Source organism: Notolepis coatsorum, assembly GCF_963971535.1.
Source record: "Notolepis coatsorum genome assembly, contig: SUPER_10_unloc_1, whole genome shotgun sequence".
Lineage (NCBI taxonomy): Eukaryota > Metazoa > Chordata > Actinopteri > Aulopiformes > Paralepididae > Notolepis > Notolepis coatsorum.
Window position 1 is genome coordinate 633848 of NW_028174872.1, and position 72089 is coordinate 705936.

Genomic DNA, 72089 nt, shown 5'->3' on the forward strand with positions numbered 1-72089 from the left:
AATGTTATCTATGTCCATCTGTGTTAAATCTCTGTACAGCTTTTGACTAGTTAATATATGATCAACTAGTATACTAGGCAAAGACACTAGGTTACAGTCTGACGGCGTTCTTATAAACAACAGCCAAGGTTGAGGAGATATGACATTCTGGTCAGACGCTGGTGTGTCTCTGATGATGAACTGAGCACTTTTCTGTGGGCATGGAAACAGAAATAAACTATGTTCTATATTTTTATACAAATTGACTCGATCTGAATTCCTACAGCTTCACTGTTTGGCTCATTGGAATATTCCACAACAACCTTCATCTCCTACTCCCTGCTTGCACTAGGGGTGGGAATCACCAGTTTAATCACGATACGATACGATATCGATTCTTTGGACAACGATACGATATTATCCGATATCACACAGTCTGCCACGATACGATACGATTCGATTCAGGTGCCTGCGATCGATATGAGACGATATTATGTGCCCATTTAATACAATCAGTAACATTTAAATCAACAAACAAAAAAGGCAATGGAAATATCATGACATTTTTATTTTTGAGCTCTTCCAGACATTTAAATGAAAAACAATCTATTGTTTTTAATACAAATAGACCTCCTGTTCACTGTTTTTGGTTCATTTCTTTTTTTTCTCGATATTAATATCCTATTCACTGTCACAGAGCTGTATTTTGGCTGGAAAAGCATATTGGGAGTCCCAAGGTGCAGTACCGGCCAGATCCTGTTAGTGGGGCTATCCCCGAGAATGCACCCTCCCAGTCCCCACTTCTCTCTGCCTATGGCTCTGGGTTAGCTTGTTAGCTCACGCTAAAGTAACGTTATCTTCGATCTTTAACGCGACGTGGGCATAATGGAGTGACGAGGATTGCAAAGCAGGTTAGATGCATTGGACCCGTTGTGGAATAAAACAGCAGGGACATGTTTTGGGTCACAGAATAGGCACACTAGTCTTGCTCTAGTAGTGACGCTCTAGACGCTACTGGCAGCTGTTGATGTTAAACGGAGTTTGAGTTTCACAACACTGGGCGCGGGGCGATGACGTCGCCGTCGCCGGATTTTCAAAATAAGAGTATCGCAATATGAATCGATCTTTTTACGTGGCATCGATCCTATTTGATTATTGGCATAAATTGTTGGAGATAAATAGAAAAATAATCTGGCCTAAATTATTTCCAATATAAAAGCAGTGAATGGCATCACAGATCTGCCTACAACCACAAGAGCTTCCTGCTTTACAAAGGACTACACTGCGGCGAGAAAAAGAGGCGGGCATCAAACAATATCAGTGAAAGGATGCGACTCCTACTGAAGACACACAGGAGGAGAAGGCTGAGCTTTTACTAAGGTTACTCCATTACCTGGCGAGAGAGAGAGTGGGAAGCTGATAGAGAGAAGATTGAGACAGAGGAAACTTGCTCCGTGCAATCCATTCTTTGTGGATCTAGCCCCATGGTTTTGAAATTGGTGTCCTAAGCAGGGGTTCCCAAACTTTTTCAGCTCGAGACCCAAAAGAGAAATTTGGTGTTTCCCCGGCCCTACACAATGACAATGCCCTCTAACCAGACCCTGTGCATAACATTGAATGTGGATGTGACAGAATGTGAATTCTATTGTCCATTATTGTCCCCCACAACATTACATTTAGTCATTTAGCTGACGCTTTTATCCAAAGCGACTTACAAGTTCTGTACGACAAGTCATCAGGAAGGGCACAACTCTATCAGCTGAGTAACAATGTTCAAGTGTTGAGTGCTACAGTGTAGGTTAGTATATTAGAAAGGTAATTATTATTATAATTTTTTTAGATATTGATTGAAGAAGTGTGTCTTTAGTCGACGGCGAAAGATTGGACGGGTTTCGTCTGTCCTAACTGTGGTGTGAAGTTTGTTCCATCATTGTGGGGCAAGGACAGAGAATAGGTGGCTTCTCTTTGATGAACCTCCCAGAGCTTGGATAGGAGTGGGTCTGAGGCGGCCAGAAGATGCAGAGCGTAGGGGTCTTGAGGGTGTGTAGTTAGAGACCATTGACCGGAGGTAGGCGGGAGACGTTCCCTTCGCCGCATGATATGCCAGGTCGAGGGCCTTGAAGTGGATTTGTGCGGCAATGGGGAGCCAGTGCAGGTCCCTAAGAAGTGGGGTGACATGGGCCGACTTCGGTAGGATTGAGATCAGGCGGGCCGCTGCATTCTGAATGAGTTGAAGAGAGCTTGGTGGCAGTGGCCGGGAGGCCAGCAAGCAGTGCGTTGCAGTAGTCAAGGCGGACGCGGCCACAGCTACATTCTCCACTGTGATGGAAAGGTCGTCAGGGGGGAGGATTTGGTCCGCAGGTGAAGCAATTCTGTTTTGCTTAGGTTCAGTTTGAGGTGGTTAGTCGTCATCCAAGCAGAGATGTCAGACAGACAGGCCAAGATCCGCTCAGAGACGTGGATATCTGAGGGAGGGAAGGAGAGGAAGAGTTGAGTATCATCGGCATAACAATGATATGAGAAGCCATGAGACGTGATAATGTTACCCAGTGATTTAGTATAGAGGGAGAAGAGAAGGGGTCCTAGGACCGAGCCCTGGGGGACACCCGTCCGCAGGGGGTGGGTGGCCGACAGAGTCCCTCTCCATGACACTTGGTAGGAGCGGTCGTTGAGGTATGATGTCAGCCATGTCAGCACAGATCCAGCCACTCCCATTCCTGCGAGGGCCGCGAGGAGGATCTGGTGGTTGACTGTGTCAAAGGCTGCAGATAGATAGGAGAATCAGGACAGAGGAGAGGCATTTCACTTTTGCTAAGTGAAGTGCCTCTGTGACCGCAATGAGGGCCGTTTCTGTGGAGTGGCCAGTCCGGAAGCCAGACTGATTGGGGTCTAGGAGGTCATTCTGTAAGAGATAAGCAGTAAGTTGGTTGGATACAGCACGTTCAAGTGTTTTAGAAAGGAAGGAGAGAAGAGAGACAGGACGATAGTTGCCTATGACGGTGGGGTTCAGGGTTGGTTTTTTTATGAGGGGCGTGACTCTACTCTACGTGACTCTCCTTTGAAATGTAGTGGAGTAAAAGTATAAAGTTCCCTAAAATGAAAATAGTTACACGCGAGCAGCGTAGGGGGGGCATGGAGGGGGGGGGGTCACTGAAGGGTATACTGAGTCCATAACATAGTCCTTTTCTCTCTTGGTAGAGGGCAGCTGGGGGAAGTTTGGGAACTCTGGACAGGTCAGGTGACCATGAGGAGAGTTCGGGGAAAATTAAGAAGGTTCTCCACAGAGAGAACCGGTACGTGCATTTTTTTAAATTTCAAACCTTTATTTATACTAGAAAGGCAACTGAGGTTTCCCTCATTTACAGTTACGACGAGTTTACATACAGAGATAAGCAATCAAAAATACAGTATAGAAATCACAGTATAGAAAATCACGGCAATAAACACAAAAAGACCAGGGTAGACAAAAGGATAGCAAATCAATTAAAACATGTACAACTTGATCGACAATGATTAGTGATCAACGTCTTAGATTCTGCAATAGACGGGAGAATCTCAATCTTTGGGGACCGTTGTTGGAGTTCATTCCATGAGCTAGAGGGGCAGCATGAATAATTTCGACAACAAATGTTTGTTTCCGCATTCGAGTTTTGCGCTCTGATTCGCCAGGTCATGTGACATGTGCGCCAATCGTGGGACAGCAAGTTCTGCGCCTATTTCCGGGTCTAACAGCCTGCAAACTACCTGGCGTTCTATCGCCATGCTCTAAGACAAACTCTAACCTTAACCAACTTCGAAAGAGTGCCTAAGCTTAACCGCCGAAAGAAGGGCAGGCGTTCTATCGCCATGCTCTAACTCTAACCTTAACCAACTTCGAAAGAGCGCCTAAGCTTAACCACGATTGGGCGTACATGTCACATGACCAGAAATGACCTGGCCAATCAGAGACGCGGAAACAAACATTTGTTGTCTAAAGTATTCAGGCAGAGGGGCATCCTAGCGAAATGCAGATTTACCATTTTCTGGGCAGACTCAGGGGACCTTAAGGACCAGCCAGTCACTAGAACGGGTTCCATAGGTTCCATAATTCATTTCCAATAATGATGTAGTATAAGGAGGTAGCTTAAAAGTAAGGGCCTTAAAATGAACAAATACCAGTTACTGTCAGAGAAGGTCACAGTGGTGAGTGTGATACTGTCTGTATATCTAATGTATCACCAGTAATGAATCTGAGGGCAGAGGGATCCGAGGCCGCAGCATCTATAGATTACATCAACATAGTCCAAAAGTGATAAGGAAACGGCTTCAACAACTCTCTTCCTACTAATGAAAGGAAAGCTGGTTCTCTTTCTGCACAGGAAGCCAATTTTCTGTCGCAACTTGGATGCAAGGTTGTCCACATGGAATTTAAATGTAAACTTCTCATCAAGCCACACACCAAGGTATTTATATTCAGTGAATCTCTCAATGCTATAGCCCCTTATGGTAGATATGTGTATACATAATCATAATATTTCTGGCTCTAGAAAACAGCATACATTTAGTTTTACTAGCATTAAGAACCAATTTAAGTTTAATAAGAGCTTCCTGGAGGGCAATAAAGGAAGGTTGCAAGTTCTCAATGGACAACTGCACAGAGTCAGCAATACATTACATTACAGTAGCATCTGCACACAGATGGACTTGACAACCATGTCTGTACAAGGATGTTGAGGATGTTCTATGAGTCGGTGGTGGCGGGCGCCTTCTTGTACGCTGTGACCTGCTGGGGCAGCGGACTGAGAGCAGGGGACACAACCAGGCTGGATAAGCTGGTCAGGAAGGCCAGTAGCGTGGTTGAGGTGGAGCTGGACTCCCTAGCGAGGGTGGCGGAGAGGAGGAGCCTTGCTAAGCTCCAGGCCATCAGGGAAAACCCCTCCCATCCACTATACACAGACTTGGCTGACAGGAGGAGCATGTTCAGTGCTAGGCTCACACTACCCAAATGCAGTGTAGCAGGTATATATAATATACTGTTATGTATTCCACAAATAATCCCTCACACTTTATTTTAATTCAATTATTATTATTTTATTCTCAAAGTAGTTTATTTTGAAATCGTTGCGTTGTCACTTCCTTCCGGAGTGACGTATTTCCTTTCGTGCGTCCCTCTTCACGCCAGTCTGTACTGGGTGTTGAAGAGGTAAGATGTCTGCTCAGTGTCTGTAAATATATCTCTGGTCTAAAATAACTTTATGATGGTTTAAATATTGTAAATAAGTTGCCGGGCAATGAACCGGTTGTGTATAATAATATCTACATTAAAGATGAGCAGTTGTGCACTTTTTGTAAAGGAATTTAACCGTGGTGACGAACTTTTGATATGACCACATGTGAGTAGGCCTTGACCTGAAATGTGACTATTTCCCCATTGCAGCCTGCGAGCTGTGGGTGCCATCTAGTGGACAAGACTTAATACTGTCTTGTTTATCTGTCTCCCAGGTAAATGAATGACTCATATTGTTTATTTTGTATTGGCTTATTGTATTGTTTTATTATAAATGTTTTATTTCAATGCTTGATTAAAAAAGGCAGTCTGTACTGGGTGTTGAAGAGCCTGCGAGCTGTGGGTGCCATCTAGTGGACAAGACTTAATACTGCCTTGTTTATCTGTCTGACAGGGCAAATAAATATTGAAATGGATCACGAGCCTGTCTTCACTTCCCATACACGACCGACATTGAGGAGTAGGCCTTAAACCGGCTACATTGGTGCCGTTGACCCCGGAAGACGAAAGAACCAACACCAGCTTGGTCACCGGGAAGTCGTCGAACGTGAAACTATGTGAAATTATGTGATTTTTTTTATTTTTTATTTTTTATTTTTATATATATATATTTTTTTCTCCTCTCTTAGTCAAGTAAAAGGGAGAAATATTGTGACCAACATATATATATATATTTTTCTCCTCTCTTAGTCTAGTAAAAGGGAGAAGTATTGTAATCAGTATATATATATATATTTTTTTTTCTCCTCTCTTAGTCAAGTAGAAGGGAGAAATATTGTGACCAACATATATATTTTTTCTCCTCTCTTAGTCAAGTAAAAGGGAGAAATATTGTGACCAACTTATATATATATTTTTTTCTCCTCTCTTAGTCAAGTAAAATGGAGAAATATTGTGACCAACATATATATTTTTTTTTCTCCTCTCTTAGTCAAGTAAAAGGGAGAAATATTGTGACCAACTTATATATATTTTTTTTTCTCCTCTTTCCTGGTGTAGGAATAGTCAAGAAAAATATTGTAATCAGTATATATTTTTTCTCCTCTTTCCTGGTGTAGGAATAGTCAAAAAAATAAAAAATAAAATAAAAAAGTGTTGTGATCAGTAGAATATATATAATTTTTTTTCCCTTCTTTCCTGGTAGCTGATAGCTCGTTTTATAGAAAAAAGGATGGATCCCAATATTGTGGAGGGGGGGGGGGCGTCGCAGAGAGCGGGTCTGTTGTAGAGGGGGGAGCCATTGGGGAGAGGGTGGTTCATGACCCTAGTTATTTTGCGTCTGGGAGGGGGGCACAGCTGTTGGCTAGAATTAACTCGCCGGGTGTTGGTTTGAGGAGGGGTTCATCGCTGCTTAATTCTTATGGGAGAGGGTTACAGCTATTTAATTCCACAGGGCCGAGCCCAGGTGAGGGGAGGTCACGAGCGCCCAGTCAGACCCAACAGGTTAGTGTCCCGGGCAATGAAGGTTCCCCAGTCTTCACCTCAACCCATCTACCAAGCCACACACCCTTTGCCCACAGACCCACCTTTTCACCTGCGGTCATCCCCGACAGGAACGACCCAGCGTTGAGTGACCTGATAACACACATCGCCCAGCAGGTGGGACAATCAATATCAGCTCAGCTGAGAGGAGAGAGCCAGGCGAATGAAGGCAGTCAAGAGCGGGTTCAATACCCAGGTGGGGGCCAACCACGGGTCGACTCCACACTCAATCTGACTGGCGTAAAGCTGGTCATGCAGTCGGATATGAGGGAGCTTCCAGTGTACAGAGGAGATGGGTCTAACAAGATCTCAGTGCATGAGTGGGAGGAGCTTATAGACACCTACTTGAGGAAGAGGGGCATAGGAATGGACGAGCAGCATCTGGAGATGTTGTCAAGATTGATGGGCAGAGCCAGAGATATTGTGAAGATAACGCTCCGTAGCAACCCATTGCTAAAGCCTCAAGAGAACCAGAGAGTTGTGACTGACATACTGAAACAACATTTCGGGGGCGTGTCATGTTCAAGCATGCCTCTTGCAGATTTCTACAACACTGTGCCTGTGACAGGGGAGGACCCTGTCGAATACTGGATCCGCCTTAACAAAGCTGTTGATGCAGCTGAGGAGGGCCTGAGCAGGCATGGGCGACATATTGATAACCCCCGTCGAGAGGTGACCATGATGTTTGTGAAGTATTGTCCCGATCCCTCCCTTGCTGCAATCTTGTGGTTCAAAGCACCAGAGAAGTGAAATACAGGAGCATGTTGACCGTCATCAGATCAGCATGAGAGGACAGCTGAACACCAGAACAAACCATGCAGGTCTGGGGAGACCTTTAACAGTTCATGTCCAGACACCTGTGTTTGAGGAGGTGGCTACGCCTAGCCTTCCAGAGTCGCCCCCTGTCCAGGTAGGAGCGAGTGTCACGTCTGCTCCTCAGATTGATGGTAATTGCCTGAAGACTCTGATTGGCCTGCTTGACCGAACACTCTCTCAGACCAGTCAAGCGATGGCTCAGAACAACCAGCCGATCTCTCAGGACAATCAACCGATGGCTCGGAGCTACCAGCCAATGGCTCAGGACAATCAACCGATGGCTCAGAGCTACCAGCCGATGGCTCGGAACAATCAACCGATGGCTCGGAGCTACCAGCCGATGGCTCAGGACAATCAACCGATGGCTCAGAGCTACCAGCCGATGGCTCAGAACAATCAACCGATGGCTCAGAGCTACCAGCCGAGGTATAGACGGCAATTTGACTGCAAGGTATGCAAATCGACGGGGCATTCCACTGTGTCACACTGCATGCGGGAGCACCTGTGCTTGGGTTGCTTTAAACCTGGCCATATCCACAGAGACTGTCGCAGTTACACTCCCGGACAGGGAGACCAGGCCGCGCACTCACCCAGAGAGCAGCAGTCTTTAAACTGACTAACCCGCATTGGAAGGGGGAACGTGTGGGTGAGGAGAAAACAGACCCTCAGTGCTGAAAGTGAACATGAACAGTGTTATGTGAAAGTGTGCAGTGCAGCACCGGCTGGTGTGAAGATCATAGCACAGAACATGCATAGAGTTGAGCCGTATGATGAGCTGTTCTATGCTCCAGTCAATGTAAATAATATGTTTCAGATGCAAGGGATGCTCGATTCAGGCTCCATGGCCTGTACTTTCAGTGAAGATGCAGAGGAAAGGATGTTGAAGGGAAAAGTATTGCAAGAACCAAGACCGATGACTGAGGAAGTGGTTGAACTGAAAATGTATGGGGTGAGCTGCATCGTGCCAGTTCTTGTGGTGCCAGGCCAACGGGATGATCTCATCATCGGCACGAATGTGATCAAGTTTCTCATGCACAAGTTGAAGAACAGTGACGATTACTGGCAGCTCATCTCCGTCTGCAGTCCATCCTCATCCCCAGGGTGTGAACAGTTCTTGGACCTCATGGCGAATACATCCCGTTGGAGGGGTAACGAGCTACCAGATAAGATCGGCACGGTCAAGCTCAAGCAATCGATCACTCTTCTAGCGATGCAAGAACACCTCGTCTGGGGTAAGCTACCCAAAGATACCATCATGTCACCAGGAAGCACCGTGGTAGTAGAGCCGACTTCATCAAGGTCCATGCCACGTAATAGCATGGTTGGTCGGGTCGTGACACCTCTGTGGGGTGATGGGTGGGTCCCCATGAAGGTCACCAACCTGTCTGATAGACCAGTTACGCTGAAGAGGAACTGTAAGTTGGCAGATGTGTCTCCCTGCTTGGCTGTGGAAGATTTGGAGCTCCTCCAAGGCTGTAGTCGGATCGACAGGGCTCCTCCGACCGAGCACCATAAGGCAACCAGTCTTTCAGACTTCGAACAGAGGCTACGTGATGTTGGTCTTGACAAACTCGATATCCAACCCTGTCATACCAGCAACACAGGAAAGGAGAAGTTAGTCCAGCTACTCGAGTCTTACAACGACATCTTCTCCAAGCATGAGATGGACTGTGGTGAGGCAAAGGGCTTCATCCACCGCATTCGACTTACCGATGATCGTCCATTCCGCCTTCCTTACCGGAGAGTACCCCCTGCTCACTACCAGAAACTACGACAGGTCTTGACAGACATGGAGCAACAAGGGATAATCCGGAAATCAGTGAGTGATTATGCTTCACCGCTGGTGATGGTATGGAAGAAGGACGGTAATTTGAGGATCTGCACCGATTTCCGATGGTTGAATGCGAGGACACTCAAGGACGCCCATCCTCTTCCACATCAGTCAGACTGTCTGGCCGCCTTGGGAGGGAACACCTTCTTCAGCACGATGAACTTGACGTCCGGCTTCTACAACGTTCCCATGGCCGAAAGAGGATAAGAGATATACAGCGTTCACTACACCGATAGGCCTACATGAGTATAATAGAATGCCGCAGGGACTGTGCAATAGTCCCGCCTCATTTATGCGCATGATGCTGAGTATATTCGGGGACATGAACTTCAGCAGCCTGTTATGCTATCTGGACGACCTGCTGGTCTTCGGATCAACGGAAGAGGAGGCGTTACAAAGATTGGAGGTCGTCTTCCAGCGACTGCGAGACCACAGTCTCAAGTTGAGTCCAAAGAAATGTCATCTGATGAGGTCGTCTGTCAAGTTTCTGGGCCATATCATAGACGGTAGCGGAGTGGCTGTGGATGCCGCAAAGGTGGAAGTCATATCCAGCATGTCCAAGACAGATCTCATGGAGGAGGATGGGTGTACACCCTCAGTACGCAGGATCAAATCCTACATGGGAATGGTTTTCTTCTATCAGCACTTCATCCCTAATTGCTCTTCCATCGCCAAACCGCTATTCGCTCTGACTGGGGGACAAAAGAGGAGAGGAAAGATGAAGGTGAAGGTGAAGGCGGGAACATTCAGGAGACTGAGACCCGATGACTGTACTTCAGAGTGTGACGTCGCCTTCGTCAGTCTAAGAGAGAGTCTGCTGGACTGTGTGGTTCTGGCGCATCCTGATTTCTCACGTCCCTTGATTCTGTCAACCGATGCTTCTTTGGACGGGCTCGGGCGGTGTTGTCACAAGTGCCAGCTGGTGAAAGTAAAGCGCGCCCCATAGCTTTCGCAAGCAAGACCCTGAGCAGTTCTCAGAAGAATTACCCAGCCCACCGGCTCGAGTTTTTGGCACTGAAGTGGAGTGTGTGCGACAAGTTCAGCCATTGGCTGAAGGGCAACTCCTTCACAGTATGGACGGACAACAATCCACTCACTTATATAATGGCCAAGCCCAAACTCGACGCTTGCGAACAACGTTGGGTCGCAAAGCTCGCTCCTTATACGTTCAGCCTGAAGCACATCGCAGGAACCAAGAACGTAGTGGCTGATGCTCTCAGTCGGGATCCGTTTGCCAAGACGGTTGGGCGAAGGCTGGTCACAGAGTCCTATGGCAATCTGCTCGCCGAATCAGGTGAGGTTGGAGAGGACGGGGTTCAAGATGTTTTCCGTTTGAAGGTCCAGTGTCAACGGACAGAGAGGATCAGAGGACGGGTCTCTGATGGGTCTCGTCAACTCTCTGGAGGAGGAGAGAGGATCACAGGACGGGTCTCTGATGGGTCTCGTCAACTCTCTGGAGGAAGAGAGAGGTCAGAGCGCGTTGTTGTGATGCAGTCCCAGTGTTCGCCACCCTTGTGTAACAACGCTGTGAAAGAGGTCCTTGATTCCCATGACCATTGGGATGCAGCTGCGGAGTCCAGGGCAACGGAGTTGATCCAAACCGTTCAACATCTTACTCCACCAGGACAGGATTTGCTACCTGCCTTTTCTCAGAGAACTTCAGAGAAGCCAAGAGAGTGACCCTGACATCTTTAAGGTCACGTCTTTTCTGACTCGACAGAGGAGACCATCGAGGCGAGAGAGAGACGGTCTGGGCGCAAGTGCTCTGGTGCTGATCAGACAATGGGAGAGACTGAAGGTCACTGACGGAGTGCTCTATAGAGTCACTAAGGATCCGTTGAGCAAGCACAAGAGGCTTCAGTTCGTCTTGCCCCGGAGTCTAGTGGACAAGGCCTTGCGGGGCGTACATGACTTAGCCGGACATCAAGGGCAGGCAAGAACGATCTACCTGACAAGACAACGCTTCTTTTGGCCGAGGATGGAGCGTACATTTAAAGACTATGTGAAGTGCTGCCAGAGGTGCATTTTGGCCAAGACTCCAGATCCGTCTGCCAGGGCTCCACTTGAAAGTATAAGGACCTCCGCTCCCATGGAACTGGTGTGTTTGGACTTCTGGAGTGCAGAAGATAGCAAACAGCGTTCGGTGGACATCCTTGTCCTGACAGATCATTTCACAAAGTTGGCACATGCCTTTCCCTGCTCAAATAAACAAGCGAAGCAAGTTGCGAAGAAGTTGTGGGATAACATATTCCTTGTATATGGATTTGCGAAGCGCATACATACAGATCAAGGAGCCAACTTCGAGAGCGAGCTCATAGCGGAACTGCTTAGGTTGTCAGGTGTCTCCCAAGTCACACACTACCGCCTACCATCCCATGGGGAACGGAGGGACTGAGAGGTTTAACAGAACCCTGGGAGGTATGATCCGTTCACTGCCGCTGAGAGAGAAGGCCAGGTGGCCTCAGCAAATACAGACTCTGACATTTGCATACAATGCGACGGTGCATGAGACAACTGGGTATGCACCCTTCCACCTAATGTTTGGGCGGGTTCCGAGGCTCCCTGTTGATGTGATGTTCAGACAGGTTCTGCATGACCCAGTGGTTGTTGACTACAGCAGCTATGTGACGACGCTTATGTCCCACCTCCATGAAGCAGCAGACATTGCTCGGAGACATGCCATCAAGGAGCAAGACATGCAAGCCAAAGGTTACAACCGTAAAAGTCAGAGGGACTTGTTTAAACGTGGGAGACAGGGTGCTCCTTGCAAACAAAGGCGAGAGGGGGAAGAAGAAACCTGCGGACAAATGGGAACCAACAGTCTATACTGTCATGGACAGCAACCCACAGACTCATGTCTACAAGCTGGAAGATGACAAGGGGAAGACGAGAGTGGTGCATCGCAACCTTGTCTTGGATATCAGCTTCCTGCCCATAGTGACTGCTGACGGGGACTCGCCGGAGACTGAGGACAGTCTTGGTGGATCAGAGGACGGGTCTCAGATGGGTCTCGTCAACTCTCTGGAGGAAGAGAGAGGATCAGAGGACGGGTCTCAGATGGGTCTCGTCAACTCTCTGGAGGAAGAGAGAGGATCAGAGGACGGGTCTCAGATGGGTCTCGTCAACTCTCTGGAGGAAGAGAGAGAATCAGGGAACGGGTCTCGGATGGGTCTTGTCAACTCTCTGGAGGAAGAGGGAGGTTCGGAGGATAGGACAGGCGCATGGGTGTTGAGTGGGGCTGAAGAAGCTACCAGTCATGGCTCCCGTGACGTGTCTGATGTGGACGAAGATCAGTCTGATGGGGACCAGAGTCTGCGAAGTGTACCAGGGACAGTGTCGGTGGTTGATGCAAGTAATGCCCAGTTCTCCAGACAGTCCACAGTTGACACATCAGACACAGTGTCAAGGGTCCCGACCATTGTCCCTGTAGTCATTCCGGCTATTATAGAACGGGACGAGACTGCCGAACACCCACACTAAGGGGCACAGAGGGTGTAGTCAGGACACGGGCTGGCAGGGTGGTTAAAAGAGTGAACCGTTTGATAGAGACAATGGTTTAGAGGCCGTTCAGTGTGAAGGGGTTCGCTGACTCTGTTGGTAGGAGGCCCCGGTCTCTTCTCGTTCTGTTCTAGGCGTACTGTACTATCTCTTTCAGTTTTTTATTAATTTTTTTTTATCTTGCAATGTGTGTACTTACTGCATGTGCTCACAAATAAGATATGGGACTCAAGTAGGCCGGGTAGTTTGGTGTACGAGGCACAGAGTGATTCTAGGAGGAACATAGGACCGTACACCCTTTCGTTTTCTCTGAACCTGTTTGACAGGTAGCTTCTAGCTGATTTTAAAGATGCATATTTTTAGGTAAACCCGTGCCGGTTCTGACGTGTGTTGGAGGTCCCTGTTAGTGTGTCCTGTCGGTTCAGGAATTTAGTGGAATTCAGGGGGGGTGAATGTAGCAGGTATATATAATATACTGTTATGTATTCCACAAATAATCCCTCACGCTTTATTTTAATTCAATTATTATTATTTTATTCTCAAAGTAGTTTATTTTGAAATCGTTGCATTGTCACTTCCTTCCGGAGTGACGTATTTCCTTTTGTGCGTCCCTCTTCACGCTAGTCTGTACTGGGTGTTGAAGAGGTAAGATGTCTGCTCAGTGTCTGTAAATATATCTCTGGTCTAAAAGAACGTTATGATGGTTTAAATATTGTAAATAAGTTGCCGGGCAATGAACCGGTTGTGTATAATAATATCTACGTTAAAGATGAGCAGTTGTGCACTGAGTTGTGCACTGAGGTTTCCCTCATTTACAGTGATGACGAGTTAACAAAGGACACAAATATCATAACAGTTAATAATTACAATGAATTACAATTACTACAATGATGGATTAAAAACAATTACATGATTCAGTACATAGGTCAAGTGCAATGCCTTTAAACTCCATGAATGACGGGAATGTTCCGAGCTTTAGAGTCTTTTGCAGGGTATTCCATGTGTACGGAGCATCGTAGGAGAAGGCAGACTTTCCAAGCTCAGACCGAACTCGAGGCACCCTGAGCACAAGCCGATCATTCGAACGAGTTTGGTAGGTGACAGCACTCCAGACCAACAAAGATGTAATATAAGGTGGAAGTTTGCCAATAATTGCTTTGTAGATCAAAAGATACCCATGATAACTACGTCGCAACGAGAGAGATGGCCAGCCTACCCTCTCATACAAAAGACAATGGTGAGTATCATATTTGTCACCCGTAATAAATCTTAGGGCGGAGTGGTAGGCAGAATCCAAAGGCCTTAATGTAGACACAGACGCATGCCTGTAAATGACATCACCATAGTCCAATATTGACAAAAAATGAATGACTCATATTGTTTATTTTGTATTGGCTTATTGTATTGTTTTATTATAAATGTTTTATTTCAATGCTTGATTAAAAAAGGCAGTCTGTACTGGGTGTTGAAGAGCCTGCGAGCTGTGGGTGCCATCTAGTGGACAAGACTTAATACTGCCTTGTTTATCTGTCTGACAGGGCAAATAAATATTGAAATGGATCACGAGCCTGTCTTCACTTCCCATACACGACCGACATTGAGGAGTAGGCCTTAAACTGGCTACAGCAGCACTGAACGGCACAGGAAGTCCTTCATTCCAACAGCCATCAGACTATACAATGCATGCATTACTGTGCCTCACTGCATCACTGAGCACAGAGTGGCAGTTACCATCTTCCTGGACTTAGTTCGAAACAGCACTGTGCAATACTACACCTACTGTAGACCTCAGTATATTTTTACTGTATTTATTTACTGTATATTTTATTCCATTTTTATTCTATTTACTCTACTCTTATCCTAGGCAACTTGATTTGATTCGTTTTATTATTCTAATTCGTGACCTGTTCTGTCTAAATGTTTAAATGTTGAGCGATTTGCAGTGTCAAATTTCCCACGGGATAATAAAAGTATTTCTATTCTATTCTATTCTATTCTATTCTATTCTATTCTATTCATTCAGTGAAGACACAATATCATTAATATAAATAGTGAAGAGGACAGGACCTAGAATTGAACCCTGCGGCACACCTTTAGTTTAGTTATATATCAACTTTTGTATTGACTTGTGCATTCCCCGCAAGGTGGTTAATTAAGCAATACTCAAACCAAAAACCATGGCTTAACTCTGATGTTAGACTCAAACTTACTGAACGAGCTACTGCTTTTAAATCTGGGGATGCAACCAGTTATAAACTGGCTTGATACTCGCTGGAGCGGTCAATAAGAGCCGCCAAGCGCTCCTATGGAGAACGTATTGAAGGACATTAGTTGCTTGCCGTTTAATCAACATCGAAAGACCTCCCTCCCAGACACCCATTCCAAGAGCCTGTTCGCTTTCCAGGTCTCTCTCTGTGTGTGTGTCTATCTCTCTCTGCGTGTGTCTATCTCTCTCTGTGTGTGTCTCTCTCTCTCTCTCTCTCTCTCTCTCTCTCTCTCTCTCTCTCTCTCTCTCTCTCTCTCTCTCTCTCTCTCTCTCTCTCTCTCTCTCCCAGCTTGGAATGATGGAATCATCCATGATAAATTAACTTTGACTTGAATGAATGCCCATTCTTTCTCTAGAACAATACAGATTGACAAACGTTTCATTATGCACTATACAACTAAGGTTAATAAGTTATAATTAAGATATCAATTGTATAAAATTTATTTAGGATAACTAAAGACAGGACTTTACTAAAGGTTGACACTCACAGTAATTTCTTCCAGAACAAGCTTAAAATAGCAAAGGATATAGATCATTTGTCTGTCTATATCGTGTCTGTTTGTCTCTCTCTATCTCTCTCTCTCTCTCTCTCTCTCTCTCTCTCTCTCTCTCTCTCTCTCTCTCTCACACCTTTGTAAAACACTCATGAGACCAAAAGAAATGCCTTTGAAAACAATATGTAAAGATATATAAGATGGTATATATATATTATACAAACCCAGAGACAGTGGACAGACTTGTCTTTCTTGCCTGCAACTTAAAGTGATGGCTTTGCTTGTCCAAATGACAATACTGACCAAATTGAGATTTATTTTTCTCTTGTTTGCTTTATAATGTAAAATACAGTTTGAAACCATCTGTACACTCATCAGTAATTAGTGATAGTGATTTAAAGACTTGCTGGCTTAGCGTCGAGAAACGAAGAGGGACAAAGAGGAGGAGTTTTCCTGGAGTTCTACGCAGAGGGATCCACCGATCCACCCAGTGCTAAGTACACCATAATCCCATATTTCCCTCCCACTCTGCTATTTCCCTACTATCTCGCTTCCTCCCTACCCCCTTCAACTTCCTCCTACCACTCTTGACACCACAATGTGCCTCATACCTATATCCACAATCTGCTCCTCAAGAACAGAATCAACCCATCCACGCCAGTTTGCTAGCAACCCGGATAATCTCTCCTACCCTCCTACAGCCACTAATACACCTGTCACAGTACAGGGAGGCTTATGGAATTGGCAATCAGCAGTCAAGAAAGCTGACTTTATTACTGCCTACGCCCATAGTCTAAATCTGCAGCTCCTGGCTCTAACTGAGACCTGGATAACCCCCAATAACTCGTCAACACCTGCAGCATTATCTACAAACTATAACTTCACTCACACACCTCGACCCTCCAGACGGGGTGGAGGCACTGGCCTCATGACATCTCCTTCATGGGCTACAAACCTAACGCAACTCCCAGAACTGTCACTCTCCTCCCTCGAATATCATGCAGTATCTGTCTCTAATCCTTTCAATCTCACCATTGTTACACTCTATCGCCCTCCAGGTCCCCTTGATCACTTCACAGATGAGCTGGACATGCTTCTAAGCTCCTTACCGGAAGATGGTACCCCGCTCCTTCTATTGGGCGACTTCAACCTGCCTGACTCATCTCAGTCGGTCCCAGTGGTCTCCCTCCTACAACAATTTGACCTGACTCCCACTGCCATGCCTCCCACACACAAAGCAGGCAACTCCTTGGATCTCATATTTTCCCGTAACTCCAGCATCATTAACACCACGGTAACTCCCCTACATGTATCTGACCATTCCTTCATATCCTTCTCACTAACTCTCATGCTTAACCGAAAAGTCTTCACCCCAACTCAAACCGTCTCACTCAGACGCAACCTGCCCTCCCTATCCCCCTCCACCCTCTCCTCTGACATAATATCCGCTCTACCTTTGAGTGACACCTTCTCTGCTCTCCCCACAGAGATGGCAACCTCCACCCTCCTCTCAGCCCTTGCAACCTCCTTCGACAAGCTCTGTCCCCTCGTTGAGAAACCTGCCCGCCGTTCCCCACCCAGTCCATGGCTGACGGATGCAGTGAGAGAACAAAGACAGGTCCTGAGAGCGGCTGAGAGGAAGTATAGAAAGTCACGCCTCACTGCTGACATCGACACATATCACAACCTCTTGTTAACATTCTCCAAAACCATTACTAATGCCAAAAGCTTCTTTCTTTCACCATAGGATCGAGGCCTCTGCCAAGAATCTTCGCAAACTGCATGCTACCATGTCCTCCCTCCTCACTCCCCCCCCCACCTCCTCCTCCCTCATCTTTTTCTGCCGAAGACTTTGCGATCTTCTTTGAGGAAAAAGTGGAGAACATCCGCAGCTCCTTCTCCCAACCCCCACCCATTCCAAACGCTGAATCGAGAACCTCATCCTTCACTCTGTCATCTTTCTCTCCCATTACAGAAGCAGAGACCCTGACACTGGTAACGTCGAACCGTCCGACTACATGCCAGCTGGACCAGCTACCCTCCCCACTCCTCCAGACCATAGCACCGGACATCCTCCCATTCCTAACTGCAACCATCAACTCCTCAATCAACTCGGGGGTGGTCCCCACCTCCGTAAAACAAGCCAGAGTCACGCCCCTCATAAAAAAACCAACCCTGAACCCCACCGTCATAGCCAACTATCGTCCTGTCTCTCTTCTCTCCTTCCTTTCTAAAACACTTGAACGTGCTGTATCCAACCAACTTACTGCTTATCTCTTACAGAATGACCTCCTAGACCCCAATCAGTCTGGCTTCCGGACTGGCCACTCCACAGAAACGGCCCTCATTGCGGTCACAGAGGCACTTCACTTAGCAAAAGCGAAAGGCCTCTCCTCTGTCCTGATTCTCCTAGATCTATCTGCAGCCTTCGACACAGTCAACCATCAGATCCTCCTCGCGGCCCTCGCAGGAATGGGAGTGGCTGGATCTGCGCTGACATGGCTGACATCATACCTCAATGACCGCTCCTACCAAGTGTCATGGAGAGGGACTCTGTCGGCCACCCGCCCCCTCCGGACGGGTGTCCCCCAGGGCTCGGTCCTAGGACCCCTTCTCTTCTCCCTCTACACTAAATCACTGGGTAACATTATCACGTCTCATGGCTTCTCATATCATTGTTATGCCGATGATACTCAACTCTTCCTCTCCTTCCCTCCCTCAGATATCCACGTCTCTGAGCGGATCTCGGCCTGTCTGTCCGACATCTCCGCCTGGATGACGACCAACCACCTCAAACTGAACCTAAGCAAAACAGAATTGCTCCACCTGCCGGCCAAATCCTCCCCCCTGACCGACCTCTCCATCACAGTCGAGAATGCAGCTGTGACCGCGTCGCCGACCGCCAAGAACCTTGGTGTTGTCCTCGACAACCAGTTGAACTTCTCTGCTCACATCGCAGCGACAACCAGAACCTGCAGATTCCTCCTGAGCAACGTCAGAAGGATACGCCCCTTCCTGACAAAAGAAGCCACCCAACTCCTCGTCCAATCAACAGTCATCTCCCGCCTCGACTACTGCAACGCACTGCTAGCTGGCCTCCCGGCCACTGCCACCAAGCCTCTTCAACTCATTCAAAACGCAGCGGCCCGCCTGATCTCAAACCTACCGAAGTCGGCCCATGTCACCCCACTTCTTAGGGACCTGCACTGGCTCCCCATTGCTGCACGTATCCGCTTCAAGGCCCTCGACCTAGCATACCGTGCGGCAAAGGGAACCGCTCCCGCCTACCTCCGGTCAATGGTCTCTAACTACACACCCTCAAGACCCCTACGCTCTGCATCTTCTGGCCGCCTCAGATCTACTCCTATCCAAGCTCCCGGAGGGTCATCAAAGAGAAGCCGCCTATTCTCAGTCCTTGCCCCACAATGGTGGAATGAACTACCCATCCCAGTTAGGACAGCCGAATCCCGTCCAATCTTTCGCCGTCGACTAAAGACTCACTTCTTCAACCATTATCTGAAATGATAAAAAAAAAAAAAAATCTAACCCTGACTAACCTTACTGTCATGCACTTGTCCTAATAAACTAACCTACACTGTAACACGCAACACTTTGATGAACATTGTTACTCAGCTGATAGAGTTATACCCTTCTTGCTGTCTTGTCGCACAGAACTTGTAAGTCGCTTTGGATAAAAGCGTCAGCTAAATGACTAAATGTAAAATGTAAATGTACACAGTAGGCTATGTGTGCTAGCAGAGCTAGTCTCCAGTCACGAGTCACGGTGCACATGTGCGGTGGTTTGTCCACCAAAAAAGCGCCAAAAGATAGAAAAGAAACTAGCAGAGCCAGAACTGTTCAACTCCCCTGGTGCCACAGCCAGCAGACAAGCCTGTTTACTTTCGCTTTCAAACCAGCTGCAGCCTGAGAACTGGAGTGTGAGGGGCTGTAACACTAAAGATGGCGGCAACGACAAAGAATTGCTGCAAAATAAACATACATCTGTTGTTTAAAAAAATATATATATATATATTTTTTTATACTTATAACAATATCAATAATTATGGATATTGCATGATATGATATTGTTATCGATATCGTTATCGCAATATCATTTTTGGCCATATCGCCCACGCCCAGCCATACAAGTGGTTATAGTGTAACAGAGTATTTTCTGTTTCCCAAATAATAGATTCTTATCAAACTGGTGAACTACACGCCTGTAGCCCCTAAAGCTGCTAAAATACAAATTGTGTTCACTGTTTTGTTTCTAGAAGTAGAGCAAGTTGGAAACCCTAAGTATTACTCTCCCCAAAACCAAGACTTCTCCCCAAGCAGAAACAATTTATGAGTAACGCATACAGTACCTACTCCCATTATGGGCGGTAATGTGAGGTTTGGTCCGCTCCCCGCCACACGCTCCGTTCCTTTAAGGTACTATGTTGATTGGTGCATTCCCCGCCACACGCTTTCAATCTCATCCCGCAGCTGTCACAGTTTGTAATTAGCGCCCCTGAAGGCTTTATATACACAGACCTCCCTGCTATCGATGTTGGGTCGTTCTGGAATACAACTGCATATACCTGCCTTCCCCGTCGCTGTTCCTGTCTTCTTTCTCTCCAGGACCTTTTTGTGGAGAACCGCTGTGGAGAACCTGGTTCCCCGTTCGGAGCTGCGCCTCGTTATCTGCCTGCTTTACGCGTTGCGCTCTGGTGAGTTTTTGGAAACAGTCCTTTTGGATTATCAGTTTTTTGTGTGTTTGGTGAACACCGAAGAGATACCGTTTTTGTTTGTACTGGACTCACCAAGTTTGTGTGTTAGGATAACACTGAAGAATTCCTTTTTGTTTTTCACTGGACTCAGCTAACTTGTGTGTGGTACACCGAAGATCAAGTCACTTGGGATTAATACTGGACTCAGTCACCTCTCTGCCTCTGTGTGTTCGTTGGGCTAACTCTGATTTCTCTCTCTCTCCGTTTTCCACCGTGAGTGAAAGCTGGGAGTATCTGCAGAGCCGCTACAACGTCACATGCCAATTCCTCACCACTATCTACTGGGAGTATCTGCAGAGCCGCTACATCGTCACATGCCAGATCCCCGTTTGTTTGATTGCTGTACCTCATCCATCTTGTGACTCTGTAAATAAATACGCCCTAGCTTTTGGCTAACTCTGAACTTCCTCTCTGTGCCGTTGCGTTTGAGGTCGGTTACAAACCCTAACAGGTAAGTGTGTACACAAAGTTAAAACACAGATATACACATTCTCTCCTCAAGTAGATACTGTTTTTTTTGGGTTATCAATGAATACATTTTTGTTTACATGTATTAACTCTAGAATTGCCAGTTATCTACAATAGCAACGATTAATCAGAGTGTTTACCAATCGTATATTAGCGTTTTTTGTTTTGTTCCAAGTGTTATTTTTGATTACTAACAAAATAATAAAAGAAAAAAGACTAATTTAATCAGATTAATCACTTTATTCAAATTGAGGATTTAGTTTGAGGATATAAAAAAAAACAATAATAAAGAATTTATAAAAAGAAATGAGAATCTTTTTATTTATTTAAAAATTTTAATTAAAAACGAAGGTTCGAACGTCCGTTCAAAAAACCCTGACGAAGTTTGAATCACTTTATTCAAATTGAGGATTTAGTTAAAAAAAAGATTTAAATTAATTTTTTTTTTTTATTAAAAACGAAGGTTCGAACGTTTGTGATGTCACAATATGATGTCGTAATAGACATAGAACATTTGTGATGTCACAGTATGATGTCATAATAGAACATTCTAGAACATTTGTGATCTATATATATTCAACAATTCCAGTATTGATCAGTGGGCCAGGAAGTTTGGCTAGTTCCTGATTGAGTCATTGAATTTAGGTTTTTGATGGAGGATGATAAGGGCGAGATTGTGGGAGAAATAGAGAGGTTCCTTCTGGACTCAGGGTCTCTGGAGGTTTTCACTGATGCTCTGTGGATCCTGAAAGTGGGAGGGCAGGCTTTGGGTGGTGTGTGCCTCGGTTAGGGATCGGTAAGGGACAGAGAATCTCTGATGGCAGCTCTGTATTTGTGACAGAGTTGCTTGCCATCCTCTGGGCATTGTGGTGGGTGGAGGAAGTGGGACCAAGCCAGGTGATTATATGTTCTGACTCGGCTGCTGCACTGATGGCTCTGAGTGCAGGTGGGTCTAAAGCGCGCCCTGATCTCATTCAGGAAATAATGTTGGTTTTATATAGGATTGCAAAGGCAGGCTGTTCAGTGGAGTTTTGTTGGGTTCCGGGGCATGCTGGGATTGCGGGAAATGAGATGGCTGACTCCCTTGCCAAACAGAGCCTGGGAAGGGAGGAAGAGATAGGCATTTCAATGGGAAGAGTAGAACTCAGAGAGAAGATAAAGAAAGGAGTTGAGGCTGAGTGGCAGGCTGAGTGGGAAAGGGGGACCAAGGGGAGCCACTATTTCTCTCTGCAGCCTCGGGTCAAAATCAAGGTGGATGGATATGGGTCTAGGAGTGATAGGGTGAAGATGTGTAGATTGAGGCTGGGACACTGTGGATTGAACAGTACCTTCCTTGTGCATTGTGGGAAAACATCCAGATGGGGGGTGTGAATGTGGAGAGACTGAAACTGTCGGGCATGTCTTCCTAGAATGTGAAAGGTATAGGTAGAGTTGGGAGTCTCTTCCTTCTCTCTTAAATCTTTCTTTGGCATGGATAATGAGAACCACCAGCTGATCACAGAGGCAGTGCTGACATTTCTGCATGCTTCAGAGTTGTACCAGAGGATATAGCGTTATTGTATTTATTAGTATTGGACAGGCAAGAGGAGCAGAAAAGAAGGAGACAGTATGTTTTGAAGATGAGAAGAAGAAGAGGGTAAACAATCAAAAGTTGGTTTACCAGAGGCCTAACTATGGTTTCTTTAATAGTTGTCATACAGAAGTACAGAATACTTTCATACAAAATGCTTCTTACTGTTACGCTCCAGAGACTGTGCTAGACAAGATAGTATCAAATAACATAGTATAGCATGTAAATTAGAAGTAGAAAATGAGGTCACAGTGTTCAGTATAGACATATGTACAATGTTCGATGCAGAATAGACGTAACTGAGTTACCATATAATATACAATACTATGCAGTGTACTAATGTACAATATTATATACTGCAAAGCAGAAATGCAGAAATGGCACACCACTAGCGTAGTATAAGAACTGAGGAGGGCAGAAATACGCCTGCGGGAAATTCAAAAGAAGAAATAAGAAGAAGAAGAGATTTTCGCAATTATGCCACATCAATGTGGAACGCCCTACCCAAAGCTGTAAAGGAATGTGGATCACTACCCACTTTCAAAACCTCTCTCAAGGGACACCTACGGGAGACTGCAATTCAACACTGGCCCCTGTAAATATCCTAACCCAACCCCCTCCAATGTACAGTCATTTACCTAGTATGGTTTTGTCAATAGTCCAATGTACAATTTTGTTTGTTTGTACAGTGTCTCCCCCCCCCCCTCAATGTACAGTTTTGCTTGTATATACAGTGTGCCCCCCCCCCCAACCACCTCCAATGTAGATTACCCAGTATGGTTGTCAATATCCCAGTGTACCCAACCCCCCCCACCCAACCTCCTCCAATGTACAGTTTCTACGTCAAATGTATATACTCCCTTTTCCTGACTCCTTCTGTATCACAAACAGTACTGTATTTGCAAATCTGGTATGTCATAAATGTATAGATGTAGCAGTACTGACTATCTGTATGTCATGTCATATATGTCCTGATGAATTGAAAATGGGGGACCTTGATGTAAACAAGACGAAAGTCTTTCTCTGGTCTGCATCCCCTTAACAATTGTGTGTATTGAGCTGTACTGTATTGTACCCATTCTGCAATCTGTTAATAACGTTTTCAATCAATCAATTAATCAATCAATCAATCAATCAAATCAATCAATCAATCAATCAATTCAATCAATCAATCAAGAAGAGCTCATCAAAAGAATTGTGGAGGGCAGTAATACGCCAATGCGTCTACACTGCCGGAAATTCTAAAGAAGAAGAAGAAGAAGAAGATCTCATTGTGCATCTTGAAACAGTACTGAACAGATAGACTAAACAACATAGATTGAAGCCTGCATTTCTCAACCAAGGTGCCTTGCCGACCGTTTTGCTGTGGAAAGGTGAGTGTCCACAACGGCTAGCTAGCTGTTCTACTTGAATACTGAATGTTAATATTGAATCAGACAATATTGAATACTGAATGTTAATTCAGGTTGACAGTTGACTAGCCCCTTTCGTGACTGCGGTTTGCAAGCCTGGGGCTTTTGTGACCGCAGTCACTTTATGTGATGCGACCACTTTAGAAAATACCAACGAAGCGTGAATGTGTGGATGACGTTGTGTCAAAAATATATCAGATATGAATTTCAAAGATACCCAGCGTACAATATGGGTTTAACACAGCTTTACGGTGGGGTCTGGAAGCTCGGAGTTGCTAATAAGCAGTTTAAAACATTGTTAGGAAAAAAAAGTGGTACTCACAACAAACTCTGGCAAGATGGCGTCTTCTTCTTCTGCAACTTTTTTTGGGATAGGGAGCGCAGTGATTGCTGGACACACGAGGCATGCGACAAAAAAAGTTGCAGAAGAAGAAGACGCCATCTTGCCAGAGTTTGTTGTGAGTACCACTTTTTTTTCCTAACAATGTTTTAAACTGTTTATTAGCAACTCCAAGCTTCCAGACCCCACCGTAAAGCTGTGTTAAACCCATATTGTACGCTGGGTATCTTTGAAATTCATATCTGATATATTTTTGACACAACGTCATCCACACATTCACGCTTCGTTGGTATTTTCTAAAGTGGTTGCGTCACATAAACAAGTGACTGCGGTCACAAAAGCCCCAGGCTTGCAAACAGCAGTCACGAAAGGGGCTAACAGTTGACATCATTTGACAGTTGACCGGGGGCTGGAAAGTTGATTTAATAAAAGAAAAAGAATAATTTAATCAGATGAATCACTTTATTCAAATTGAGGATTTAGTTTGAGGATATAAAAAAAAAATTTAAAAGAATTTATAAAGAAAATTAGAATAATTTTTTTAATAATAATTTTTTAATTAAAAACGAAGGTTTGAACGTCCGTTCAAAGAACCCTGACGAAGTTTGAATCCCAAAAACAGGCTTCGGGGACAGCCTTACCAAACATTATTTATATTATTCAAATGTCTCAAACATGTTCCGTTGTGATGTTACAGTATGATGTCATAAACAAACATTCTAGAACATTTGTGATGTCACAGTATGATGTCATAATAGAACATTCTATAGCGGTCAGGTGGCGTAGCGGAGATTGCGCTCGTCACCAATGCAAGAGGCTGCGGTCTCGACTCCCGGAGTCAGCATTGCCTTGGCTTGGGCTGATCGCTATACTAACTCGTTTGGCTGGGTTAGGGGGAGGGAAGCCGTGGGTGGGAATCTGGCATTGTGGACAGCGACGCCTACAGGTCAGGTCTGGGCGCCTGCTCAGCGGAGGCAGGACTTGAGGAAGGCAGCGTGACCTCCCACGCGTTACACTTCACCAATGAGAGCCCTTGCTGCCAAGTGAGAAGAGAGTCACTGGCTGTCGCCGCACGTGTCGGAGGAAGCGTGCGGATACTTAAGGGTTCCCTTGTACCGACCAGTAGGAGAACATGCGCACAACAACCAGGTAGGGGAGGGGGGGGAATTGGCACGACTAAATTGGGACGGGAAGAAAACAGAGAAAATCGGAGAAAGAGATACAAAAAATAATAATAATAATAATAATAATAATAATAATAATAATAATAATAATAAAACATTTGTGATGTCACAGTATGATGTCATAATCAAACATTCTAGAACATTTGTGATGTCACAGTATGATGTCATAATCAAACATTCTAGAACATTTGTGTTCTATATTCAACAATTCTCTCAGAAGATCTCATTGTGCATCTTGAAACAGTACTGAACAGATAGACTAAACAACATAGATTGAAGCCTGCATTTCTCAACCAAGGTGCCTTGCCTACCGTTTTGCTGTGGAAAGGTGAGTGTCCACAATGGCTAGCTAGCTGTTCTATTTGAATACTGAATGTTAATATTGAATCAAAGACAATATTGAATACTGAGTCTGAATGTTAATTCAGGTTGACAGTTGACAGCATTTGACAGTTGACAGGGGGCTGGAAAGTTGATTTAATAAAAGAAAAAAGACTAATTTAATCAGATGAATCACTTTATTCAAATTGAGGATTTAGTTTGAGGATATAAAAAAAAATTATAATAAAGAATTTATAAAAAGAAATTAGTTTTTTTTATTTATTTAACATTTTTAATTAAAAACGAAGGTTCGAACATCCGTTCGAAATACCCTGACGAAGTTTGAATCACTTTATTCAAATTGAGGATTTAGTTAAAAAAAATCTCACATATCGGCATGTAACTCGAGAATCGCTGAACGGATTTCGTCACCTGAAAGGGCAATCGACAGGCAACAAATAGGGCTTTAATTCTACCTATATATTGTATTAGAAGAAATGCACACCCGAGCCACTAGAGGTCGGCAAAGAATCGTCCACATGTGGACCCTTGGATGTTAAGAGGTTAATGTTTTTAAATATTTTTTTGTAGCCAAGAGTAAAGACCAAAACCCTATAAAAAACAGTAGTCAAAGTGTATATTTTCATTTTTACCGATGTTTTATACGATTTATCGGAAATACGAATTTATCGGAAAATGCTAATTATCGTAAAGAAACGCAAGGAAATGACTAAATCCAGATTCAACCCTGCCATAAGGTCAAGTTCAAGGTCAAATATGAATTTATAATTAAAATCGATTATCATTAATGACTGTATCTACAAATCCTTCCGTTTAATCATCTTCCCTTTATTCATTTGCTTAGATTTTTTACACATGATCTCAATAAGGTGGTGAATGAGCTCAGTGAGCATTTTCTCATACCCGATTTAATTTTCTCGTCAAAGATGCAAAGATCATAAATCATAATTTATATTCTCCTTTTCTTCATTACAATTTACTCAGCCTAGTAACAGACACAATATTTCTGACACTGGAAATACATACCCCCAGGTCCCTAGATGTTCCTAGATACCAAGAACATGCAAATTGACCTTGCAGAAGTAAAGCACTCGTCCATATACTTAGGCATGTACCTTTAGGCGAAATATTCCTACAGCTTAAAGAGAAACACAGACTGTAGGCTAGTGTCTGAGCTCAGTTCACTATAGTTGATCATATTAACTAGTCAAAGCTGTACAGAGATTTAACACAGATGTACATAGATAACCTTTCCGTCACATTGTACCTATTTACTAATCTAAATTTGGTAACATCAAGTTATTCAACTATTATTTACTGTAACTATTAACAACTGTAATACATTTTTTTGTATGTATGTGGGGACGAGTAGGGATGGATATTGGATGTATAAATGTAATCATGGGTTTTATTATGTTTTCATTGCATTATCATTTCATATATATATATATATATATATATATATATATATATATATATATATATATATATATATATATAACTTTGCTCATGAAATGAGAATTACTGCAGATGTACTTTGACACTAATGCCCAGCAATGAAGTCAGGGTCTTTCACCAGCCTTCAAACAAATCAGTCAATCAAATCAGTGAAAGATGAGAGGAGAGAATGAGAGTAATGAGAGCGAGAGAAAGTGTGTGTGTGTGTCTGTCAACATTGAAGAAATGTGTGTGAGAGAGAGAGAGAAATAAAGTGTTTTATTCAGTATGTTTACCATTTTCTCTATGTCTCTCTTTGTGCTTATGGGTTTTAGTGGGGTTTCCTTGACAAAGTAAGCTAATTAGAGGTAGTTGATGATGATAGAAAGTCCTGAACTAAGTAAAAAAAAAACATCTTCTATCTATGAATCACAGTAAACTAGACACTGTCTCCTCCCACCCAGAGGCGTTATTTTTTTTCGTAGCCGCAGTTTGCGGAGACACTCTGATTGGCCACTGACGTTTCTGGTCATGTGACATGTGCGCCCAATCGTGTGACGCCTGTTTCTTTCACCGGTTAAGCTTAGGCACTCTTTTGAAGTTGGTTAACACTTTGGGTGCCGGGACACGTCTTCTCACGTCTTTGCTGGCCATGCTAAAGTTGCCGGGGGACGCTGTACAGCGTCCTTATATCAATATTTCAAAAATCTGCGATCGGATTCATAATGTCCCTCCGCTGGCCTGAGATCCACCAGCAGGACCCACTGAGCTCTCTGGCGGTTCAGGAGCGCCATCTGGTGGCCGATCGGCGCAACCGCTTAACAGGAAGCGCAGTAGAGGTTTTGCTAGACGTCCGTATTGCTTCCGGCCACTCGGTACATGTCCCGTGACTCTAGCTCGTCACACTACATAGCGATCGATTGCCAATAACTCGATAAACAACATGATTTGGACGTATATACCATTATACAAGCTGGAGATGGACCGGGTAATAATATATCCCATAATGATAAAATGTCTACTCGACGATGATCGCCCAACGGCGCGCGGAGACTGGGGTGAGTTTCAGCGTGTAACGTTACCGTCTTCGATAATAACTGATATTATCAACATTTGATCCACATTAGATGATTGGTATAACGCTGCCCACGGAATTATAAACGCCCCCTCGCCCATCCGGTCAACATCAGATGACGTGTAGTAACTTCTAGAAGTACGTCTAGTTGGAATTTTTTATATCGCGCTGATTGCCATCAAACTGTATTTCATCATCAATATAATGCATTTGGGGCTATATATCACGTTCTGGAGAAAGCTGCAGAAAGAGATGAAAACATACTTATACATTAGACCATACTTTACTATGAATATGTGAATGAAAAAGTTTAACGTTGCTACACAATGAACAATACATATAGGACTTTGAATGGGCCCTAATAATGGCAATGTAGCAATAGAATTTAAAAAGTTATAGCCCTGCAAAGAAGGGGACTTTCTCCATAGACAAATAGCGCTGGCAATCTATGGTATATCATTAATTTAACCTTAGGCAACCAAAGTGTTAAGGTTAGAGTTTGTCTTAGAGCAGGGCGATAGAACACCAGCCCTGATTCCAAACTCTAACCTTAACCAACTTTGAAAGAGTCGCCTAAGCTTAACCAGTGATAAACTAGGCGTTAGGTAGTTTGCATGCTGTTCGAGGCGGAAATGGGCAAAGACACAGCTCGTCACACGATTGGGCGCACATGTCACATGACCAGAAACGTCATTGGCCAATCAGAGAGCGTCTCCGCAAACTGCAGCTACGCAAAAAAATAACACCACCCAGAGCCATGCTCCCACCAAACACACGATAAGAGTTTACTCTTCCTGAGAAAACAAAACTAAGAGTGTCTTTGTCTTTGTAGAATAAAATGGCGCAGCAAGGAGTTGATCTGGACCGGGTCCAGTTCTGCTGTTCTCTCTGTCTGGATCTACTGAAGGATCCGGTAACTATTCCCTGTGGACACAGCTACTGTATGGGCTGTATTACAGACTGCTGGGATCACGATGATCAGAAGGGGATCTACACATGTCCCCAGTGCAGGGAGACCTTTACTCCGAGGCCTGTTCTGAAGAAAAACTATATAATGGCTGAAATGATAGAACAACTAATGAATACAGGACTCCATGCTGCTCCTCCTGATCACTGTTATGCTGGACCTGGAGATGTGGCCTGTGATGTCTGCACTGGGAGAAAGCAGAAAGCCCTCAAGTCCTGCCTGGTATGTCTGGCTTCTTACTGTGAAACTCACCTCCAGCCTCACTATCAATCTGATACCTTTAAGAAACACAAGCTGGTCAAAGCCTCCACACGGCTTCAGGAGAACATCTGCTCTCGTCATGACAGGATTCTGGATGTTTTCTGTCGTACTGATCAGCAGTGCATCTGTTATTTGTGTTCCATGGATGAACATAAAGGCCATGATACAGTCTCAGCTGCAGCAGAAAGGATGGAGAGACAGAAAGAGCTTGGCATGAGTCAACAGAAAATCCACCAGAGAGTCCAGGAGAGAGAGAAGCGACTCAAAGAGGCCCAACAGGCTATTGATTCTCTCAATCGCTCTGCTGATAAAGCAGTGGAGGACGGTGAGAGAATCTTTACTGAGCTGATACGCTCCTTGGAGACGAGGCGCTCTGAGCTGAAGAAGGTCATCAGAGCCAGACAGAGGACCACAGTGACTCAGGCTGAAGAACTGCAGAAGAGACTGCAGCAGGACATAGCGGACCTGAGGAGGAGAGCCACTGAGCTGGAGCAGCTCTCACACACAGAGGACCACATCCACTTTCTACAGAGTTACCCCCCCCTCTCCAGTCCCAGTGAGTCTACAGACTCACCCAGCATCAGTGTCCTTCCTCTCCTGTACTTTGCAGATGTGACTGAGGTCGTGTCTGAGCTGAGAGACAAACTAGAGGACGTTCTGAAAGAGCAGTGGCCCAGAATCTCAACAACAGTGAATACTGTTCATCTTTTACTGCCACCAGAGCCCAAGACCAGAGCTGACTTCTTACAATATTCCTCTCAGATCACACTGGACCCAAACACAACAAACGGATATCTGTCTTTGTCTGAGGGGAACAGAAAAGCAACACTGATGCAGCAAAAGCAGTCCTATCCTAATCACAGAGAAAGATTTATTGAATGTCATCAGGTTCTGGGTAGAGAAGGTCTGACTGGACGCTGTTACTGGGAGGTGGAGTGGAGTAGTGGATGGGTTTCTGTAGCAGCCTCCTACAAAGACATTAGTAGAACAGGCACCGGGAAGAACTGTGTATTTGGATTAAATTCCAAATCCTGGGCTTTATGGTGCACACAAAGTGAGTACCTCTTCAGACACAATAACAAGAGCATAACTGTACCGGGCCCCTGGTCCTCCAGAATAGGAGTGTACCTGGATCACAGGGCAGGTACTCTGTCCTTCTACAGCGTCTCTGACACAATGACCCTCCTGCACAGAGTCAACACCACATTCACTCAGCCTCTCTATCCTGGACTTTGGCTTCATTCATACCTGGCTGGGGAGGCTGAGTTTTGTGAGCTGAAGTACATTACATTACATTTACATTTAGTCATTTAGCTGACGCTTTTATCCAAAGCGACTTACAAGTTCTGTACGACAAGCCATCAGGAAGGGCACAACTCTATCAGCTGAGCAACAATGTTCATCAAAGTGTTGAGTGCTACAGTGTAGGTTAGTTTATTAGGACAAGTGCATGACAGTACGGTTAGTTAGGGTTAGATTTTTTTTTTTTTTTTTTTTTTTTTTTTTTTTTTTAATTCAGATAATGGTTGAAGAAGTGCGTCTTTAGTCGACGGCGAAAGATTGGACGTGATTCGGCTGTCCTAACTGGGGTGGGTAGTTCATTCCACCATTGTGGGGCAAGGACTGAGAATAGGCGACTTCTCTTTGATGACCCTCCCGGAGCTTGGATAGGAGTAGGTCTGAGGCGGCCAGAAGATGCAGAGCGTAGGGGTCTTGAGGGTGTGTAGTTAGAGACCATTGACCGGAGGTAGGCGGGAGCGGTTCCCTTTGCCGCACGGTATGCTAGGTCGAGGGCCTTGAAGCGGATTCGTGCAGCAATGGGGAGCCAGTGCAGGTCCCTAAGAAGTGGGGTGACATGGGCCGACTTCGGTAGGTTTGAGATCAGGCGGGCCGCTGCGTTCTGAATGAGTTGAAGAGGCTTAGTGGCAGTGGCCGGGAGGCCAGCGAGCAGTGCATTGCAGTAGTCGAGGCGGGAGATGACTGTTGAAGTGACATTCACAGCTCCTCTACCCAGGGTTTAGGATTTAAATTTGATCTTGAAGATCCTGAGTTGTGAAAGATGAGGTAATTAGGAGTTACATTCACTCAGTCACTCTATCATTGTTCTGAGCCACACACACACACACACACACACACACACACACACACACTATGTTTTGCTTTGTTTCTAGCCTACCGGGGTAAAGTTTGTTTGGTTGGATATTTGCATATTCACATATTTAATCTTTAATACCTCTGTTCCTTTGCATGTGGGGACAAATCTTTATTTTCATACTCAGGGTAGGTTGGATAACAATATGCAACCATTTTATTTGTATTTGATCACCTTTGGTCATTTTGGTCATTACTGTGGGATTTGGGTCTGTCTCTCCTCTCTCTGTTCCAGGGGGGGTTGGTAACAATGTTGTGGCCGAACCTCCATGAGGAGGTGGATTCAGCCTATAACCTTCTCCCTCACCTCTTATCTCTGGGCAGCCGGGACGCGTCTATTCTTTCCGCAATACATTTCCAGTTCTGTGTGCACATTCAGCGATCTGATTGGCCACAGACCTTTCTGGTGCGATCTGATTGGCCACTGACGTTTCTGGTCATGTGTCATGTGCGCCCAATCGCGTGACGAGCTGTGTCTTTGCCCATTTCCGGGTCTAACAGCCTGCAAACTACCTAACGCCTAGTTTATCACTGGTTAAGCTTAGGCGACTCTTTCGAAGTTGGTTAAGGTTAGAGTTTGGAATCAGGGCTGGTGTTCTATCGCCATGCTCTAAGACAAACTCTAACCTTAACCAACTTTGAAAGAGTGCCTAAGCTTAACCATCGAAAGAACTTGCCGTCACACGATTGGGCGCACATGTCACATGACCAGAAACGTCAGTGGCCAATCAGAGCGCAGAAGGCGAATGCAGAACTGGAAATGTATTGGGGAAAGAATTCAGGCAGCCGGCACACTTCATACGGGACACTCTATCTTCAAGGCCTTCGGTTGAACCCACAGCCAGGATGTGTGGGGCATGGGTCAGTCGTAAATGCAACTATTTAGTTTTAGAACAGACCCATCTGCGTTATCAAAAGAGCTCAAGGAGAGAGAGAGAGTTGTTCTTCTGGTGGCAGACTTTGAGGGAGACAGACCTAGATAGGAGCTGGTTTAAGAAGAATGACCATTCATTGAATATTGTGCATTTTGTCTTTTGTTCTTTTAGTCTTACTAAATAAACGTGGACATCTAAACCCAGAAGGACCCGTGTTGATATTTGCTTGAAACTTGCCGTTTCACCGACTGAACCTCAATATAGAACTCACTATTTCCATGTGCTACATGAGAAATGCTGTCGAAATCTAACATTTCCATTGTACAGTGATACAGGTATAAAGACAGTATGGTAGTAAGTCATACTGGCCAGCAGCGTAACTATAGTAAGAGTAGGTAAGGGATATGTACAGATATAGATATATAGATATATATATATCTACAGATATGTAAAGAAGACTTTCGTCTAGTTTACATCAGGGTCCTCCATTTTCAATTCATTAAGACATTTATGACATACAAAATACATACAAATATACAGTAGTGTAAGAAAAAGGGGAAGAAACTACATTGGAGGGGGTTGAGTAGGTATATAGTCTGTTTTACTCCAATATTGTACAAATGTAAACAAAACAAAAAAAAATAACATTTACAGCCAAGAATGCAAATACAATTACCTATTGTCTACTATGTCTAGTGTTAATCCTTGTATCGAGAGCTCAGTCAATCAACTACAGAATGAAAATGTATCTCCATTCTTAGGCTTTTTCTTATTTTTGGTGGTGGGCCATGTGTTTACATTTGGATCACTGATTGCTAGTGTTGGCCAATAACGAATTAACAAATTATTTTGAATGAATACATTTTAAATTAAATTCGGTGTGTAGCAATCAGTCTGATTTCCCTGAAATGAGTCGTGCTGCCTGTTATTATTCTCATTACTTCCCTCTCCTCAGCCCACTCACTCAGGTCCAGTCATAAGTGTGTGAATGGAGGGAGGTAGTCATGTCTGGCTGCTATGCCAGTGAGACAAACTTAAGCCAAGGCTTCACTAAATTGGATTCAGGAGGAGTCTCTGGGAGCTCAATCTGAGGGGAATTCTTTTTTTAAAACCCCCAAAACTCAAAAGACTAAGTTACATACATTTACTTGAAATGAACTAGTCAATAAGAATAATCTGACTGCCCTGCACTACTGATTGGTATTTTAAAGGGCTATACGGGTAACAAAAACAGGTGCACCATAACAACACCATACAGGGATGATCCCTCTCATAGATTAAAGGCAGTGGTGGAAGAAGTACACAGTTCCTTTACTTAAGTAAAAGTAGAAATACCCATATAAATGAGTACTCTGGTCAAAGGAAAAGTCCTCCATTCAAATTCTACTTAAGTAAAAGTAGAGATGTATTTTCTATTGAATGTAGGCCTACTTAAGTATCTACACTAAAAGTACACATTCTACATGACGTTTGTGTATTCCAGTGCTTGGGAGCATTCAAGCCTTGATCCATTGACCTCTACAGGTTATGTTAAAGTGGGATGTGGTCCAGATATGCTGTTCTGATTAAAGGTTATGTTAAAGTGGGATGTGGTCCAGATATGCTGCTCTGATTAAAGGTTATGTTAAAGTGGGATGTGGTCCAGCTATGCTGCTCTGATTAAAGGTTATGTTAAAGTGGTATGTGGTCCAGCTATGCTGCTCTGATTAAAGGTTATGTTAAAGCGGTATGTGGTCCAGTTATGCTGCTCTGATTAAAGGTTATGTTAAAGCGGTATGTGGTCCAGTTATGCTGCTCTGATTATGTCCTCTTGAAGTTGTCAGGCTTCAAACATTTTGCCATTTGAAATGTAGTGGAGTAAAAGTATAAAGTTCCCTAAAATGAAAATAGTCACGTCAAGTACAAGTAGCTTGAAATTGTACTCAAGTACAGTACTTGAGTCGAAATACTTAGTTACTTTCCACCACTGATTAATGTATTTTGCATGCATTGACATTCAACATACTGCGCCTAATGTTGAATGGCTGCAGTGAATTGCGCAATGAAAGATTGCGGATGATTAACTCCAAACAAAGAGGCGTGCCAATGTGCCAAAAAAAGAGTTCTAAACAAAAACATGTAGCCCATTTCTCTAAGGATACTGGTGTTGTACATAATTTATATCACAAGGGGGCAGACTTAACCTTTATAAGAGCCATAGGCCTTGGCTCAATCTCTCCTATAGGCTCTGAAGTGTCATCACATTTCCTTCGATCAGTCTGAGCACTTTTCCCAATGAAGGGTAATGTTGGGGGTTGGAAGTGATATGTTTGGTGTGTGTGTTTAGGTTAGAGCTAGGTAAGTCATCTCTTTAATAATCTCCCCTGTCAATGAGTGAAGGGGAAAGCCAGGACATTATGGTCATATAGCCAGTGATATGACATGCCCATGAAAATTAGGGTATTGTATACTGTATATGTGTGTATTTTTAAAGCGCTTTACAATTTGTTCCTCACATTTTACCCATTCACTCACACATTTACACACCGATGCTGGAGGCAACCACCAACCATGCAAGTGTCTTGCTCAAGGACACTTAGACACGCTGCCCGGGAGGAGCGGGGATCGAACCGGGAACCTCCGGATTACCAGACGACTGCTCTACCTCCTGATCCACTGTCGCCCCCATGTGTGTGTGTGTGTGTGTGTGTGTGTGTGTGTGTGTGTGTGTGTGTGTGTGTGTGTGTGTGTGTGTGTGTGTGTGTGTGTGTGTGTGTGTGTGTGTGTGTGTGTGTGTGTGTGTGTGTGTGTGTGTGTGTGTGTGTGTGTGTGTGTGTGTGTGTGTGTGTGTGTGTGTGTGTGTGTGTGTGTGTGCACACGTGGAGAATAGGTTGAAACAAAGATTAAAGCTGACGCTGATAGTTACCCCTTTCACTACCACAATACAGAAGGTTAACCCTTGGCTTTACTATCACACTACAGACGGTCTGTAGTGTGACAGTAAAGGGTTAACCTTCTGTAGTGTGGTAGTGAAAGGGTTAACCCTTTGTCGTGTGGCAGTGAAAGGGTTAACCTTCTGTATTGTCGCAGTGAAAGGGTTAACCATGTGGTAGTGCGGTAGTGAAAGGGTTACAGTACAGGTTCACTGCAGTAAAGAGCACATTATCAGCGTTACAGCATTACTACAGCAGAGGCAGTCTGTTCAGCGGAGATGCTGAGGCCTGAACAGAACACAAGACCTCCCCTCCCCCGTCTCCGTGTGCCAGTCCTATGTGCAGCACGTGGAAGTGAACTAAACAGAGTGACCTTCACCTTTGTCCAGAGGGAGAGGGAGTCATGTGTACATCTTCGAGAGATGGACATTGCGTTGAGGGTGTGTAAATAGACAAATACACACATGGGGTAGAATGTAATAGCAATGTCACCGTAACGTTTACCCAAACCCTGCAGAAATGACAGTAAGTACGGCCGGTATATTTCAGCTTTATCTGTTGAAGAGTATACTATGTCTGAAGACAGATTCTCACGTTTTGGAGAGAATCAACAGGAACACTGCTGTTTTCTCCCACATGTAGGAATGTGGGACATGACTTACGCGTGTATTGATAAGGGCCGTGAAAATACCTGTCAGTGTAAGAGACCTGCCACTTAAGGATAGCAGTCATAAACTATAGTCATAGACTATATGAAAAGGGGAAGAGAGATGAAATTGGCTATTACAGCACATACGTGTATACATGCATAATGTGTGCAATGACCAAGTACGATGACATGAGTTTTTCCCAATAAACTCTCTGTATATGAAAGATAGCAGCAAAATAAATGAGTGGATTTGATCAAATCTAAAAAAATAAAAAATAAAATAAAAAGATATTAAACACTCATATTATACACTCCTAAACGTTTGTACCAACAGATGGCGACATAGAGTTTGATTGATTGATTGATTGATTGAAAACTTTATTAACAGATTGCAGAATAGGTACAGTACAGTATAGCTCAATTACACACAATTGTTAAGGGGATGCAGACCAGAGAAAGACTTTCGTCTTGTTTACATCAGGGTCCCCCATTTTCAACATATATGACATACACGACATACAGATAGACAGTACTGCTACATCTATACATTTATGACATACCAGATTTGCAAATACAGTACTGTTTGTGATACAAAAAGAGTCTAGAAAAGAGAGTATATACATTTGACGTAGAAACTGTACATTGGAGGAGGTTGGGTAGGTGGGGTGGGGTGGGGGGGTTGGGTAGGAGGGGTGGGTGGGGGACACTGTACAACTGTACAAGCAAAACTGTACATTGGAATATTGACAAAAACCATACTTGGTCATTTACTGTACATTGGAGGGGGTTGGGTTAGGACATTTAGTCACATATCAGACACAGTTAAGATGCTTGAAGGGAGAAGTTTCACACACTCCCATCCAAAAGGGAACCATAGGCCCGGCGATATATGGATAAGAATATAGGACACAGTGAACTTTATTAAAGACTTAACATTCTGCATCAGAGTCCAACAGTACTGAGGTAACACACCCACCCTTTTAAACAGCCTCCCATAACTTAACCCTTGCACTGAAGAACCATAACTCTGTTTAGACATTTATTGGACTGCCCAATGTATTTGCAGTTGTAAAGTCAGTCCAAATCACTTGGGAGTGTGAATGTGATATATCACTCGACCTCTGCTCTCTTTTAACTGCTCAACCCTCTGTAACCTATCATCTTTAGATAATAAGGTTTGAAAACATTGCTCCTCTGAAAAATATAAAGCATAAAGGAGATACGTGGTTCAAGGACTGACTCACAAAAACGTCCCAGTTGCAGTGAGACACTTGTTGTCTCCATGGTGACCCCACACGCACGCACGCACGCACGCACGCACGCACGCACGCACGCACGCACGCACGCACGCACACACACACACGGGACATGTCCCCATCACTTTTTGGTATGGCCAATTTTGTCCCCACAGCTTTTTTAAAGAAATGTAATAAAATAGAACGCATTGAGGTTTATTCGCTCAATGAGAGAACATACTGTACAATGCAATGTAAATATAGGAGAAAGAAATATGTGTTTCCTTCACACATCGCAGTTTGTCCGTTCTTCTTGTGTTTCTGGGGCCCCGACCGAGGACACGCAGTGTTGGATCTGGTGCAGTTTGCACACATGACATGTTTAAAATGATAGCAGTGTGAACGTTTACCAAGAAAGACAGAAGAGAGACGTTAGAGTCAACACACATGGATCAAACACGGTGGAGCAGCAAAAAGAAATAAAAAAGAAATTGGAAAAACATACTGAGGAACTTATCTCAAGCGTTTTCAAAAGTGGGCTCCCTACTAAGATGAGATCAGATATTCCTTTATTGATCCCCTTGTTCAGGCATCATAGCAGCATGGGAGAGGGGGGGGGGAGGTACATGGTCATAGTAGAAGACATGATACAGGTAATAAAATGATAGTACAGTAGAAAAGTACAAATAGGCAGTGTAAACAATATAACCCAAGACCCCGACGCTCTGCATCTTCTGGCCGCCTCAGACCCACTCCTCCTATCCGAGCTCCGGGAGGGTCATCAAGGAGAAGCCGCCTATTCTCAGTCCTTGCCCCACAATGATGGAATGAACTGCCCACCACAGTTAGAACAGCCGAAACACGTCCAATCTTTCGCTGTCGACTAAAGACGCACTTCTTCAACCATTATCTGAAATAAAAAATAAAATAAAAAAGATATCTAACCCTAACTAACCTTACTGTCATGCACTTGTCCTAATAAACTAACCTACACTGTAGCACTCAACACTTTGATCAACATTGTTACTCAGCTGATAGAGTTGTGCCCTTCCTGATGACTTGTCGTACAGAACTTGTAAGTCGCTTTGGATAAAAGCGTTCAGCTAAATGACTAAATGTAAATGTAAAAATGTAAATAACAATATAATTAACTCTGAGTATACGCATTATGAGCAAGTAGGCCGTGTGATCAAGGTGCAGGTGAGGGTCTGTCTGCAGTCTGCCCTATCAGTTATATTATGCATTACAATAAATATGGTTACAATCTAAATATATACAATACAGTATACACAGGTGCAGTATGCATAAGGTACTGTATGTATGGCGTGATATACGTCATATGTTATATACGTTGTTGTCCGTTTAGGTCGGAGTCAGACACACTCTGTGATCAGACGGTCCTAGTAGTTCTGGAGTTCTGCTGCCGTTAGTTATCCGGCTGCTGGCAGCGCTCCCTGCCCCCCCCCCCCCCCCCCCCACTGTGAGGACGATGCTAACAGGGCCCCACCTCGTCTGCTGGCAGCGCTCCCTGCCCCCCCACTGTGAGGACGATGCTAGCAGGGCCCCACCTCTTCTGCTGGCGGCGCTCCCTGCCCCCCCACTGTGAGGACGGTGCTAACAGGGCCCCACCTCGTCTGCTGGCAGCGCTCCCTGCCCCCCCACTGTGAGGACGATGCCCCCACCTCGTCTGAACTCCATTTAACCTGAGAGCCTGCAAGCAGGAACTAAGTATAGTCTATAAATGCGGGTTGGTTATACAACCTGGTTAAACCGGTTCAACAGCGTTACAGATCCAGCTTTATGAGGAGACACGACCAGCGTCATGGTGCAATCCTTTCTCATCGCACAAGGTAGGCTTATACCTTAGTTCTTGTTTCAAGTTCAAGTTTTGTTTTATTTGTCACATATAAGTGCTTGGTTCTGTATGAGCCCCCTGAGATTGTGCTTCATACAGTCAAAAGTAAAAAGAATAAAGGCCAAACACTATACAAAATATACAATATACAAACTAAAGTACAACATAAAGTACAAAGTGATGTACAAAATGCAAACAATAAAGTACAAATGCAAGCTTTTTAGAATGCAAAAATGCAAAGATGAGGTAGGGATGTAGTGCAAATCTTTTTGTAATAAATAGATGAAAGTATGGTGTAGTGCTGAAAGTGTTTAAAGTGTCTAAAGTGAATGTTAAGATGAGTGTTTAAAGTAAGTGTCTTGTCACCAAGGTGTTGTGTTTTATACAAATACATTGGTTGTTTTTTTTGAAAACTTTCGGCTATTGTATCATTGCGTTTCTATGCCAGGATGTGTGATATGATATATCCTATATGCTCGGAAATACAGTTGAGCTTATAGGACTAGATAGTACAATCCCTTAGATAATCAGCACTGGGTATTGAATGGGGTAAGGGTAAAAGATTCATTGGGGTCTTCAGGTGGGCACCCTCCTTCATTGGGGTTTCGTTGACAGGCCCACGACACCTCTGAAGGGCTCAACGGCAACACCTGGCATCCCAGGTGTGCCCCCCTCTGCTTTTACCCCTCGATGGTAATTGTGCAGCCCAGTTGGGGTCCTTTCTCTTGATCCATAGCCAGCTGCTGCGGAAACAAGTATATTTGTTTGTGGTGCCCATGCGTTGAACGCCAAAAACGAGTATATTCGTTTTATGTTTATTTATTTATTATGATACTAGACGACACTGTCCCACACATTGTGTATGGATTTGGAAACACTGTGATAACGATCGAATCCAGATAGGTGGCAGTGTCGCCTACCTTTTGAGTACATCTGGGCTGGTTTCCTGTGGGGCATATGCACTCGGGACAGCAAACGTACTCGGCAATGGGGATCGTGTGTAGCACACGATTGGAGATTATTATGAAGAGGAAAACAAGTTGACGATCCATCCATAAGGTGCATTTTCACCAGACTACGTTGGACTCAGCATTTCTGGTAAATCATAAAAATACTATAGCCAAACCGGCCGAGGATGTACCGCTATCTGTTCACCGTGCTGCAGTAGTCGCAAGAGCACTCCAGAGCCAGAATATTTCACTGAAATGTTCAGCGATATCGACACAGACAGCGAGATTACCGAGTCAGACCCAGATGAGTCGAGAAGCAGGTAAGAGTTCCTACCCATCGTGGTTTTGTGAATAGAACAATCTATGTATCAACATGAGGCATTGGCCCTTTGACATGGAAATGTATTAGTGTCGAGCAACAAGCACGAACTGCGCATACTGCGCACAAAATACGCTATATCTCTCTTCCTAGAAAATTAGCATGGATTTGGGGGAAATGGCCACTCTTTAGCCTGGGATTGCGCAGGAACGGATGTATGTACGGTTTGTTCCCTGTTGGAGTATAAATATTGCCTTTCAAATGAGCCATAGTATGTCTCCATAGCTATAATATAGAATGTACGATGGCTCTACAAACATCGTTAAACCGGTCTGAAACGCAACATTGATTTGAGTTTTCTCTGGTTTTCTCTGTGGAGAAAATGGAGATTCTGTATAATCATTGCTGTCACAGTCTCTGGTTAATGAAGGCTTTTTAAACAGCCACTCACATGCAATGGATGTATGCTTTACAAAGCATGTATTATCCTTATCCATTATAAACATCAGTAGCAACTTTACAATAACCATCTCAATAATGTCCATAGATGCTTTACAATTAATTATTAACCATAACAAATCATTATAAAATATAGGTTGCATCTATTTGCATATATTGTCTGTTTTATAAATCATTTATTATAGATTCTGCTAGTTTTATTTTAAACAACAACAACAACAACAACAACAACAACAACAACAACATATACATATACAATCAAAACATCAAGAAGAAAAGAAAGAAACAGTCAAAAGAATAAACACCAGGCAGCTGTTTTAAGCCTGTGTGACCTCTAGCCTTTCTCTCACGTGGTTCATAAATGGACTCAGAACTGTGAGTCTCGGAGCTCCTCCAACCCTGCAGACTTCAGCATTGTTTTGGAACTCTACTGTCATTTAAATGTAACGCTATTTAATTTCAATGGTAATATATGAGGATATCTCTAGACTAAAAGCAGCATTCGGAACTTTACCTTGTTTGATTAGCTAACTGTTTAACATGAGTATATGCAACAAGCTCATCCTGGCTGCATATCTCTTCTACTGTCTTATCTAGTAGCTCATCCTGGCTGCATATCCTTTCTACTGTCTATCTAGAAGCTCATCCTGGCTGCATATCTCTTCTACTGTCTTATCTAGTAGCTCATCCTGGCTGCATATCCTTTCTACTGTCTATCTAGAAGCTCATACTGGCTGCATATATTATCTACTGTCTATCTAGAAGCTCATCCTGGCTGCATATCCTTTCTACTGTCTATCTAGAAGCTCATCCTGGCTGCATATCCTTTCTACTGTCTATCTAGAAGCTCATCCTGGCTGCATATCTTTTCTACTGTCTATCTAGAAGCTCATTGGTTTGGATAGAATTTCTAGAGATTTTTTGTTTTTAATGTTCTCTAATCTGTATATTGGCCTGGTGTGTTATAGTTATATTAATTGTGATACTGCACACGATCACCATTAAATATAAGGATCTTGAATACAAGGTGTATATAGTCAATACAATGACAAAAGATCTTTGGACAGGCCAACTTGGCAACTCTCACTGATTTACAGTATAAACGGGTGGCATCTTATAATGGACACAAGATGGCGCTATTCACCATACAATCATTAGATTCTAGCTTGCCTTCATTTGCACCTTTCCAATGTTGTCCCAGTACACCTGGTGCTGTGCTGGTAAAGACACAATGACATGATGCAGATATTTTACATTGCAAAATTAGCTGGAATGCTGCCATCTGATTAGGTTAAAGGGGAATTTCACCAAAACAGCGGCAATTTATTTTACAAATAATCTCACACACATCCAAAAACTCTAAACAGTTTTGCAAATATTAATTTAGTTTGACAGCTATTGAGAGTAATGAGTTTTAATATGGCAACCAGTAATGTCATCGGGGACACTGAATCCTTCTGTTGTGTTAATCACAGCTCAATTAAATGATAAGGTAGCAGTCCTTTACATTACAGCATTGTGGTGCTGTAATTAACACAAGGATCCAATGTCCCCGATGACATCACTGATGGCCATATTCAAACTCATTTACTCTCAATAACTATCAAACAAAATTAATGTGTGCAAAACTGTTTGAGTTTTTGGGATGTGCGTGAGATTATGTGCAAAATAAATCAGCATAGCCTTAGTTGTTTTTTCCCCTTTAATATGTACAAAGTCATTCAAATGTGACCGTATAAGACAAATTCTCCTCCTCAGTTTTCAACAGACTAAGTTTGCCGAAATGGTAAATGTCATTGTCAAGTGCTCATATTGGTATTCAGTATCATGAGTTCAGTATTTATCAGTACTCGTGAAAGTATTGACACCTGTCCCTGTTAAGCAAAACAAGAAATTGCATAAGACAAAATAACGTGTTGGACGATGCAGATTTTAAACGTTTTATTTTGATCATGAGAAACATAATCAAGGAAAAGGAAAAAAAGATATCTCGAGAAACACAGATTGAAACATGACAGAGCTTCTGAAAGCTCTGAGTAAAGCAGATACTGCAAACCAGAACATGGGAGCAGTAGAAAACAAAATCACAGTGAATAAAGGAACAACCGAACAAGACAAAACAAGTGCTTCGTTAGGTGAATACATTCCTCTAGGGCAAAATATAGCCATACAACTACACATACATAAGCATCCGCACAGAAGCCAAAGACCAGAGCACCTGGTGTGAAAGAAAATCAAACATTCCCAAAAAAAACAAATAAAAACAACTTAATAAAACTGTGGTTCTAAATGATAAGAGACAGCTGTATTGTCACAGAATGTCATGCGTGCAGAAAACTACGAAGAACCATTGCACTGATGTCGTTAACAGAGAGATTTGGACTCACTGTCGACCCGTGGTGTGGGAGACCATGGGTTCGAAACTCCCTCGGGGCATCTGCGTTTAAGATGACGATATAACAACCGTTACATACATATGCAACAACAAAAAAATGCTAATATTCCTAACCATAGTGAGGATTAAATAATTAGGCCTCGAACGGGAGCCGTTTGTTGGGTCTGGTAGTCATTTCACATTGATGAAATAAATACAAACGATGACGATCATTTCTTTTTTTTTGCCAGAATGGTCGCTTGGTTTCGTCAATGAAAAATGAAATCACGCGGCACGGAAGAATAGGACAATCCCCTGCGCTCCTCTGCAACAGAGAGCAAGCGTATCAGTGGTGGACTTAACGGGGGCTTGTCCACTCTTCAGTGTAATTATTGCTTTAGGTTCAGACACTTCAATGTAAAAATGGTACAAAAAAAAAAAACATAACCAGCTGTAGAACTTCCTTGGAACACAGCCTATGTTTATGTCTACATAACACTGCCATGTCGCTGGTGTATAGACGGCATGAAGGAGGAATCACGATGCCTCCTCTTTACACAATCCCACGGCACCTTCTCTCTCTCTCGCTCTCTTTCTGCCTCTACCGACCTAGCGTTTTCTATGCATGCCATAGAGGCTATCGGAAGGCACCTCAGGCATAAGGGTATACAGTATGAAGGCAATGTGGATGCTTTTCTGATTAAAGTGTGTACGGTGATTGTTTGTGGCGTGGTGCAACTGTAACGGAGGTACCGCGTGTCTATCCACAGTCACTCACGATGGACAGTGTAGCGGTAACTCACTCCCCAGAGGCATCCAGACCTATTAACAAGAAGTGAATTCACCTCTTGGTCTAGTGGTCTGTGATCCGGCGCGGGAGACCGGGGTTCAACTCCCACTCAGGGCATGTCAAATGAGACCGGTTACACAACGACATACTGTACCTCAGATACCAAACTGGAACTGATGAGAAGGTAGAAGAGGAGACATTCTAAAAACCCCTACGTGTACATGAAAAGTACGGTAATGTGCAGCAGTAGCCAACAAGGTGTTGCAAGAACAATGTTAGGTATGACTTTTACCATACAAACACACTGATGATACTGACACAAAGGGAAAAACAATTTACAATATAAAAAAAAAAAAAACCTGACCTGGCGCATGAGCACGTCTATTCTAAAATGCACCTCAGATACTAATGTGAAAATACAACATTTCACCCAGAATAACAGGCCCTTTATGGCATAATTTCAGAATAACAGAACATGTTACAGGTTGTTCATGTAAAAAGAAAAAGAAAAGGGGAGCTCCAGTAGCTCACCGCGTACCTCGGACGCTATTTCGGCGTCGGGGACAACCGTGCGCGTCACGGATCTGGGGTAGCGAGTTCGACTCCCGGACTCGCCGTATTTTCTCAGAGTGTCTTTCCCCCGATCTATACCCCATTCAACCTGTTTCTGTCGGTCACGCTTGACCAGAAAAAGCGATAAACGCTAAAAGAACCAGCCGACTGGTCAAAGTTTAAAAAAAAAAAAGAAGAAAAAAAAGAAAATATATATATATTTTACAGGAATCCAAACAGCCTGTTGAATAAGGAAATCAAATGTGAATCCATGCTATTTTCAATACCCTGCGCATTATGAACCTTGCCATGGCTAAGAAGAGTACAGGAGCTAGAGCAGTCGTCTAGCCTGGTCTGTACAGGAGCTAGAGCAGTTGTCTCAGTCATGTAGAGCAGTCGTCTAGCCTGGTCTGTACAGGAGCTAGAGCAGTCGTCTCAGTCATGTAGAGCAGTCGTCTAGCCTGGACAAAAAGAGAAAATAACAGAAAAAGATACTTTTGACCATCAGGAGAAAGGAGAAGAAACTAGGGATGCTCGATGTTGGCTTTTTTACCGATACAGATATACCGATATTGTCCAACTCTTAATTTCCGATACCGATATCAACCTATACCGATATGTGCCCCCCCCCCAAAAAATTGAATAATTTCAGGTAATTAACATTACATATCTCTTGTTGTGGAATTAACACAACATTATGCATACTTTTGACAATAAATAAAATCTGAATTTGTTCTTACTTGTTTTGAAAATATTCTTTCTACAGAAATTAGAAAGTTAGAAAGTTTTAGAAAGTGTCCAGATGTAATGAAGATCTTCCCACATTGCTCACATTGACTTCTCTGCTCACATTGACTTCTCTCCTGTATGAATACGCTGGTGACCCTTTAAGTTGTCATATCTACTGAAGCTCTTCTCACACTGGTCACAGTGGTAAGGCTTCTCTCCTGTATGAATGCGCTGGTGTATCTGTAAGTGTGCAGACCGACTGAAGCCTTCCCCACACTGGTCACAGTGGTACGGCTTCTCTCCTGTATGTATGCGCTGGTGACCCTTTAAGGTTTCAGACCGACTGAAGCGCAATCCACACTGGTCACAGTGGTAAGGCTTCTCTCCTGTATGAATGAGCTGGTGTCTCTTTAAGGTTTCAGACCGACTGAAGCGCAATCCACACTGGTCACAGTGGTAAGGCTTCTCTCCTGTATGAATACGCTGGTGACCCTTTAAGTTGTCATATCTACTGAAGCTCTTCTCACACTGGTCACAGTGGTAAGGCTTCTCTCCTGTATGAATGCGCTGGTGTATCTTTAATTCTTGGGCGGTCTTGAAGCGCGATCCACACTGGTCACAGTAGTACGGCTTCTCTCCTGTATGAATGCGCTGGTGTATCTGTAAGTGTGCAGACTGACTGAAGCCTTCCCCACACTGGTCACAGTGGTAAGGCTTCTCTCCTGTATGAATGCGCTGGTGTCCCTTTAAGTGTCCAGAGGTCCTGAAGCGTGTTCCACATTGGTCACAGTGGTAAGGCTTCGCTCCTGTATGAATGCTCTGGTGTATCTTTAATTCTTGAGAGGTCTTGAAGCACGATCCACACTGGTCACAGTAGTACGGCTTCTCTCCTGTATGAATGCGCTGGTGTCCCTTTAAGTGTCCAGAGGTCCTGAAGCGTGTTCCACATTGGTCACAGTGGTAAGGCTTCGCTCCTGTATGAATGCGCTGGTGTATCTTTAATTCTTGGGCGGTCTTGAAGCGCGATCCACACTGGTCACAGTAGTAGGGCTTCTCTCCTGTATGAATGCGCTGGTGTTTTAGAAAAGCAGCCTTTTTGATGAAGCTCTTTCCACACTGGTCACAGCAGTGAGGCATTGACTTGTTCATATCTCTGCTCGTCGTTGGGGAGCAATGCAGCAATTGTACCTGGAGAAGAGAGAAGTACACCAATGAAGAGGTCAGATTTTGCATGATTGATTGATTGAAAACTTTATTAACAGAATGTGTACGCTCAATACATACAATTGTTAAGGGGATGCAGACCAGAGAGTATCAGGGTCCCCCATTCAAGATCATGAATTAAGATCACTTTTAGTCTGTTTCTTTCAAGTCTTATAGTATCCAGCATATTGCCACCCTATAACCTTTCAGTCTGCCCAGCACCAAGACAACTGTTGGCATTGCAGCCTTGATGCCGCTCGTTAATCCTGTTGTAGCCTATGGCTGAAAGGAAAGGTAAAGGAGGAAAGACCTTTTTCTGTTGATTTGGTCATATCTGTCTGTCATAGTAGTCTTTAGTGGTCTGGTCTGTCTTTGACCAATTCATTGACAATATATGTCTTTACAGCTAAGATAGACCTATCAGAGGTTGTAATATTGTGAAGAGAACGAATGTAATATTTAATTGTGAAGAGAATTAATTACGTCACTGCAGATGCTAGCAGTTAGCTGACCATTATTATAGTAAAATCACATGTTCACCTTCTTCATACTTTGTACCCTTTAACCTCCGTCGGACCGCTCAGGCTAAAGAGGTTAATTAACTAGAAGCAATTTAAAAGTAAAGTAAAATTAGGCATTGTATCGCACTCTAAGATCGAGGTTTACCTGAACACATTAGATATAATAGTATAGTAATATAATATATAATATATAGATACAGAGATAGACAGAGAGAGAGACATTTATAATAATAATAATTATTATTATTTAATAGAATAATTTTCTATAGGCTTGCCGTGGTAGTCAGTGATACTGGTGTCATTCTGTGTTCAGGGCTCCATACTTATTGAAAAAATGCTCATATCCAAAAGTAGTAGATAGATATAGGTCATACATGTAGGTATGCATTTGGTTACACACAGACAGAAGTATTCTCAGACCGGTCATTGTGTGTATCACTAGATAAAAAAATGAAAAAACACACAACTGGAATAGAATATCATACAATTTTATTAAAAAAACATAGAGAATAATAATCAACAAGAAACATCAACTCAGGGTTCGAAATTAACGGGGGCTCGGGGCAAAATGCCCTTGAAAATGGACAAAATGCCCCCGAATATCAGTTAAGGGGGGCAGAAAATGCCCCCGACAGTTTACTAATTATATATATGGTCTACAGTGCGAGCATTTCCCTTGTATTTGGCCCTAATAATATGTGTGTGTGCGCCACCCGGAAAAATCATTTACTCGAGACGAGTGACGATTACAAAACAGCTCCGCTGTTATAATAGTCCCACATTACACAAGCATAAACGTCCAATCACAGTAGCGCCCGAAAACAAAGTCACGGTACCGGCTTAGGCAAGTTATACATTCAGAATCAGACAACGCAAAAAAATCAGCCAGCCATGAAGCCCATTCATTTTTATTTTGAGCAAAAGAGAGACGAGGAGAAAGAGAGGAATCCGGCTGACATGGCTTTTGAAGTGATATTCGCACGTGTTTTTGCGGGTCCAGTCCCCACGGTATGTTGACAGAATTCGCAAAACACCTTATCGACTGAAGCATAAAAGTCATTAGGATACTGCTCTGCTCTGAATTTAGGGCTTAGTGGGGAATTTCTTCCGACGTTAACGTTAACGACGCACCAAAGCAGCTAGACCATTTCTCCGTGTTGTGTGTAACACACAGCGGTCCCCGCCTCCTCCCTCCTTGCAACAAACGTTCCACCCAAAAACGGAATTTCTATTTCATAATGAATTAAATTATTGTATAAAGAATTTTCAATGTTCTGTCATCTAATAATATATTCCATTACCTTTCCTATCTGTATCAAAGTCAAAATGTTGGTATCATAACAACACTACAACATACAAAAGCAGCTTGACAACCGATATCCTTTGCGTTTGATTGATTGAAAACTTTATTAACAGATTGCAGAATGGGTACAATACAGTACAGCTCAATACACACAAGTTAAGGGGATGCAGACCAGAGAAAGACTTTCGTCTTGTTTACATCAGGGTCCCCCATTTTCAATTCATAGTGTGCACACGCACAGTATAATAATGCATGAGATAAATAGTTAATAAAAATTCAGTGCCCCCGAAATACAAAAAAAAGCCCCCGAAAATCAATTAAGGGGGGCAAAAAAAGCCCTTGAAATTTTTTTTTAATTTCTAACCCTGCATCAACTGTATCAATTGTACAAGATGCCTCATATGATATTTGGCAGAGAGCGACCACGATGAATTTAGGCAAAATCTACATGTACAAAAAAAGCTAAAAATAAAATTATGCACACGTATAAAACAAATAATAGGCGTCTCCTCATGGTTGTATCTGCCTGTTCTGTATCACACTTAGTGATATGCGAAAAAGCAGTTCCTGTCTGGAATGAGACAGAGGGCCACACCACATTCACTCATCTTACAGTGGACACAAAACAGGCGGCCAGTCACGGTAACCAATAACAATTTGTGGTTGTATTTCTAGTCTAGAATGACTAGAAGACCTGTTCACACAACAGCAGGAACTTGCCGTCGTGGACCTAGTGAGAGCAGACAATGCAATCCGTCTCCACCAGCTACGGCAACATCAACCATGTCAGCATCACCACCATCAGACGCATCTTGGTAAACTTGGTAAACGTAACCAAAACACCAAACTCATCACACAGCAGTGGCTGATACTGTATTTCACGTGGCCAGCTTGAATGAACTGCGAGAGATTCATAACTCGTATAGTGTGACTGTGATCAATACAGGCAGGCCTACAGCAACACACACTTTGATTTGATGCCATGTATACACACACTAGATAGACCGAGGTTTAGATATTTAGTAGTGCTGTCAGGCGATTAAAAAAATTAATCTAATTAATTACAGGATTTGTAATTAATTAATCTAATTAATCGCATTTTAATCGCATTACCATTTTATGCCTCATATTCTATATTCTATAATCATATTTCAAATTGCATGTGTCCGGATGGCAGAATTCAGTACTGTATCTACAAAACCTTCTGTTTAATCATCTTCCATCTATTAATTTGCTTAGATTTTTCAGGTCTGGTCAATTTGAGCATGGTGTTATTCACAGTCAAAGATAAAAAAAAAATATTGATATTCTCATTTGGTTCATTACAATTTACTCAAAATAAAATGTTCATTCAATCAATCACCGCGCAGATTGATTGATTGAATGAAAATGTTATTAACAGATTGCAGAATGGGTAGGCCTACAATACAGTACGGCTCAATACACACAATTGTTAAGGGAATGCAGACCAGAGAAAGACTTTCGTCTTGTTTACATCAGGGTCCCCCATTTTCAATTCATAATGAATTGTAAGTAAGGGTGCAACTTGCACCGTACAATCCATTCTTTGTGGATCTAGCCCACAGTATTTCTGACACTGGGAATACATTCCCTGAGATTCATAGATGTCCCTAGAATCAGATACCAAGAACATGCAAATGGACCATATTAAAAAAAATCTGTAAATGTGTATTCTACATGCTTATGGAATGAATGAGATACAAAAAAAATATTATTATAAAAAAAAAAAAAAAAAAAAATGTAATTAATTTTGAGTTAATTTTCATAACGCGATTATTTGCTGTGTAATTAATTAATCTAATTAACGCGATAAACTGACAGCCCTAATATTTAGATATATATATATAGATATATAATAGTATAGTAATATAATAGAGAGAGAGAGAGAGAGAGAGAGAGAGAGAGAGAGAGAGAGAGACATTTATAATAATTATATTATTAATTAACTGTACAACTGTACAAGCAAAACTGTACATTGGAATATTGACGAAACCATACTTGGTCATTTACTGTACATTGGAGGGGGTTGGGTTAGGACATTTACAGGGGCCAGTTTCGAAGTTTTGTTTGGCTTTGGCAATGTAAACATATGTTTCCCATGTCAATAAAGCCCATTTGAATTGAATTGAGATGGAGAGAGAGACAGAGAGAAAGAGAGAGAGAGAGAGGAGACAGAGAGAGAGAGAGAGACAGAGAGAGAGAGAGAGGCAACGTCATCTTTCCTTCCTGCATAAGCCGTCAACTAGCAGTCCGCGTTTAGACAGCGCAGGTGACCAAAACTACAAACTCGTCACACAGCAGCCAGTGGCTGATACTGTAGTTCACCTAGCCCGCAAGATGAGTTGTTACAGAGCATTATTCTGCTTAGCTTAGTTGGAATACTCAGTTAAGAGATAACATTGCAGTAGTTAATGTTTTAGCGCGACGTGGGTATATACACTGGTGGTGAGGTTTGCAAAGCATGTTAGACTACTTTTAATTCATAACGTTCCGTCGGGGCCACATCAAATATTCCACAAAAAAAGGGTTTCAAGTATTCCAAAAGAAAGTACAATGTTGCACATAGAAGCAGCTCGAGATGCGTTGTTACAGAGCTGGTCCATGCTGCTATTATGAAATGACAATTGCGAAGCAGCCCAAAAAGCAGAAAAGTATGTAAGCTTAGGGGTGGACGGTATAAACGGTATAAACTGTATGAATTTGCTCTACGGTATGGATTTTGACTATACCTTGTAACCGGTAGAGCAGCTCTAAAATAGCAATGACGTCATGTAACCACAGCGCGACTATTTCACTCGCATTTGCCCCTAAAAATAGATAGAATTAGTCATAGATAATAGATATGTGCAATCTGGAAAAAGTTATTTAGGAGGCTTCGCGCAGTGGGCGTGTCAACACGCAATTGTCATTTCATAATAAACACATATCACCGCGGCGCACAGCAAGTTTCAATTTCAGTTCCTGGCATTTTTAACCAGTGGAGAAAGGTAAGATATTTCCCTATCGTTTTTCTTATATGAATTATTCTACGTTAATAAAACATACCTGGTGATCAACTACAGTTTGCTGTGAACATTATGATGTGTAGTGTTCTGACGGCTGGGCAGCGCGAGCTGGATGTTGGATTTTGCGCGAAGCATATGCAGCTGCAGAGCCGCAGAATCCACCATAACCCACTCATCTGTAACGGCACCATGCAGTACTTCAATTCAGCCATTGGCAATTCAGCTGTTGGGTGGGGGGCGCTGTTGAGCGGTCCCCAGATAGAGCCTTAAAACAGCTGAATCTGCTGCTCTGCAGCGACATACTCTTTGCAAATAAGTCGTTGCGAGGTGGAGAGTCATCACGCAAACCCACGATAATGTTGCCGTCTGTCTCTGCCAAATTTCTCAGTTCTTCGCTTGATATAATTAATACAAATGTCCAATATAACGGAATTCGTTAGCTCATAAAAATGTGATTATAACAGACTGCTGTTTATTAATGTTGGGCGACTGCCCACAGACACCCATTTGATTTAAAGTCAGCAGCAGCACGGAGTCTCGGGACTTATTTTATTTGGAATATAATATACTATACGCAAAAGTAGCCTAGTTTTAAGTTAAAATATTATAAATCTACATGCCTTGAGGATGTCATTATTTATATAGCCTGCCTATCAGGCAAAAAAAATTATTCTAACGGAAACACTGATACCGTGATATATACCGTTACCGTCTATGCTTCAAATTATACCGTGATATAAATTTTAGACCATACCATCCACCCCTATGTAAGCTTTTCTTTTTCTCTATCTGAGAGAATGTCCGCGAATGTCCTCACGCAGGAGAAAGTTGGCGTGTGTGTTCGTGACACACACAAACACAACGACTGTAAAAAGTCGAGTCCCGTGGATATTATTGCAAGAGATAATTCATACATATTATGAAAAGCCAATCTGTTGTTTAGAATTTGGATGGGGGGTAGCGAGTCTCTGATACCTCTCACCTCTGCGGGGTCTAACACCTTTTCACAGCCCACATGCCGCTCTTGTGTGTGTGCGCACGTGTATGTGCGTTTCGTGACGCGCTGTAGTTCTCTGGCAAACGGAGATAATTACAATCATACCATCTAGCAAAAATTAAACGTATTTACAAGTCATATTACGTTTAGCAAGTAAGGAGACATATATATTACATTTCAAAGCACTCGAAATTGTAATTTTTCTATTTTTACCGATTTCTGAAAAGCGCAACTTCCTGAGCATTTCTGAGAAATTCTAAATCCCTTTGTTCTCCCCCCACAGGTGCAAAAAGGCCCAAGGGTTAATCTTTGTGCACTCCAGACCCCACAGAATGTTTCTCAGTGGACCAGTTCCAGGCATACCGTTTATCCAGATGCACAGCATGCATGGAGTGACGTCCGAGAGTTATAGCCAACATGGAAAAAACAGTTGAGACAGCGTTTGCTTGTCCCATTGAATGGGATGTTTCGTTTTGATATAAAAAAAAAAAACAGATGGAAGTGTCGATACGAATGGTAGCGTGCACTTTGTGCAGCAAAGACTTTGCCCATCCCCGGAGCGTTTCTAGCCTACACTATCACCTAAATGCCAAGCATGTTGGAGCTACCATGCAAACTAAATCTAACGCCGGTCAGGCTAACATTACCCAGAGTACAAGCAAGCAGGGTCGCCTAACCACACTAGACCAGATGACGGGATTCAGAGCAAACATTTGTCAGACCAAGTGTAACAAATTAACTAACTCATTGGCTCGTTGGATTGCCGTGGACTCAGGGAACAAAATTTACTTTTTGGCTTACCAGCCAAGGTGGCTGGTAGATTTAAAAAACTACCAGCCAGTCAGATATTTTCCCAGCCAAGAATTCAAAAACGAATTTTTTTGTCACATATATATAAAAATAATTCAGTAAATTTAAATTAGATAAGGTATTACGTTCAAGTAGATAAAGATAAAAATCTAATGCTCTCCACCTGGTCAACTAAGACCACAGTGTCAAACAGACTCTCTAATGCTCTCCACCTGATCAACCAAGACAACAGTGTCAAACAGACCAACTCCCTCCACCTGATCAACCAAGACAACAGTGTCAAACAGACCAACTCTCCACCTGGTCAACCAAGACAACAGTGTCAAACAGACCAACTCTGCACCTGGTCAACCAAGACAACAGTGTCAAACAGACTGACATTCTCCACCTGGTCAACCAAGACAACAAAGTTTATCTCAAAACTCCAGTCCTGCAAACCCACCTGGTCCCACCAGGTCTGACATCAAGGCCACCCAATCATCACTTCCCCTTAATTGGCTGCAGGGCTGTACGCTAAGCTTTTTCACTAGGGGCACACTTGCCCCTAAATTAGAAATTTAGGGGCAAAAAATATGTTTTTGACCATTATAGTGCAAAAAAATATGTTCCTCCTGCCTCATTACTGTGGTCCTTTTATTTAACATTTAAGTGCTTTTGTTGTCAGGTTTGTATCTTTTATAATGAACCAACTAGGGCTGGGCGATATGGCCTAAATATGATATCACGATATTTTCTGACCTTTCGGCGATACAATGTTTTTCTTTTTTACCCCAAACAATTCATTATGAGGCTTACCAAGACAGTATGAGTTTGCAAGCTAACATTAAAGACAAAATAAAATACCCATGCATTTAGCATTTTTATATTATATATTAGATTTAGATTATTAGATTATTAGATTATATATTGCATATATTTAGCAATGAGATATTATATGATTTAGATATGAAATATGATGAATTGAAAATGGGGGACCCTGATGTAAACAAGACAAAAGTCTTTCTCTGGTCTGCATCCCCTTAACAATTGTATGTATTGAGCTGTACTGTACCCATTCTGCAATATGTTAATAAAGTTTTAAATCAATCAATCAATCAATCAATAGCATTTTAGCATTTTTATGAAACTACTGTATATTTGTATGTCTCTAAATGTTTTGATGAATTGAAAATGGAGGACCCTTATGTAAAAAAGCCGAAAGTCTTTCTCTGGTCTTCATCCTCCTGTACTGTATTGTACCCATTATGCAATCTGTTAATAAAGTTCTCATTCATTCATTCTGACGGAAAACAGAATAATTTTGATTGACAGTAGAGTCTGCCAATTACGTCACAACGCTTGCACCCGCCCTGCTGTTCTTAGCACCAATCGGCAAGCGCATTCGTTTTTGACTTCCTGAATGCCCTGTGTGTTGACAACAACAAAGCTACTAACATTAGCTCCCCGCGGCCCACGAGTAGGAGACCAGTGCTCTGCAGGATGACTAAATGAGGCATAATGATTTTACCTCAACGAATGTTATAATAAAAGCCTTTCCATACATCTGTCTGATTGAAAACTTTATTAACAGACCGCGGAATGGGCATATCTCAGCACGGGCTGAGATATAAACGAGTAACGTGTGGACCAGATTGACGCGACACAAGGTTTACACAACAGCCCCCACCCCTTGTTTTATTGTATTTGTACCTGTACTACCTGCTGTCAGCTGTTTATCTCTCTCTGTGAGCTTGATTAGCTCACGTTAGCTAGTGTTAGCTCCGCGGCTAACCCTGAACTAAATCAATGACTAGGTTCTAAAGCATTTCGAGTAGTTTTCACTGCACATAGAAGCAGACAAACAGCGGGAGAATTTCGGGAGCATATGGCCAAAACCCAGTTAGGAACCATCGATTCCCATCCCTACTACTAACTTTACTTTTCTTCATAGCTAAATCAGACAGTCAGCCAGTCTATCAGAGTGAGTGCTCAGTTGATTTTCCCCGCTGATCATACCTGAGTGCTCAGCGTCATCACACGCCTTGGATAATTTAGGAGTGAAATGCGAATGCAAGGCTTGAAATCCCTACTCGCAAGCCCGCCCCCAAATATTATTTACCAATCGCAACGGCCAATTAAAGGGGCAATTTGCGACGAGATCATCGCAGCGTACAGCCCTGGGCTGGTATCAATCCCCGTTTCCTGAACCTTTCAGCCATTGTGTAGTGTGCTGTGTGCCTGGTGCCAGTGTCTCGCAGCCATTGAGCCTGTAGCCCAAGGTTGGGTGCTACCCAGTGGTGAAGGAGGCCATTTACATCCTACACTGTAAAGTGCTAGGAGTGTCTAGAAAAGCACTATAAATACAATGATAATTCATTCATAGTTTCAGGTCATGACCGTGAATTACATGCATGTATTGATTCTGAATTCCAACTCAACTCCTAACATGAGGAGAAAGTGGCTCAGGAGGTAGAGCGGTCGTCTGGTATTCGGAATGTTCCCGGTTCGATTCCCACTCCTCCCGGGCAGCATGTCGAAGTGTCCTTGAGCAAGAAAACGTAACCCCTAATTGCTCCCAATGAGCAGGTTGGCACCTTGCACCGTCGGTGTGTGAATGAATGGGTGAATGTGAGGAACAAAATCGTAAAGCACTTTGGATGAAAGCGCTATATATATGCACCATTTACCATTTAACACACACATAACACAACACATTTAACACACACTCTTATCCGACCCAGATTTGACCGTTTGGCTTTAAAGATAAAACCGCTCTGATTTTCTAATTCTCTGATTTTCTAATTCTCTCTGACACAAAAGTCAAAACACCACTTCAGAACCCTGACTTGTATTGTTAAAAGTAGAAGTGCTTACACTCACTAGAACAGATATTATGGCTGGATGATGCCTCAACCACAATCTAAATTTTTTTATGATTTGCTTGATTTATTTGGATGTATCTTAGCTAACTGACTTATTGTCCAAGAATCAGGAATAATCCAACACCAATCTCTTTGAGCATGGTTTTTACTCACACTAGTCCGAGCAGGGTTTTGGTCGGAGATTTGTTAAAAAGGGTACACAACAGGGGTACATTGTACATCCCACTATCAAAGTCTGCTGCGCAAACTAAACTGAGTGTTTGGTTAGAGTGTCTCTCTCTCCACACCTCTCTCACCAAGAGACAGTAGGCTACAGACACACAACCAGCCAAGCCCAACTCAGCCAAGAACAAGACATGGCAAGTCTAGGTAAGCAAGACCCAGCCAAGGACAAGACATGGCAAGACTAGTTAAGCAAGACCCAGCGGAGAACAAGACATGGCAAGCCTAGTTAAGCATGGATTATGCAAAACAACTCCCAATGTAATTTTCTTCCCCATCTTACCGCGGACAATCTCTTGAGCGGGATTTCCAAGAGTCTTGTCTGTAGTTTAGCTCCACTCTTCTCTCCAAGCTCCTCATAACCTTGGATTACAAACCAGTCGGTGTCCTTTTCTGAAACTGAGAGAACCGTCATATTTGTATTTGTTTATTAAAAATGATCCCCATTAGCTGATGCCAATGGCTAGTCTTCCTGGGGTCCGAAGTCCCACATATCCATATATACACATACAAATATACATATATATACGCACACACACATATATACATACATACACTAGGGGTGTAACCGCCTCAATGTGGTCCTCCGGTACAGTACGCGCTGTGCACCGAACGATTGCAACGGTATGGAACCTTTTTTTGTGGAACTTAAATCCCCCCGGCCCTAATATAATGTGCACAACTAACCGGATGTTGTTTGTTCATCCCACGCAGCGCGCAGTTACACTGAACGAGAGCTGTAATTCAGCATAGCATATTAGCCTTAAGTATGGCGAGTCAATACTAACCGACCAGCCAGAGCTAGAAGATACTCCCACAACATTCAAGTCTCCCATTTGGGATCGTTTCGGATTCCCAGTTAACCACAGTAATGGACAAAGACAGGTGGATCGCACTAAAGCTACGTGCCGGCTAGCCCCTTTCGTGACTGTGATGCACACTTGTGATGCAAGCCTTGCATCACAGTCAAGAATGGGGCTACGTTGCCGGCATTGTTCAACTTTATTGCAAACTTTATCACGCATTTGAAACGGCATCACCCGAATGTGAATATCACTGGTACACCGAAGAAGCAAACCCAGCTCCCCGTGGCATTCAAGCAGCATCTCGCTATTAATTCAGACCGGGCCAAAGCAATAACAAACGCCATATGTGTTTTTATAGCAGCAGATCTGCGACCATACTCCGTTGTCGAGAACACTGGGTTTAAGCACATAGAGCATAGAGAGTAATAGAGCCCCGCTACCTAGTTCCCTCTCGTCCGTATTTCAGCCAGCAAGTCATACCAGCTCTGTATAAACTAGCCCCTTTCGTGACTGTAGCAAGCCCTGCCCCTGTATTCAAGCAGGGCTTGAATATAAACAAGCACACGCTACAGTTGTCCAAGGCATCTGCTATATAATAATCTTCAGATTTACATTAAGTGGTATTAGTAGGTTACAGCAGTAAGCATTAGTTTGCTCAGTAAATTATGGCCAATTCATTTTATATTGTTTAATACAGTTAAATAAATAAATAGATAAAAGCAATTTTTTTTACTGTACCAAAAATAATACAGAACCGTGACTTCAAAACCGAGGTACGTACCGAACCGTGGATTTTGTGTACCGTTACACCCCTAATATACACACACATATTCAGTATATAAACAAAACAACAACCTAACTTATTACAATCATACAAAAAAAGACATACAAAAAAACAATATTGCACATGAAAGATGAAGAGCTAATGCTTGCCTGTAAAGGGCAGCATTACCATCTTCAGCTTGTCACAGCTAAGAAAATAATAAGAACAAATAATTAAAAACAAAAATAAATAAACACTGGACTACTGCTCACTAGCTAAGTAATACATTCGGAATTTATGTTTAAATGATGATTTGGTATTTAATTGATGTATGTGTTCTGGGCAGCTATTCCAATAAGTAATGGCTAGATAAATTACAGATTTTCGTATGGCATTCAATTTTGGGCGAGGTAACATGATTTTACCTTCTCCTGCCATTCTAGTTAAATGATTGTGTAAGTGACTACATCTGATCATTTGACTACCGTAATTTTCGCACTATAAGCCGCACCTGAATATAAGCTGCAGCAGCTAAATTGAATGATGTGTACATAATATAAGCCACACTGGACTATTAAGCCGCAGGTGTTTTAATGTTTAATTACCATATGTAAGGGTTCGTGCACAGAAGGGATTGTGGGGAAAGAGATGGCTGTTTGAGGAAGCTCCCATTTATTAACATTTTTGTTTAAACAGTAATGGTAGCTAGGTACTAACGCCAGCTCACAGAACGATAGCCATGCTAGTTAGCCAGCCAGGTACCAACGCCAGCTCACAGAACGATAGCCATGCTAGTTAGCCAGCGCCAGCTAGGTACTAACGCCAGCTCACAGAACGATAGCCACGCTAGTTAGCACCAGCTAGGTACTAACTCCAGCTCACAGAACGATAGCCACGCTAGTTAGCCAGCTAGGTACTACTAACGCCAGCTCAGAGAACGATAGCCACGCTAGTTAGCCAGCCAGGTACCAACGCCAGCTCACAGAACGATAGCCACGCTAGTTAGCCAGCGCCAGCCAGGTACCAATGCCAGCTCACAGAACGATAGCCAGTTAGCCAGCACCTGCGAAATCGAATGCCAAACTGATGATATCAGGAGCCATCAGTAGCTAGATAACATTAGACAACGCCTCATGCATTAATAAACTAAAGTGAATAGTTCGTTGACTGGGTCATTTTGTTTAATGCTTCAGTTATGTTGAAAGAGGAGCTCTGAGCTGCTCATACACTAGACTCTTGCCGTAATGGTTTGTTGACGTGGGTCTGTGAGGGGGAGGAGGATGGGCAAGGCGTGCACTGCTGCAAGAGATTTAGGAGTCTGATCTGACGGTCACAGAGCTGAGGGAGCGCGCCCAGTTAGCTGTAGAAATCCATAGATTAGCCGCACCGTTATATAAGCCGCAGGGTCGAAAAAGTGAAAAAAGCCGCAGCTTATAGTCCGAAAATTACGGTATATAAAAACTCAGGCTTAGAGGCGTGGATGCTGTTATTGTAGAATGTGACTGTATTTAAGACAATCCTTTTATCTACCGATAGCCATAAGAGTTCCCTATGCATACTGTTTATGTCCGTTGTTATGGGGCAATGTAAGACAAGTCTGGCAGCTCTGTTCTGGATATTTTGTAGTTTCCTCTGTGCACTGTCAGATGCAGAGGACCAAACAGGTGAGCAGTAGTCCAGGTGGCTTAAAACTAATTACTTAACGACCTGTCCCAGAATATGTGGTGGAACATAAGGACGGCATTTTCTTGCCATATAAATGCCATTACCCATTTTCTTAGCCACTGTGTCAATGTGCTCTACCCATGTCAGTCAACTATCTATTATGACTCCCAGTAATTTAACCTTATCAACCTGTTGTATGGGTTCACCAGACCAGCCACCCAACTCCTCGTCCAATCAACAGTCATCTCCCGCCTCGACTACTGCAACGCACTGCTAGCTGGCCTCCCGGCCACTGCCACCAAGCCTCTTCAACTCATTCAAAATGCAGCGGCCCGCCTGATCTCAAACCTACCGAAGTCAGCCCATGTCACCCCACTTCTTAGGGACCTGCACTGGCTCCCCATTGCTGCACGTATCCGCTTCAAGGCCCTCGACCTAGCATACCGTGCGGCAAAGGGAACCGCTCCCGCCTACCTCCGGTCAATGGTCTCTAACTACACACCCTCAAGACCCCTACGCTCTGCGTCTTCTGGCCGCCTCAGATCTACTCCTATCCAAGCTCCCGGAGGGTCATCAAAGAGAAGCCGCCTATTCTCAGTCCTTGCCCCACAATGGTGGAATGAACTACCCATCCCAGTTAGGACAGCCGAATCCCGTCCAATCTTTCGCCGTCGACTAAAGACTCACTTCTTCAACCATTATCTGAAATGATAAAAAAAAAAAAAAAAAAAAAAAAATCTAGCCCCGACTAACCTTAATGTCATGCACTTGTCCTAATAAACTAACCTACACTGTAACACGCAACACTTTGATGAACATTGTTACTCAGCTGATAGAGTTATACCCTTCTTGCTGTCTTGTCGCACAGAACTTGTAAGTCGCTTTGGATAAAAGCGTCAGCTAAATGACTAAATGTAAATGTAAATGTAAGTGCAGACTCAGTGTAGGATTGGCTAATAGTTTGTGACTGGTTCCTATGATAATTGATTTGGTCTTTGAGATGTTTAATACCAGTTTATTTAGTTGTATCCAATTAGTTACTGCATATAACTCTGTAGATAAAACTTTGTGTAGATCACCACTAGTGTTTGCAGCATAATACAGTGTGGAATCGTCTGCGTACATTTGTATACTTGCTTTACACAAAGTAGATGGTAAGTCATTTGTGAATATAGAATACAGGAGTGGTCCAAGACAGCTGCCCTGTGTCAAGCCACAATCTAGCCCTTTGCAGTTAGACACATGCTGCCATTGTAATACACTTTGTCTTCTAACATCTTGGAAATCTATGTTGAGGAAAATACTAAATCTATGTTGAGGAAAATACAAAATCTATGTTGAGGAAAATACTAAATCTATGTTGAGGACAATACTAAATCGATGTTGAGGAAAATACTATATGTTGGGGGAAATACTATATCCATGTTGGAGAAAATACTACATCTATGTTGAGGAAAATACTGATTCTATGTTCCCTCAGTAAGATTAGTACAGTATGTGTACAGATGTAGTGAAGATGTCTCTGTTCTCTCAGTTAGTTTACTATGTCTACAGATGTAGTGAAGATGTCTCTGTTCTCTCAGTTAGTTTACTATGTGTACAGATGTAGTGAAGATGTCTCTGTTCTCTCAGTTAGTTTACTATGTGTACAGATGTAGTGAAGATGTCTCTGTTCTCTCAGTTAGTTTACTATGTGTACAGATGTAGTGAAGATGTCTCTGTTCTCTCAGTTAGTTTACTATGTGTACAGATGTAGTGAAGATGTCTCTGTTCTCTCAGTTAGTTTACTATGTGTACAGATGTAGTGAAGATGTCTCTGTTCTCGCAGTTAGTTTACATGTCTCAGTTCTCTCAGTTAGTTTACTATGTGCTGCAATCAAACTACAAAAAAGCAAGCTTACAGAAACAAGTATCTTACAATGATGTCACAATAATATTACTTAAGAGGGCTAGATTGTTTAGTGCAAGTAAGATGTTTTTGATTGCACGACTTCCATCCCAAGCTGTTTTAAGAAATCGTATGTAGAAATGTATTTGCCGGGTAAATGACTGTAAATGAGATCATCTTGGTTTTGTCCTTCAATCCCAGGAAACACTGAGACAGTTGTCTTTATTTAAGACTCTGCATTTTCTTTTCTTATCTTTTAAACTATGTTTTTTATGGTGCTTTTATGTCATTTATTCTATGTATCGTCTTTTATATGGACCCTGAGTCCGTAATAAAATGTAGATTGATTGATATCATGAGGTGTTTAGGAATGATAGAAATTAAGAACAAAATTACTGTAAGGATCTTTGTAAGGAATGTCAATTAAGTGGTAAAATGATCACCTCTGGCGAGCTTGTCTATGTCCAGCAGACCATCCTTGTTGCCACGGATGATGGGAAGCGTGTGGACGTCTGGACAATCCATTAGGGCTTTCTCTAGACGTTGACACAAAGATGCCCAAAACAAATTCATCATGGTGGGCACAGTGGATTATTTTCCAAAAAAACTAAAGGCTAACTTACAGCAGGTTAAGAGAAAAAGATACCTTTGTGTCATGGTTCATAATGTACCGACAATGGCCTACATCTGCCAAACTTTCTTCTAGTACTGTACTTGTGCTGTATAATGACAGCTAATCTAATCTAAATGAGGGAAACCTCCACTTCCTAACAAGTTGAAATAAAGGTTTGAAACGGAAAAAGGAAATGTTAGTTTTAGGCTAGAGCGTAAGGTAGCCTCCTAGCTCTCCAAACCATGCAACATAAAGTATGTACTGATCACAGACAGGTAGGATAGTTCTATGTATTGATCACAGTGCTTTACAGCAAGTAGAGTGAAAATCTATTTATTGTGGTCCCTCGACCATAGCAGCTTCCAATAATAAAATACAATATATTTAGTATAGAAAAAAAGAAGATGACTAAAATAAAGATGACTATATACAGTTCTAAAAAGTGTGCAGTGCAATACGATAATTTTAGCTTAGAATAAAATAAGATGACTAGAATAAAGAATACTATACAGTTCTAAAAAAGTGTGCAGTGCAGATCAGGATGTAGATATTCAAAAAATTGAGGTTGTACACATAAAACAGTTCAGTGGATAGTATAATGAGAAAAAGAATAGACCCACACACTTTATCAAGATAGTTAAATCAAAACACTACACCATCCCCTTAATTTGGAATGATGTAAAAAAAAATTTACAAATCAATAAGACATTAACCTTTTTATTTTCCATTTAAAAAACTAAATAGAATGCAGGTACAAAAATACAAACAAATCACACTACCTACTGTGTAACCCTAATACATCCCAACCCCAGTCCACACCCTCATCCACCACCCAACCCCTCATCCACCACCACACTTCCCAGGCAACACTGATGTTAATCATCCTCACCACTGTCATCGGAGTCATCATCCCATATGTAGCCCTATCCTCAGTTTCCTTAGAAACATTTGCACAGTGTTTCATAACAATTTACTCAAGCCTAGTAATAGACACAATATTTATGACACTGGGAATACATTCCCTGAGGTCCATAGATGTCCCTAGATACCAAGAACATGCAAATGGCCTTGTAGAAGTGGAGCAATCTTCCATTTACTTAGGTGTATATTTTTAGGCGGATTTTCAGAGATTAAGAGGTAAAGAGGTTAAAATCGGATCGGATCTGATTGAGATTAAAGATTTTGAACTACTGGGCACTGAACATGGAGACCAATCGCAAATCGATCGGCACTTTCTCGGCCGAGCTATAGTAATTTTCCCCGCACCTACTCCCCAAACTCTGCATGCGCAGATTGATAAACCTAGACATCTGGACAATCCCGAGACTCCGTGGGCAATCTGCGCATGCGCATGGGGAGTAGGTGTTGAGAAAGTGACTATAGCTCGGCCGAGAAAGTTCCGATCGACTTGGGATTGGTCTCTCCATGTTCAGGAAACTCAAAGTAAACATAATTGTACTTACAGATGTTGTGGTGTCCACAGTCTGATGTCTGTTTCCACAAGAAGAAAGTCTTGGTCCAGTAGAGTTCTGCCACAGAGAGACTTCACACTGTAAACACACAAAGCGTTTGTTGAATAATCCAGGAATTTATGTAGAGTGTATCGAGGCTCGTGTTGATGACGTGTGTGGTGACGTTGAACTTCACGTGCCGGTCGTACCACGTGACTGATTCAGGACATTTGGCACCCGATTCAAGATATAAGGGGCAACGAAGCGCAATAGTCTCCTATGACTAGGGTTGGGTACATTTCACATTTTAACCGATACCGGTACCTGTAAATCGATACTGATACCCAACGGTAGCTTTTTTCGGTACTTTAGTCTCTAAAAATTGTATCTATCTACGACGTGTTGTAAAAGAAAAAATCCAAACTTCAAATAATTTATTATCATTATTATTTATTTAGAACAATTTGTTAATATATATATAATATTGCAGCGAGCGTTGTCTGCATCTAGCTTTGTAAAGTGTAACAACACTTGCAACCGTTTTCGGCTTGCCATTGCCCCGACTGCTTTGTTGTTGAATCAAGTAAAATTCTAGGTAAGTGCGTATTGTGCGTGTGAACGTGTGGCACACTTCATAGGTTTCATTTTGCGGTAAACGAAACGTCGACGTCATCAGACTTTAAAAAAAATTATTTGGCACCGGCGGTTCTCACGTGAATCGGTACTTGGTAGTCGGTACCCTTAATTCGGTTCGGTACCCATCCCTACCTATGACGTCACATTGTGTTGACTTAGGCATTTATTGCGCGTTTGTTTGCTATCTGTTCAACTAACTGAGCTGGGCCCTATTCCCCGTACCTGGCTAACGGAGTTAGCCAGATAATTTTCAGCATAGCTTGACTTAAGCCAGACATTTCCGTTCTCAGACGTTGGATTTTCTAAATCGCCATGGTAACAGATCAGAAAGTTTGAACCTGGTCCGGAGCAGGGTTAAGTTCAGTTAGCTGGATGAACCATGGCCACACCCTCGCAAATAAATGCCAGCTCGCTTCCTGAAATAATTATCATAGTGTAGATCAGCATTATACCATTCTGAATTATGTTTTTGTGCTTCGTTTTCCTAGAGGGGGCTTTTGAAATGTAAAATAATAGACCTAAAATGCTGATAATAAATCATATTCAGCCTATAGATTTACTTGGTCCTAAATAATGCACGTCATATTTATACGGCGCTCGGAGTCGCGATACACACTGCATGTGGTTATTTTAATAACGGCGCACTGCAAATGTGAATCCCGCAGGGATATTTTTAATGAATGAAACCGGGCGTTTGGCTCTGATTAGTTTCATATTCTCTGCTGTGGATGTATTTGCTTAACGGAGCGCCCGGATTGTGTTTCATTCAAGCATAAATTGAAGTGTCTATGCGTGGATTGTGGATTATGAATTACGTGGAATCTGAATCTGTGGATTGTTGAATTGTATCACTGTCACTCACACGTTATTGTGATATTGTAACTGGGATTAAAATGTCTGATGAGATGCGCTGTTTGACGGATTTGAGAAATTGAATGAGCCGTTGACATGAATGCATTTGAGAAAATGCATGCATCTGTTCAAGCACTGTTATCTGATGATGAACATGTGTGACTGGTATAAACCAAAGGTTAATCAATTCAATGCATGTATGGATTATGTCCGAAACAGATTAAAACCTGATTAATAGTGAAACTGTATAGCCGGCTCCAAGCCTCTCTGACATGTTATTTCGGGGGTCGCGCCTTGAAAACTGTGTTTATATATAAAGTACATGATACCTAAGCCGAGCGCATACAGTACAGATATCCTATTAATTCATATCAATTAGATACTCTTTGGGCTTGTTTGTATCTACTTATTCTGAAAGAGTTTAACTAATTATTTTCGCTAGCAATAGATCTCATTCACTCTCATGACACTACAGGGTACTACATGGCACTACATGGCACTACAGGGTACTATAGGGTACTACATGGCACTACGGGGTACTACATGGTACTACATGGCACTACAGGGTACTACATGTCTGCTCCTTTGCAGCACCACAAACATGGGAACTCTCTAACTCTTCCCCCCCCCCCCCCCCCCCCCCTTCTCTCTGAGTCAGGCCTGTACATTGCGACATATATGTCGCACGTGCGACACTGACGTCAGTCTGTGCGATGAATGAATTGACTTCAGTAGCACTGGTGCGATGGCCCGTGGAGCAAGCAAAAAAAAATAAAGTGTGACGGTAAATTGAATGGACCACAGCGCCACGCTATCCACTTGGTACTTGTAGTCTCGTGCGATTAAAAACAATGTCCCGTCTCGCGTAGAGTCCATAATCAAACACCAAATCCCATAATCCCTAGCGAACAATATCCCCGCGACTAAGTTGCGAGCTCAATGTACACTGACTGGGTGACTTCGACAAGATGAAGCGCTTTTTTAAGGTATTAAATCCAACAAAAGAAGTACAAGATCAAAACCCCAAACGAGCCCGAGAGGGACCACCGTTAATAGAAACGAGACAAAAGGAGAAGATTAACAAGATGTACAGATATAACGCAGAGTGGGAAAATGATTTTCCGTGGATATTTTTTAATGAGGAAGCACAGCTATTATTATTCTGTCACTGGTGCCGGGAGACTCCGGAAAAGATCCGATCAGAGAATCCCTTGACTCGCGGGTAACAATATCCTAAAAAGGGATAACATTAATAAACACAATACGTCCCATCGACACATTCTTGCCCGGGATGCCTTCAACGCTAAACAAACTCCTGAGCGCGGGCCGGTGTTCTGCAAAATCCTACTCCCGCACCCTCTTGCACTCGCTGAGTAAACAGACGACCAGAGCGGATGATGCTGATCTCCGTGAGGTAAAGTTTAAGATGAATGTGGCATATTGCATCGCCAAGGAAGAAATGCTGTTCACTAAATTTAAGCCGCTAATTTTACTCTGTAAAAAGAACTCCATCGTATGGCTACTTAAATTCCCCTCCGGGATCAATAAAGTATTAATTATCTATCAATCAATCTATCTATCTATCTAATAACGAGACAATATGCAAATAAGGTAATAATAATAATAATTCATTTTATTTATAAAGCCCTTTTCATTCATGCAGAGTTCCTTGTACTTAGTTCTGATTAATGCAATAGTGTGTGTGTGTGTGTGTGTGTGTGTGTGTGTGTGTGTGTGTGGATCTGAAAAAGTGGCCAGCAGACATGATGCTGGAACTGTGACACGTGTGCAGTGCACACACACACACACACACGCACGCACACACACACACACGAATAATAATAATAATAATAATAATAATAATAATAATAATAATAATAATAATAATAATAATAATAATAATAATACATTTATTTATTTGGTTCCACAAATATGTACAGGTGTTTGTATGCATTATATCTATTTGTTATGTTGGTTTCTAGGTGTTTCTAGGTTGGTTTCTAGCTTTCCCTGTAATCTGAGTCCACACCAGCGCTGCCTGGTCTCGGACTGCTTCATATCGGTTATATGGTTATGTCCTTGTTCTTTTTGTTTTACATTATGGGCAAATAAAGAAAGAATTTGTCTAAAAGCATTTCTTGTTAAAGTTTGGATTTTGTGTGCCCTGTATGCAAGATTCATGTCCCTTGCCAGTCACATACCTATTTAAGTAATGAACTGCACTACTTGTGGTTGTTTTTAGAGATTTTAGAGACGTTTTATACTCGTGCTACAAGATTTTGGCCTGTGCTACAAAACTATCAACCTCTGTAGCACCAGTGCTATGTGCAAAAAAAGTTAACGTACAGCCCTGCTCTGAGTGCCCGTCTCCTGGCGCTGACTAAGGTGATGGATGCCTCGGGGTCCTGGCCAAGATTGTAGTGACTGCTCTACATGCACCTCCGAGGCCTTGGATCAGTTATTCACCGCCGTCTGTCCGTGGTCCTGTCAACTGATTAACAGTATTAACAGACTGTTAACAGATTAACAGTCAATGCGGTTTCATTGCTGGGTTAAGTACTTCCATTTCTATTCACATAATACGCCTACTTCATATATCTACTCCTTTCACATATATGCCTACCACTTGTATCTATTGCTATGTCTGCCTACTACAATCTCATGAGCCGTCTAACGCCTGTCCCGTCTCCCTGTCTCCCTATGACTTGCTGTCCTGGAGTGTTGACCGGAGTGTTGGACGTCCCGTGACGAAGGCCGGGAGGTTGCGACCCCCTCTGCGTGCCCCCCTGTCTCCGGAGGTCTTGTAGTGGTGACCGGAGTGCCGGATGTCCCGCGATGATGTCGGGGAGTTCGTGACCCTCTCTGCGCCGCCCCCTATCTCCCTGTCTCCGGCTGTCCCTGAGCAACGACCGGAGTGTTAAATGTCCCTTGACTAAGACGGGGAGGACGTGACCCTCTTTGCGCCGCCCCTGTGCCTCAAATAGATTGCTATCAGCTCTATCTTTAATCTTTCAAAATGTTCAGTTGCTATCGCTATTAGCTCTATCTTTAATTTTTCAAAATGTACAGTTGCTATTGCATGCACTCATCTGTGTTCCACTACACACATGAGTGCATGCTTACCAACTGTCCGTCTGCAACACTACTATCACCAACATCTAAGAAGGGAGATCCCCCCTTGAATGGCCCTTCTAAGGTTTCTCTCCTCCACACTGCCTGTGGAGCTTTTTTCCCTATTGTTAGGTTTTAGTGAGTTTTTCCTTACCTTCGCGTGGGGTATGTCTGGGAGTGCTTGCATTCTTTCATTTATTTGCATCCATCTAAAAATGTTTGCACCTTATGGTGTTCTTGTTCTGTTCTTGACTTATTGTTATGTTTTCTTCTTGACTTGTTTAAAGAAGATCTGTACGGCCCATGGGGACATTAACGTGTGTTGTCGGGCCCTATAAATAAATTTGATTTGATTTGATTTGATTCGATTATTCATTCCATTAAGCCTACTGCCATTAGGCACATTTAAATAAATATAATCTGATTGATTGGGGTAATGAGAGACTTAACATTAGCCTATAGATTATGCATTTAACTTGTCGGCGAGGCTATTGAGCTGCACTGTATTGTACCCATTCTGCAATCTGTTAATAAAGTTTTAAATCAATCAATCAATCAATGCCATTAGAAAATCAGGATTTCTGCGATCAACACCTGCTGTCTTTTCAGCTGAGGCGGTTCGAATGAACGAGACTGAATCCACCTTCGAGGAACAGGGAAAGCGCGGATTCAAACATCAGGTTAATTGAATCTGGATAATGGGACTTTTGATCGACTTAGTTGAACCAGGTACGGGGAATAGGACCCTGATCTCTCTCCTAAGTATTCACATAGTAATAACTAACTGAGCTGATCTCTCTCCTAAGTATGCACATAGTAATATTAATAAATGTGACAACACAGCGTATCCCTTGTTATAATTTCTGTTACTTTAAAAAGTGAAGTGTCTGTTGTGTTCAAAATAACTTGGATACAACAATAACACCTCGCCGATGCTGAGGCATTATAGAGCATTGCATGAGAACAAGGAGACCAACCAAGGTGGACCAAGCTCAGGTCAGCCATTTTAGGATTCAAATGTAACCTGTGTGTTACGTCTGTGTTGTCTCCCACTCAGCTTCTTCCCCCAGGCCATCAGAACACTGAACTCTCAACTCACAAATACACATGAGCACACACAGACACACACACACACACACACCACTCATGCGGCAACCGCTAAAAAATCACTTTAAACAAAATGTCTCTCTAAAAAATAGAATCATTAGAAAAACTTTAAAAGAAGGAGGTACTGCGGTTAGGTGGCCGAGCGGAGATTGCGTTCGTCACCAACCCCGGAGCTGTGAGCTGGATTCGCCTGTTCGAATCCAGCTCACAGCTCCGGGGTTGTCACCAGCTTGGCTGGCCGTCTGCACTAATACAATTGGCTGTATTAGAGGGTGGGAGAAGCTGGAGGGGTGGGTCCGGGTCGTTGTAAACAGCGACTCCTACAGTTCGGTCGGGGCGCCTGCTAAGCGCGGATAGGACTTGAGGGGGATAGTGTGGTCCTCCCACACGCTACGCCCTCTCAATGAGAATCCGCGCTGCCAGGTGAAAAGAAGCGGTGATTGGCTGGACGTGTGTCGGAGGAAGCACGTGGTAGCCTCCACTCTCCCAGATGATCTGACTGTGGGGGGTAAGTGCGCAGCGACCAGGAAGGGACTGGGAATTGGCATACGACTAACATTGGGATGGGAGAAAATCGGAGGAAAATGGAGGGGGAAAAAGACCAATAAAAAAAAAATAATAAGCCCAAGTACTCCACCCGTTGACTGGGAAGAGGAGTACTCTACTTCCAGTCTACAGCAAAACCCAGGCTGGTGAGGAATTCCACCACCTGCCTGGTATGAGACCTGACGATCTACCCTGACCGCCAAGGACCAGAACGTCGTCCATGGCAGAATACACTTCGTAATCCCCGACGACGCAGAGGCCCCAGTGCGGTCTCCACGCACTTGGTGAAGATGCGGGGAGCCAGAGAATAGCCGAACGGCAGCCTCTGGTACTCATACGCTAAACCCTGCAAAGGAAGCGTAGGTAAGCCCTAGGATGGAAGATCGGGGATGCGAATACGCATCCCAGGGTTTCCGTTAGAAAAAATTGTTGCCGGTCTCCGTGACCTGCAAGATTTCAATCTACCGGACAAATGAGATTAATTCCGGTCATAGTTTATTGAGCTTTAAAACAATTGATAGGCAGGCTATATAAAGAATGTCATCCTCAAGGCATGTAGATTTATAATATTATTACTTAAAACTAGGCTACTTTTGCGTATACAGTCATTAATATATTCCAAATAAAATAAGTCCCTCGATACTCCGTGCTGCTGCTGACTTGAAATAAAATAGACCGCGTATGTAGGCAGTCGGTCCGACACTAAACAGCAGTCTGTTATAATCACATTTTTATGAGCTAACGAATTCCGTTATATTGGACATTTGTATTAATTATATCAAGCGAAGAACTGAGAAAGCAGAGAGACGGCAACATTATCGTGGTTTGCGTGACGACTCTCTCCACCTCGCAACGACTTATTTGCAAAGAGTATGGCGCTGCAGAGCAGCTGATTCAGCTGTTATTGGCTCTTTTCTGGGAACCGCACAGCAGCGCCCCCCACCCAACATTGGCTGAAAATGGCTGAATTGGAGTACTGCTGGAATACTGCATTGTGCTGCTGCTGCTCCGGCTCTGCAGCTTCACAAAAGTTCGCACACCCAGCACTAAGCTCTCGCTGACAACGTCGTTGTCATTATTAGAAGCAACGAGGAAACAAATGTAATGATCGTTTCGTTCATCGCATAGGCTATTTAATTTTAGCCTATTTTAATACAATTCAAATAATCAAATTGTGCTTAGACTCAGGGAATTATTTTCACCGGACATTAAGACCGGAGAGATTAAATATGTCGGACTTCAACAGATTTTGCCGGTCAAATACCGGTAATTACCGGCTAACGGAAACGCTGACGCATCCTACAGGTCTATGGAGGAGAACCAGGCCCCCACCTGACAGCGTTCAACAGGTGGGAGACGGTCCAAAATGCTGAACCTTCCATGGGACAGGTCCAGCATGGGTCTGCACACCCCCTTCCCGATTTCTCGGGCACCAGAGAATACCGGGAGGAAACGCCACGCATCGCGTCCTCCTTTGGGACCACGACGATGGCTTGCTTCACCCACAGAGATTGGATCTCGTTGGCCAGAGCTGTCACTGCTGGTGACCCTAACAATAGGGTCTGTACCAAACCTGAAAACGGGTGGGGTTGTGTAAATACAAGTCCCCGCCTCAGCGTTCTCTCCATCCACCTCGAGATATGACACTGCTGTAGCCATATGTGAGATAATCCCAAGCGCACCCGCCGCCACTTGGCGCTGGTCCGCCAGAAACCGTAGATAGGCGGCCCGGTCCCGTCCGCTGTGTGTAGCCAACCCTGGACCCGCTAACCGCGCGAGCAGAGCGTTCCGTGGAGTCGGGACATCGGCCCCCGACACTACCCACGAGGCAATTGCACCCAAGGGGGGACCCCGACAGAAAGGGCCGGTTTGATACGGGAGGTGACAAAAGCTCCCCCACTGAACACCCCTCCAGCATGGACGGCTGAGGAATTGTTCTACAGCTGGACATGCAAGGTGTGAGGCCCCCACACTGCCCGATAGGGTGGGTTCCTACACACCGTAGCCCTGCAGTGATATTACTACCACCCAAATCACGCACACCTGCCAGACCACTGCCGATCTTGCGGGAGTGGGAGGCACTAACGTGATACCCGGCCTGGCGAAGGCGAGGTCGGGGGAACCCGCACTGTTTGCCTCAAGAGGTCTCGAGTAGAGATGTTCCTATACCATTTTTTCCTTCCCGATCCGATTCCGATACCTAAGCTTTGGGTATCGGCCGGTACCGATACTGATCCGATACCAGTGCATACATTAAAAAAATAAAATAAAAAATAAAAATATTATATAAAATTATAAGAAAAAATAAAATGTTACAGCTACTGTTTTATATATACTGTTTTTTTTAGTAATAACTATAAAGTAATGGTATTTATTCAACAACAGGTGATTGTATAGA

General features: G+C 43.2%; 1 protein-coding gene across 1 annotated transcript; it reads left to right on the top strand.

Moving 5' to 3' along the window:
• Window positions 1-29070: 29070 nt before the first annotated feature.
• On the top strand, window positions 29071-52666 carry LOC311236308 (tripartite motif-containing protein 16-like; the record flags this gene model as incomplete). The annotated part of the gene is made up of 2 exons (XM_084338384.1): window positions 29071-30730; window positions 52644-52666. The coding sequence occupies 2 exons, from the start codon at window positions 29071-29073 to the stop codon at window positions 52664-52666; spliced, it is 1683 nt and encodes a 560-aa protein (XP_084194510.1).
• Window positions 52667-72089: the final 19423 nt, after the last annotated feature.